Here is a 72089-nt window from a genome sequence, read left to right as displayed (position 1 = left end):
GAACAAAGTGTTAAATTGCATTATCATATCCATTATTCAAATCAAAGTGCCAAAGTGAAATTTATTTTGTATTAGTGAAGTTTCAGTGTTCTTGATTGAAATTAAAATATATAATTACACGTATTCTTTTATCATAATAAATCAAGATTATCATTATGATTTAAATTCGTATGTTAGAGTTTAAGATAATTTATTTTTCTTTCCAGCATAAATAATTAATGTCCATACAACGTAATAATTTTCGCATTATTAAATTGTATCGGCATTAAGAATACGATTAGAATCAGTCTTTATGTCAATTACCCATAATGTTCCGACCCGAACTCTGAACCGTACTCTCCAGTGGCTATATGATCGGCTTTCGTAAAATCTCCGAACCACTATTAAAGCCTAAAGGAGACGTGTAGGATATAGAGGATCGAAGCCCGAACTATTATTAATTCTAAGCCCTTATAGGGAACTGCAGGACTCGAACCACATACAGTTATATATATATATATGGTGGACCATTTTTAATCTTTCCGCGGAAATATATCAAGAACAGTTGAAGATAAAAGAACCAATAGCAAATACCATAAGGCAAATCCAATGGTGATGGCACGGTGCCACCCAGAGCCGCTTTTCATGGAGACCCAGTACCAACTTTAAAATTTTAAATGAAAACAAGTGACTGTAATACCTCATTTGATAGACGTGTAAAAACTAGAAAGTGTTGTAGCAAAAAATTTCTCATATCGGTCACCGTATTCAAGATGGCCGCCAAGACATGCCTGTAAGAGATAAAAGGTCCAATACCACTAATATGAAAACAGTTAAAAATAAATGAACAGTCAAAAAGTGAAACAGAAAGATAGCATGGGGCACATCGAATAATGTTCTCGTTGTGCCCCCAGGGCCGCCTTTCATGGGGGCTCAGCGCCCAACCTACAAATTTAAAACGGAAATATGGGTCAAGTGATAACTCGTTCGATAGATTTTCAAACACTTAACAGCGTTGTGGCAAAAGATTTCTCATATGGGTTACCGTTTTCAAAATAACCGCTAAGACGTGATGCCTGTATCAGATGAAACGTCCAGTATCACTAATATGAAAACAGTTGCAGATAAATGAACAGAATAAAACTCGTATAGGAAATCACAGAGAGTATTTATTATTCTACGGCTCGAGAATATTGCAACGGAGAAAAATATTATTAAAGTATAATAGACATAATGCAAAAGAGGATATGAAATTCTTAGAAAATTATCTTGCCCATCTCCCTCCGTAAGTGCGTGAAGCGGAAATGAATGGTAAAACCTCAAATGAGAACCCCACTTTTACTTGCAATAGGTATGGTTTGTCTGAAAGACCTGTGTACAAGTGACTGGTACTGTAATGAATAAAAATGTAACATTCAAGTTTAATATCCATTTGCATTCCGAAGTGTGATTGGATGGGAAAAAAGAAGCAACTGAAATGAAAAGCTATGGTTTTAATACGTAATACATTTTTGGAACTTGCAAACATTAACCCGCCCCTGATAATTTAACGCAATTCGTGCAAGATGTTTGGAAGGCATCTGCGTCAGTATGTACCGTTTCGTTACTGAGGATCACAACTGAGATTACCGTTCAGTTATTCGGAATGTAACTCTGGACAGCATTTCAGTGAAGCTCATATTCTATCACATGGAAGAAGAAAGAAGCAAAAGAATCGAACCAATATTGTGCAGAGGACTGTTGAATAAAGCCAATTTTTACACATTGTTCGACAAATTTGTTTCGCATTTCAGTTGATTCATTTTTGCATCAAATCGCCTGCAATCAAATGGAAGGTAGCATTTAACAAGAATTTGACATACTTTATCCCATTAGACATATCTATCTTTATAGAAATACACTTTGTTTCGTAGATACAATTTGCAAAACCTAACGTTCTCATTTGCAATTTCACCCTTCCTTTCCGCTTTAGCACTTACGGAGGGAGGTTGGAGCGATAATTTTTTAGGAATTAGATTTCCTCCTTTGGATTATGGTACTTTTACTCTAATCATCTTTTCCTCTAATCATATGAAAAATCTTTTGCATCAGCGCTCTTTAGTTTTTAAAAATATCTCGAACGAGGTATCATTCACCTTATTTTTCCATTTACAATTTTGGAGTTGGGCCCTAGGCCCTGAGAATCACCACAACACCAATCGATGTGCCCCATGACGATTTCTATTTGAGTTTTTGTTAGGTTCATTTATGTTCAACCGTTTTCATACCAGTGGTGCTGGACGTTTCGTCTGATACAGGCAACATATCTTGGCGGTTATTTTGAAAACGAAGATAGATATGGAAAATCTTTTGCCACAGCGCTTTTTAGTTTTTAAAGATTTATCGAAGGAGGTATCACACGTCCCTTGTTTCCTTTTAAAATTTTAAATTTGGAAGGCGGCCCTGGATGGCAAGACGACATCACCTTTCGATTTGCCTCATGGTATTTCCTATCTGAGTTTTTGTTTGTTTCATTTATCTTCAACTGTTTTCGAAATATTTGCGTGGAAAAATTAAAATGGGCCACCCTATATATATACTAGCATCAATTACCCGCTTTGCTTGGTTAAATTAAGAAAAAAATAGTGATATGTTTCGTTAGTCAGTCACTTGTTACTATTACTAAGGCGTTCCCTGACATTGATCATTTTCAATGATTTTTATATATCCCCTCTCCTCCCCATGATGGGGGCCTCGGCATCGGAAGTGTTCATCTCAGCGACCCCGAAAAGTATGAATTCAACACTGATATTGGATATTGGTCATTTTGATATATATATATATATATATATATATATATGTGTGTGTGTGTGTGTGTGTGTGTGTGTGTGAGTGTGAGTGTGTGTGTATGTATAGCGTCGGGACCGCAATACGGCAAATTGCGGATGCATTAAAATAATAATGTTTTTGATAAAGTGGGTACTTTGAAATATTTAGGATCAATATTAACAGACAAAAATCATATTCACGAAGAAATTAAATGTCGACTAAAAGCAGAGAAATCGTGTTACTGTTCGGCTCAAAATCTCTTGTCGCGAATTCTGTCGAGAAATTTGAAGGTTACAATATATAAAACGATAATCATGCCTATTCTGTATGGTTGAAAAACGCTTACTCTGAGGGAAGAACATAGACTGAAAATATTTGAGAACAAGATCCTGAGACGAATATTCGGCTCCAAGAGGAACCGGAATGGGGAATGGCGGAAACTTCATAACGAGGAGGGCAGGTCATGTAGCTAGAATGGAAGAAAGAAGAAACGCTTTCAAAGTCTTGACTGGAAGACCAATCGGAAAACAACCATTAGGAAAACCTAGGCCCAGATGGGAGGACAATATTCGCAGAGATAGGAATACAATGTAGAAACTGGATCCAATTGGCTGAGGAAAGAAGTCAGTGGAGAGGTTTTGTGAACGCGAACGCGATGTGAACCTCCGGGTTCCATAGACCATAGAATTAGTTAGTTACTTTATATATATATATATATATATATATATATATATAATATCCCAGCCCTCCCGTAAGTTTTGTGGGGCTGAATTTGGATTTAAATGGCATCAGAAGTGTCACTGTTCATCTTTGCGACCTCAAAAACTATAGATTCGACTCTAGTATCGGTCATTCTCGATCATTTGTACCTAGGTAAATTTCCCCTCCTTTAAGTTCCATCGTCAAACTGATATGACAAAAATCATCTCATGATTGAACTTAATCTAGGTTGAAAATTTGATCGAGATCGGTCCAATGGTTCAAGGCTTATTAAGTTTTATTTATTTTTATATATTTCCCCCTCCTATCTCCTACATAAATTCTATCGCCAAAATGAATGGATAAATACCATCCCAAGCCCGAACCTCATCTATTTTGAAAATTTCATCGAGATCGGTCAGGTGGTTCAAGAGTGAAGTCACATAGACAGTCACTTTCATTTTTTTTTTTACATATATCTTCTCCCTCCCCTTCGTTGCATTGTAAAAGTCAAATGAAGAAAAATCCCAGGCCCGAACCTTATCTATGTTGAAAGTTTGATTGAAATCAGTCGGTGGTTCCATAATTTATAAGTTTTATTCATTTTCATATATTTCTCCTCCTCCCCTCCCCCAAGATCTACTGTCAAAATGAAATGATTAAAGGAAAATTCCCAGGTTTGAACTTCATATATGTTAAAAAATTTGATTAAGATCAATCAGATGGTTCAAAAGTAATTAATTCACGAACACAGTCACTCTTATTTTTATATTTATTGATTTTTCTATATTTCCTCCTTCACCCTCTCCCCTACGTTGCTCCGTCAAAGTGAAATGATAAAAGTCCCAGTCTCGAACCTCATCTACGTTGAAAATTTGATCAAAATCGGTTGGGTGGTTCAAGAGTTATTACGTTTTATTTATTTTTTAATAATTCCCCCTTCCTTCCCCTTCCCTAAGTTGTGCCGTCAAAGTAAAGAGCTAAAAGCTCTCCCACGCCCGAACCATATCTGCGTTGAAAATTTGATTAAGATCGGTCGGCGGGTTCCAAAGATTGAGTCACAAACATAGTCACTTTCAGTTTTATTTTATATATATATATATATAAGGTGACTGGTAATTCGGTGCATTCCTTGCAACGTGATATTCTTCAAGTACTTTGAAACATTTTCACCTATATGAAGCGGTGATAACAAATCAATAGCGTAATTTGCACATGTATGATTTTTTAAAAGGAAATTACCTGCTAACGACAGGTGCGCGAGAAGGCTTTACCCTGACCCACTTGCACATATTGGACAGCGTTGAAATTTTATATGTGTAATTCTACGTTTCTTTGTACGTCGTGTGGTAATATATAGCTCGTAAATCTGCACTGTTGCTGTGTTATAGGCTCGGATATGAAGTAAGGTATGGTCCAAAAATCCATTACAGCACCTCAGAAAGCAGCGTGGAAACACCGCAGAAGTACTTGCCCCTAGGAAATGACTGCACGGTTGAGGAGAGGGAAAACGAAGATGATGTGCAGTCAAGAGAAAACGCGAATTATAACGAATTTCATACTCAGGGTCGTACATCTGTCTTTCTAACATTCCTACAGTGAACGGGTGCGTTGCTCTCCAGGAGGCGAATACCTTTTGCCAGCATGTCAAACTCTATGATTTCAACTGTGAGTCAAACTGTGTGACTTTTCGAATTTCAAGTGGTTGTTGCAATTGTTTTCGATATGACTATAACGCATATTGTTTCATATACCTTAAAATAATTTATTAAATAACTGAGTATTTAATGAAAGACAAAGAAGGTAAGGAAAGAAAGTAGTTACAACTCAAGAAAAATGTTTTCGAGATACAAATTTTGCAGTCTGTGATATTTAATGTGAAATCGCTATATTTTCCAGGTTTGTTGACACCTATAATCTAATATAAACATTCTCAAGACACATCTGTTGTCATGGATAATAAGGAAGTAGATGGGACAATGCCTGGTGTGGAAATAGTCACTATATCTTGTGTTCCAAAAATTGAATCATTTTGTCTGGATGATTTAGATTATGATTCCGATTCGTCTCAATCTGGTTACAATGTTTCTTCGTTTTATGTTGAGGATAATCGCGTTGCCTCAGATAATGATGATAAAACCCCTAAGCAACATTGTATTACAGAGATAGATGCACCGAAAACAGTTGATTTAGCAGTCCCATCCTGTGCAAGAGAGCTTGTCAAGCAAGAAGAATCAAGCAGTGTAATAAGTGAGCTGGACATTAAAGAGGAACCAATTTCCGTATGTGAAGAGACAAATAACACGGATTTAATGGTAGTGCTCTCAGCCCCAGAGGAAAATAAAATCAAACTGGAAAATGACAGTGTACAATTAGAGCAAACTGATTTATTCAGCGAACTTCAACCAATGACTGAGACTTCCAACCCAGTAGATGTGCAAATCAAGATTGAATGTAGTGGAAGTAGTACAACTTTTGATCCAAACATATCCAATTTGAACAATGGATACTTGAGGACAGTATCAGCCGATGTATCTGTAAGGTATGTTTGAATAGATTTTTTTAAAATACATATTTTGGTCATGGTAGTTTTAAACCTGGTAATAAGATGAAGACATGCTTACCAAGTATTTTATATGAAGATTGGTAGAGTTTGCAATACTGTATAAACTTTCCTTCTGCTACGTCCGTTACGGTGAAGGCTCCAGAACTCATTGTCATCATTGTGATCTCCGTGGAGCGGCTATTCGCTGGAGATCTGGCTTTTGTGGCGTTGAATATAGGTGTTGAACGGTGTGGTTTGGAACCATCATGTTCTGCCATATGTCAAAGTCAGAAAAAGATATGTGCACTGATTTTTCCTTGCTTTCTGGCATTTTTTCAATATCAAACATTGAAATTGTGTAATTATTACAATTTGTTGTAATTACAGCTACCAAATATTATTGCTATTGTGTTACATAATCAAATGGAAGGAACAATCATATAAACATTTCCCAAAGGTATGCAATTTTAAGAAATATGACAATCTTCTCCCATGCTGTTTTTATTCATCTACGAAACTGTTTCAAATATCAAATTCCTCAAAACAGCCTTAATATTTGTACGTCTAATGAAAACAGTCTAATTTGTGATTTAATGCGATAATTATCTAACAAGCTGTTCGAAATTAAGTTTTTTCAACAATGTCGAATTATCAGTCTTTTGCAACTTTTTATATTTATTCGAAGTATATCATATCATACTGATAATAGTCGATACTAGATTATTTTCGTATCGTTTATATAGATCCGACTATTTACCTTCAGATGCTTTTCTTGCTTTTGAAGTAATATCTGCAAACGCTGAAATTCCGTATAGTGGAAACGCCAACAGTCGATAATCGTCAACGTACTCTCAAGTGGCGCCACAATAATAAGTTGCCAACTGTACATTTTTTTTCTTTTCAATCTGCACTTTATCACATTGTTACATATTTCAAATTTACAATACCTCTCTTATTATTAAGTGTTGTAACCGGTGACACTACAGTATCACAAACATTAATAACCATCATAATTTTGGAGCATACTACATCAGTGACGATGTAAGGGAGACTTATGTGTAATGAACAATATTGTTCAAGGAAACTTGCCCACTCCGTTCTATTTAGTATAATTTGTATTCTTACCCACAGGCGGAATTAAATAAGTATCTGCTTTCTTTCTCAAAGTAAGATCGTTGTTTATAGTTGAAGTACCTGAAATTCCTACCTACGGTTTTCAGAATATGAGATTGTAAAGCAATGTCTGTGGCTAGTGTTATTTTAACAAAATTGTGTACTTAAAATACTTCAGACTTCTATACTATCACCATGAAATGATGCATTTCTAATAAGTGAAATTAACGTTACGTGGGATTGAACATTTAAAGTTTTTGAGTAGATTTTGTCTCTACTCTTTGACAGTTATCACTTCAGATCATATAAATTGTTTCGAATAAACGTAAACATGTTATTTTGAGCAATCCGATATCCCAAACCCATCCTCAATTTCATTAACGTTAAAAAATTATGAGAAACTGCTTAAAATTATGCACTTGGCAGAGCTGGTTGTTGTTATGCTTACCAAAAACTTTCGCTGTATTGTTACATGTAATGAGGAGAGCAAAATCTTCCAACAATTTCCTAGATGTACGTCATTTAAGTACTTTAATAATCTCTATGCACGTTTCTTAAACCTCTTAAACTGTTTCAAATAGCAAATTGTTGTAATTGAGACTATGTAAACATGATTGTGGTCATTAAAATCATCTAATAATCGGATGTCATACTTAAATTCTCAGTTTCCTTGAAATATTTCTAATTCGTTGTATCTTTATTCCTTGTTGTTCAAACTATTCGTATGGCTATAGTATTCGAAACTAAGATCATTTCGATCTACAATGCCACCACGTCTTTTCTAATCATGTAATTACTCTTCTAAAAGTATCCAAACTTTGCCTATGTTTGGATTTTTGTTGTTTTGCAGCGTCTTCATTTAGTGACATTGAAGAATAAACTGGTATTGTGAATTTTCTTTTTCAGTATGTGAATGTCTAACTTTTGGTTCTTCAACGGCACAAAATTTTACCGTTGAGTTGAGTTGATTTTAAGTTTAACGTCCCATTGAGCACCGAGGCTATATGAGACGTGGACCTACTGATTAACGTGGAATCCGAACCACGTGAGCTCCCGCTGGGAACCGAACCCGGGCTTCCCACGCTAAAGGCGCATATGCTAACCGCTTAGCCACGGAGGAGCTGAAAATTTTAGCGTTTTACACATATTTAGTAGTTATATTTGATGTCCACTTATACTAGAAATACTAGAAATCTACTGGAAATTTACATCGATATTAAAAATACTGGAAGTTGTTTAATGCTTGAGAGATTAAAACTGTACTTTTGAGACCTTTAAGATGGCTGCCCTATGATCTGGGTATAGGTGGTGGTGGCGCTAACTTTGTAACCTCTGAGAAACTAGCTAGTCCGAGAAATCAAATGGAGAGTATTTACAACATAAAATGAATAGTATCTTACTGTAAGTATTTGTGATTGTATAATGTTATCTTTTAATTTATATGCAGTTTGTATTTATATAATATTTTGTGAAATCTCAAACGGTTGCTCATACTAATTTCCAAAGATAAACTTTAACATGCTACTCTTTGATATTTGTAATTAATTAGTCTTATACATAATAGAGTTTCTGTACCAAATGCAATTCGAATATAGAAGAAATCTTAAGTATCTGTAATACGTTAAACTAGGTAACGAAAGCATTGACTGTGATTGGTGAGTGGAGGGGAACACTCACACGAAGATCAGTGTACATTATTACAAGCATTCTGTTAAAAAGTAATGTACAGGAAACACTTATTCTTCTCGTTATATTTTTCTTTCTTCGAATTGACCACACTAGTTTCTGTATACTTTCTTCTATATGCAATACTGGAGAAGACTTTCTCAACATATTTTACAGACTGTTAAATAGCACACAGTCGTATTTTGCACTTGCGTTTTTTTCCCATAGTAGTATACTTTTTCTTAACAAAATACTTTAAATATTCATGTCAGTTTCAGTAGTCACCATGCTACAAGGGTGATTTAAGATACATTGTGCAACCTTTCATCTACATTCGCATTGTAATATTTAACGTATCAGATCTTTTACTCTATAGAAGAGAATGGTTTGTAAAATTATGTATTTTGAAGAATTGAAAATGCTGGCACAAACGAGAGAACTCCGTGAAAGTCATGGAGACGATTGTGCACCAAAAACTTACATCGTAGGGTTCAATCATGGATTCCTCATTGAGCAGAGCTCCTCCGTGGCTAAGCGGTTAGCGTACGCGCCTTTGGCGTGGGAGGTCCGGGTTCGATTCCCGGCGGGAGCTCATGTCGTTCGGATTCCACGTTAATCAGTAGGTCCACGTCTCATATAGCCTCGCTGCTGCACGGGACGTTCAACTCAAAATCAACTCAACTTCTCATTGAGCAACCAATGCTTTTTGCCTTTTGCCTATATACATATAAATAAATAGATAGATATAAATATACTGTACAGTGCCTTCTATAAGCAATTTTTCATTTATTCAAGAGCTCTGTCATCAAAAGATCAAATGTGGCTATAATTTTAAGCGGCAAAAGTGTGCTTTAATCGCCAACGGAACTTTCTAGTGAAGTAACCATCAGTTTCCTAGTGGAAACTTTAAAATTACGAAGAGTAGGAAAGCGTATCAAATATTACATCATAAAGCAAAGATAGTGAAACAGCGTCCGTCCACTTTGACCTTCATGTTGCATTACTACCAGGAAGCACACAAGTTCCTCGAATAAATCGTCACCAGGAATGAAATATAAGTGTTGTACGTGACCTACTACCAAAGCCCAACCTAAGCTCAAGTTTCACTTGTTCGACCTGAAGCAGTATCTTGCCGGACGTTTTTAGAACGTACAATTATGACACCTTAGTTCCAATCTTTGGTTATAAAGTTCTTTGACATACACAAAAGCTAATGCCGCGTTACGAGAGTGTTTCAGCAAGAATGGTGCATATGTTGAAGTAGATTTTATATCAATTACTCCACAATAATAAACACATTTTTTTCTTACATTCGTCAGTCATTTTACATTCTAGTGGAACTTACTTTCTGGATGCGTCTCGTGCAAACCTGGATGATTCAAGAATACAAATAGTCATTGGTGTTCTAATATTTTTTCGATTTACGTGGAAGAAAGAAAAACTTCACTGAATCTTGTTTGTTCTTTTTTTTGTGTTGAACCCTTAGGGGTGATGGATGATGGATGAAGCACTTTAAATCTTCATATGTATTAAACATAATATATGCGTGTGGGACTGATATATATATATATAGTTTGAGCCATTGCACAACTCGAGATAAAACACACTCAATTAATAAGAACGAGCAGCAAACCCTATCTCGTATCCAGGAGTTATCACCTCTTAAGATCAATCTATAAAAAAACGCGTGTCATGAAGTCTAGACGCTGGTGCCCAATCGCTGTGTCGAGAGGCGTGTAATACTATTCGAAAGCTACGAAACACAAATAGGATTTTTTGTTTGTTTGTTTGTTATATTAAAATTAGTACTAAATAACAGAAGTGCCTATAAAATGTGTCGTACTTCACAGGTAGACATAAATAAATGAAATGTTTTAGTAACCAAAATGTTAAAAACTAGTATACTAATATCAGTACTCTATGTTTCTTTTTTTTCAGTAATTTCGATGTGAATAGCAACAAATGGACGAATACTTGCTTTAGAAGGACGGATGACCAGCCAAGTCAGAACAAACGTTACGAAGTAGTACGGAAATATGAATCATTTACCGATGAAAGTGACGACAATCAATTCAAGTGTGACCATTGTGCAAAAATTTTTAAACGAAAGTCTGTTCTTTCTACACATATGAAAATTCATTACACAACAATATGGCCTAAGCGTATTAATAAGCCACATACAAAACGTGAATACAAAAGAGTCAATGTATCAACCGTAATTTATACATGCGATCACTGTAATGCAGAATTTAAAAACAAAGGTAGTTTTATTTCACATATTAAAGCACATACAGTCAAAAAGAATGTGGGACCTTACAAGTGCTCACATTGTTCTAAAACATACACTTTCAGAGAGAATCTGTCAAGGCACCTAAGGCAGATCCGGGGGGAATTAAGATTCCATTGTACTCTTTGTGGTAAGGGTTTTTATCACAGCTCTGATCTCAAGAAACATATAAAGGCTCATACAAATGAAGTCCACATAGATAAACGTTGCGAAGTATGTGGTGTAAGATTTACGCGAAAATTCAATTACGAAGCTCATCTTGCTACTCATTCGGGTAACCATCGATTCAAATGTGACGAATGTGGAAAAGGCTTTGCATTTAAACCATCTTTATCAAGGCATGTAAGAGCTCACGCAGTGGACAGAACTTTCAAATGCGCTGACTGCGGAACAGCATATCTCTCCAGACGGGAATTCTGGAGACACATGATGAAGCATAATCGTGAAGCTGAAAATGTGTGCCAATTATGTGGTAAGGTGTTCCGTGATAGGTATTTGCTTTCAATGCACGTAAGAGTTCATACTATCCCCCGTTCTTTCAAATGTACTGTATGCACTTCAGCTTTTAGGGGAAAATATGAATTGGAAAGGCACATGTTAATACATAATGGTGAAAAGCCCTTCACGTGTTCGATATGTGGTTTTAAATTTAGGCTGCTTTCGGACTGTAAAAAACATGAAGAAACTGTGCACGGTGATAACAGGAAGTATCACTGCGCAGATTGTGGTAAGTCATTTAAATATCTGAGGTCAGTTTTGTACCACACTAAGTCACATGTAGACGGAAAGACTCGCAAATGTCATATCTGTTCATACACAACTAGACGTATTGATCATTTTCAACATCACATGAACAAACATAAAATATAAAATTTGGATGTGATATTGTTCTACAATTGCAGACTCCTGGTATGATCACTTGTATTTTTACAAAATTTCCACTGAGTTGGATATAAGCACTGCTTAACATTCAATCGTAAATAAAATATTTAGACGCATTTTCCTTTTCTTTCAAATTAGATATAACTTTTGACTTTCGTTTATACTCACATTTGTAAAGAAGTATATTCTAAAATACATTTCACCGTTTAGTTTCGTCATTTATATAAAAATTATTTTACGTTGAAAGAAATTTTATATAAACATATATTTTGAAAATTTAAAGCATTTTGTTTGTAAAGGAGATCGTATCTTTTTAGCTATTTGATAAATACTAAGAATTACATGAGTAGATAAGAACATGTTAGGGTCAAAAATACCCTCAGTTACAATTCTTGTAACTAATGCTGAATTATTTTCAAAAAAACCTATTACGCAAACCTTGTAAAATCTCATGTGCAATGGAGAGAACTTTTAGAGGTACTTACTTTGGTGTTATATATATATATCGTCCTTATATAATCGCGCTGCTCAAAAGATGTTAAATCCGATTCAAAGTATATCTTGCCAGAGGGAGACTCAGGAAACATATGTTAAAGCATTTGTACCTTTTCTCGAACGGTGTTAAGAACATTAGGTGTTGGAGGCAAAAGTGAGCAGGACATACCTAAAAGGAGGTAGAAAGAGAATTGAAGAAAGTAGGAATTTTCCAAAATTTTAGCTGGGAACCAACTCGAGAGAGGACCAGTACGAAGACCTAGACGTAAGTGAAGAGTTTAAAAATGTATCTTCCACAAATAGCAATACAGAAAAGAAACTAAATACTGTTGACAGAGTACAAAAGTCAAATAAGAACATTTGTGAAATATAACGTGATTTTCAATCAACGTTTACAATACATAGTAAAAACCGGTTCCAATTCGCAGAAGTCAATCGACAGTGTTTCGCAGTGGCATATTTAGAGGGGTATCAGGCCCAAGCCCCCTTAATGAATTTGATAGTTCTTCGAATTCCACGTACAAGAAGAATTCTTCTTACTATTTTTAAGGATTTTATTGACTCGCTATTTTCTTATCATCTTTGTTTAAAGACGATGCTTTATTTATCAAATTTCATTCCATGTAATAACTGCGTTCTTTTTTTCTTTCTTCCGTCCATTGTACTCTTCGCTTTTCTAGTTATTACCTTCTTTCGTTTCCCCTATTACACTTTCGACCGTTGTTAGCTGTTATTCAAGTCGGCGTCGTTAGTACCACCAAAATTAAGAGGAGCTGATAATCGAAACAGGTGTTCCAGACCAACTTGCACGGATGTCAACATAAAGGGACTTTAGTTATTATAGCAAAATAATATCATCGTTTAATTACAAAGAAAGGTAAATGTTTGAATCAAAGAAAGTCAGGAGGGGCTAGTAAGTAGCCCGGGAAATTAGGTAGGCCAAGAAGATGCTCCCTTTTTCTTCTATAAATAAAATAGAGAGAAAGGCAGAAAATTAGGAAAATACATTAGAGTATTTTCATGATTTAATGATTTAATTCACGATATTAGAAGCTGCAGTTACCGTAGTGAATGAAAATCTCTTGGTTTGGTCCTTTTAGTTCAATTCGCGACGAACACTACTATTGAGGTCATTCTAGTACTATAATTTAAGTATTTTCGTTATAAACACACACTGAATGAAATCTTCTGATCTAAACATCTCATATTCTAAAGAAATTGAATCATGTTCTCATGTTTTCATAAGCAACTAGAAGCTGTGCTTGTGGTTACAGTGGGATCACTGTATAGCTACCGTTTAAATAAGTAAACATGAGAAACATGTTTGTACTCAATGAATATTGTTTTAAAAATAAATCAGAAGATAAGCAGACAACTACTACTTCCCCATTCCAACTCTATTTTCGTCTTCCTCTAATTCTGAAATGAGAGAGACAACCTAAAACCTGCTTGTTCCTTAAACAGTTTGGGTTCTTGGTTGATAAAATTAGGCCATAACTGTAATGTACGTGGAAAAGAATAAAGTACAGATCCTGACCTAGACAAGCTATGTGCAGGTTTCATCTATAGAGCCTGAGAACAGAAGCCAAAAGTATCCAAGGAATAAAATTATCCGAGGGCGAACAGACCATAGGAACTACGTTGAGATATCAGTTCAACATTAGGAGGAAAATCAGCATCCATATTCTTCACATAACCTGCCTTTCCTCTCGATCCCTATTCTTGTTCATTTTTCTTACACTGTTATTGATTTCTACGTTTTGAAATTTCATTTGCTCGCTAGACTAGAATCCAATGAATTTGTTTAGGTTCACGTCCAAGCCCTAAAAAAGTGTTACGTAAAATTCGCATAAACACGTTTGATTTAATACACATCGAGCCTACATTTCATGGTCGATATCCTGGAGAACGTTCATTTTAATATATGTCCAATGTATACGCAATAAAAGGAAAGGTATGTCCCCAGTCTTTAATCTGTTTTCATGCTCATTTCCTTTAGAAGTAGTTTCCATCCTCTATTAGTATGGAAGTATTAAGCGAATAATTTTAGGGTTTTAGGCCCAATGGATGTTAATTTGACTTTAAATAGTTATATATATTGTTAGGAATGATTTCACAGCCTCTATGGCTACATCTCCAGTAATTAGTGACTTTTCCAAGCCAGAATTTTATTTTGTTGTAATGTGCGGTAACAACTTCTTATAACTATAATGCGAAAAATGACCCTACGACATAGGAGATTTTGTTCTAGAATGTAATGGTTGCGTGTTTACTCAGGATTCTCCTCTTTCCTCCTTATAAATATTTTTTCAGTGTTGTTCTTATAATGGTTTAATAAAATCATGACTTAACCAAAGAGAAGAAGAGATGATTCGTAGCTAAGCGGTTAGCGTACGCGCGTTTGGCGTGGGAGATCCGGGTTCGATTCCCAACGGGAGCTCAGATCGTTCATATCCCACGTTATATAGAGTCTCGCTGCTGAAAGAGACAAAATCAACTCGAAGAGAAGCAGTCATCCATCAAGGACATCTTCAAAAGTTGTAATGTTTTACTTCTTGGTGAGGCTAAATTTTTCACATACATTTAATCATTTATCAATAGACAAATAAATATAAATCATTTTTCTAGTACACCCACGTTTTATTTTAATGCTCTTTATATTAAAATTGTTCGTATAGTCAAAGCATATTATTTTATGTTTCCTGTAATGAAGTTGGACTTTATAAAGTGTATCTCAAAATGCGTACCTTAACTCTCTTCCTGGGCTTCTGTTTCTTTTTCCCTTATATAGATTTTAAAATGTACAGTACAGAACATAACGTTCAGTTAAAAAGTAGTCGCAAGAAATAGGAAAATAGGGATAACAATAAGTATTGGTATAAATAGTGTGTTTCTTATAGTTTGGTTGGGCAGGAAATGAGGATTATAGAACTCCGGCATATCCTGGCTGGCCTGTTCACATTAGGCCGGACAGTCAGGGTCTACTTTATTTTCTTTCGTATATGTCAAATTTGATAGGAATGGTGCACAAATATGTACAAACATAGACACAATCAATACATCATACATGGATTATTGCAAGGTCCATGAGAACGGTGTTCGGGCAACGTTTATAAGTTTATCCAGGATTTAGGATTTAGATTTCTGGACTTTTGGCATCTATGGCCATTTAGCCCGTCACGTGAGTGCTGACGTCCCTCGGTGAGTACACTATCTGCAAGGAGACCAGACGTCCCGTTTTAGCCGGGACAGTCACTTTTTTCCAACCCTTGTCCCTTTTTTTTCTGATTCTCGAACGGGATGCCTAAATGTCCCGTTTTTAAGTAAAAATGACCTAGGTGTCCCGTAATTATTCAAAATATAAATCGTCAATGCAAATTTTCTCTTTCGTACCAACACTCGTTGTCAAGGTTCAGCCGTAAACTTCTGAATTTTCAAATGGGAATTGAGTGTTCGTGGTTCAAGTGAGAATTCAGTGGGAATTTTGAGTGTTCAACTATTTAAAAGAATTGTTGGGTAGAACTTGCAATCGGGAACCATTATTTGTTGTGTGGTACACGCGAAGTTAGAAACGGCGTGTTATCAGACTTACTTGTGTATTTTGTAAATTGGGAACACTGCTGAGTCCCAAAATGCAATCTGGAAGTGAAATACCGCCTCCCCCCTCTCCCGTAGCCGATTCCTATGCGTCCCGTTTTCGCAAGTGAAAATTCTGGTCACCTTGACTATCTGGAGAAAGGGATGGAAGGAAGCGGCTTGGTACTTATAAGGTAGGTTTCACCCCCTGCATTTGGCTGATGTGAATGAGGAAGATATTCAAGATGGCTGGCCTGAAAAGCTTCTGCACTTTTTCGACCGAGTACACCCACTGGGAATCGAATCCGGGACCGCTCGCACCGAAGGCGAGAGCGTTACCGACTACGCTACGCAGGGCCACTATGTTAATCCAAGAAAGATCACAACTTCGTTTCAAAGAAGGTTGATACAAACAACAGAATGAAATAGAGGAGTTTCACACAGACAAGGAAGCAGAAAGTTTATATGATCAAGTAAGTGAAAGTTCAGCTCCAAGTATTATTATTTCTTTGCCTCTCTAGTGAGGAATTCTGTTCTATTCTAAGAGTCTTATGTGGATATGGTAAGTGAGTTTGACATATACATCTTTCCTTCGAGAATGATTTTTATTGTAAATTTTGTTTTTTCTTTCAAGTTCCTACTCGTTCATTTAAATTATTAATTTTCAAATTTAAAATTCCGTTATTTGAAGAAGTTTTAAGCAAAGTGTGTTTGAACAGATAACCTCTTGAAACTTATTGTGTTTTTAATAAAGCAAAATTTTCTCTTATATTTAGTCAAGTTAGTTTTCTGAAAAAGTTTTCACTTATTGAAACAACAGTGTATTTATCTTTATTAAAGAAGTTTTGCCAATAAGACATTTATATAATTACTTCACTAAATTAAATGTGTTTACAAGTTTATAGATGGAGAGCTTGAGTTTCATATGAAGACACCGATAAGTGTAAATATTTAAGAAGTTGAAAAACAATGCTGTTGGGGATCAGGGGAGCAGTATTGTCTTTAGTGGCGTATTTAGGGGGCTATGGGGCTCGAGCTCCCCCGAAATAAGTTTGTTAGTTTTTCGCATTCCACGTACAACAATAATGCTTCTTATCATTTCTAAGAATTTCATTCACTTTCCACTTCCTTATGCTCTTTCTTCAGAAATGATGCTGTATTTCTCAGATGTCATTCCATGTAAGAACTGCGTCCTTTTATATTTATTTCGTCCTTTCTACTTTTCTGTTTCTCTTTCTTGATGTTACTATTTTTCGTTTCGCTTATCATACTTTCGACCGTTGCCAGTTGTGATTCAAGTCGGCCGTCATCAGTAACACCAAAACTATGAGGATTTGATAAGCGAAACTGGTGTTCCACACCAACTTGCTCGGATATCAACATGAAAGGACTTTAGTTATTATAACAAAAGAAAAATTATATCTTTTAGTTATTTTTAAAAGAAGGAAATGTTTGAATTAAAGAAAATCAAAGCAGGGGAATAATTAGCCCGAGAAATTAGGAAGGCCAAGAGGATGCTTCCTTTTTCTTGTATGAATAGAATAATGTGTTAGATTCACTCCTAAACTTTTGTATCATATCATATAGGATTTATCGGTCTGCAATTCTTGCCATTAAAACTTCAATTTATGCATAAGTTAAAATATATTTAATTCTCAAACTCAGGTGGGCAATTGCCCACTTCCTCCCCTGTGTTGGGTATAGCTTCTCGAAACAAAATCCTAAATACGCCACTGGTTGTTTTCAACATTGGGAGGTAGGCAGATTTGAGGCTTATTCTAGGAAAGGGAGATGAAACTCATATTACGGTAGATGAATCTGATTTCTGAAGTGAACCTATTGTAGAAAAATGAAATCTTTAGTTTTACGTCCCACGATTATGCCGGTTAGGATAAGGAGACGGTGATTATGAGAAATAAATGAAACGGTGGAATGAAGAAAGTGGGAGGAAACGGGAGAACCCCGAGGAAACCCACGAGCACGGTGTTTGTCTACCACAGTCCACACCGCGTGAGCTGGGATCGAACCAGGGACCCCAAGCACCGGAGTGAACGCTCTACCATTGAGGCACCGTGTCCCCCAAACCTATTATAGAGTAATATATATATATATATATATATATATATATATATATATATATATATATATTAGGCCTTGTAGTACATATCAGTATTACAAATCACGGCCGTGAACACATTCTGAAATCTCAATACATCCATATTTATAATTGGTATCTTTCTAATTAGACAGCCAGAATGATCCACTTTAAAATTGTTTCATAATAATATAAATAATGACTTCCCCAAAACCAGAGCGCAAAATTTCCGGTCCCTACTGGCGAGTAGAAATTTAGAGCTGGCGACCAGTGTTCAGTAGAAAGAGTTTCTGCCTAAACTCACGGAATTGCGCAGTTTCTATTTCGCACGAAAATAATTGTCGCTGAGGAAAAATTCTTGAATTTGGTGTGAAAGAAATAAAACTTTTTTTTAAATACGTGCAACCAGATCTATACAGTGAAAAAGTGGACCTTTTCTTAGCAGAATATAAACTTTTGTTTTCTTCATTGATATTAAGTCAGACAATGGAAAAGATTTACAGTCAAAAGTTAATTACGGGATTCCAAAATTTCCTTCCAATTGTCATGTTTAAATATCTGCAACCAGGTCTATACAGTGAAAAAGTGAACCTTTTCTTAGCAGAATATAAACTTTTGTTTTCTTCATTGATATTAAGTCAGACAATGGAAAAGATTTACGGTCAAAAGTTAATTACGGGATTCCAAAATTTCCTTCCAATTGTCATGTTTAAATATCTGCAACCAGGTCTATACAGTGAAAAAGTGAACCTTTTCTTAGCAGAATATAAACTTTTGTTTTCTTCATTGATATTAAGTCAGACAATGGAAAAGATTTACAGTCAAAAGTTAATTACGGGATTCCAAAATTTCCTTCCAATTGTCATGTTTAAATATCTGCAACCAGGTCTATATAGTGAAAAAGTGAACCTTTTCTTAGCAGAATATAAACTTTTGTTTTCTTCATTGATATTAAGTCAGACAATGGAAAAGATTTACGGTCAAAAGTTAATTACGGGATTCCAAAATTTCCTTCCAATTGTCATGTTTAAATATCTGCAACCAGGTCTATACAGTGAAAAAGTGAATCTTTTCTTAGCAGAATATAAACTTTTGTTTTCTTCATTGATATTAAATCAGACAATGGAAAAGATTTACAGCCAAAAGTTAACTACGGGATTCCAAAATTTCCTTCCAATTGTCATGTTTAAATATCTGCAACCAGGTCTATACAGTGAAAAAGTGAACCTTTTCTTAGCAGAATATAAACTTTTGTTTTCTTCATTGATATTAAGTCAGACAATGGAAAAGATTTACGGTCAAAAGTTAATTACGGGATTCCAAAATTTCCTTCCAATTGTCATGTTTAAATATCTGCAACCAGGTCTATACAGTGAAAAAGTGAACCTTTTCTTAGCAGAATATAAACTTTTGTTTTCTTCATTGATATTAAGTCAGACAATGGAAAAGATTTACAGTCAAAAGTTAATTACGGGATTCCAAAATTTCCTTCCAATTGTCATGTTTAAATACCTGCAACCAGATCTATAGAGTAAAAAAGTGGACGTTTTCATAGGAGAATATAAACTTTTTTTTCCTTCATTGACATTAGGTCAGACGATGAAAAAGATTTACAGTCAAAAGTTAATTATTGGATTCCAAAATTTTCGTCCAATTGTCATATTTTGTGCAGTTTTACCTGTGAGTACTGCTTCATGTGAGAGGGCTTCAGCAGTCCTAACAGAGTTAAGACTGCCTACAGGAATTCAGTGAAGACTGACACACTGAATGATTTCCTGACAATTTCCATCAATGGTCCTTCCCTTAAGGACTTTGGTCAGAAAACTGCAATCTACAACTGTCTGTATATCAGTGCAGAGCAAGAGCGTTACACAAACGTAAAGTTTTAAGGTAAGGTATTTTTTAACATGTATAGGAATTGTCCAATTCAAAATTGATTATCCTGAATCTATTGATTGTCTGGTTTTTAAATTTTATATCCTGATGTCTCTTTCTTTATCAAACCAAAGGCTGTTTCTGTGGGGGTCACAATTTGTACGTGAGGGATACCTGGCGACCATCATTTTTGGACTGGCTAGAGCGTCTGATTTTCGAATTTTGAGCCCTGCGAAAACTATGAAGAAGGAAAATCAATTATGTATGACGCAACAATACTCTTATTTGAGAAAAATGATAATTTCAATAGCATTACAGGAATCGTTACAGAAATCTAACGCAAGTCATGTACTCTTTAGTTAACAGATGTAACCTTAAGATTATGGAGAAAATTATTCCAGCAATTGTATTATTTTCTTTGCTTACGAAGCATGAGTAGATGCCTAGGCTGATTTAGTGATGCGCATTTAGTGAAAAAATGGATTCTACTGACATAGGGTAGTCCATATACTCTTCGTGTGCTAGGGCCTAGGGGAGAGGAGGAAACAAGATTTCACATCAGAATACGTCACGCACAGTCGCACACCTTCGTTCTCATTAAAAAAGGAAAAGCCAAAAGAAATCAATTTTATCTCACTTTCCTTTGTGCCAGTCGGACACAAATCATCACACTTATCTGCAAGAAGCACTTTTCAACTCGGATTATTGGGGGAGCCTCAGTTCCAATATTGGGGACACATGTCCCCTCATTTCCCTGGGATTTGTACCCAAACCTGCAACTGAGACAATTTTCCAGCATGAGTAGAAAAGCGTATTCTCCTCTGGCATTTATTGCAATTTGTGCCCAAGAAGCGGAAGTGGAATTAATGCATATTGATGAGACTACTAAACGCACTACAGAACGATTTCAGTTTGAAATACTACAGAATACGATTCTTTTATAAAAATGGAAAAACCAAGAGAAATCAATTTTATCTTACATTCCTTTGGGGCAGTCAGACAGAAATCATCACACTTATCCAAAAAAGATACTTTTCACGACTGATTATTGCGGAAACATGTCCTCCTCATCCCCCCGGGATTTGCGCCAGTGAACTTATGTACACAATAATTATAACTGAGCCAAGTAAGAATATTTAATAAGAAATAACAGTGAAGTTAATTAAGGTGAAATTTTGAAAAAAAAATGTTTGGTAAGAAAATTGTTTTCAGAAGGTCGATTTAATACTTTATGCCTTTAACGAAAAGCTCATAAATGGTTATTGGTTAATTTTGTTTAAGGTTCCTGTGCCCTCCCCCTTGTCCGAGCACTTCGCCTTTTCGCCACCAGATGCTCACTTTTTCATTTAGCAATCACTGCTGGCACCTCTACTGGGAAGAACTGAAAGATCGTACCGCTCAGTTTGAATGTGTCCAGGATATCCACACTTGAAGTGCGCGGGGAGAGGAATCCAACAGTTTTTTTCTTTTTCGTGCACCTGCAGTCAGTCAGAGTCTATTTTCACAAGCCGTGTTGTTCAGCCGCAGGGCAAAACCTCAACCATTGATGGGTAACATAAATCTTTTCTTTTTGCAGGTAGGAATAGAGTTTTTGTACGAAAAACGGGAATTAGGTTGCAGAGAACGTCATTCGTATCGCTTTGACAAATTTTCTTTCATCCGTTTATCACATGAAACTCTTTTCTTTTTTTCGATTATTACCAGAATATGAGATAAAGAAAAAAAACTAAATGGTTCTTTGTATACAGAAAACAAACAAACAATACTAATATTTTCATACATATCAGTATTATATGATTTTTTTTTCTGAAGTGCATGATGCATGAAAAATGGACAGAATGAATTTTGACTTTTCTATTTGTCCCTATCCTTCTGAGTAGAGAGAATGCTGTGACGCAACTAAAGGGCCTGCAGGGTCCACTACATTGAGAGGCCCAGAACAGAAAGAGGCCCATTTCAGTTTCGAAGTTAAACTTTATAATGTTAAGATGTTAAAAATTATATGATATTCCAACTATATCTCATTTTTACCTATGAAGACGGTAACACCTGAGCGATTATTTAGTAAATTAAATGCCAACAAAACTTTTACTGACCAGCAAAAACATTATGACCACTCGCTACATTTTGAACGAAATCATCGGGCTGAGATAAGAGCTACAAGGCATAACACAACCGCGCGCCAAACACGACAAGAATCTCACTCGATTAGTCAGTGTGGTGCTTGTGCCTTGAATGGGGAAGGACGACGATATATCAGGGTGACTAAGTGCTGGGAGCTTCATTTCGGAAACAGCGCGACTTGTCGAGTTTTCGCAATCTGCCGTGCTTATGTATTTCAAAGGTGGGAAAAGGACAGTGAAACCAGCACCGAACCAAACAACAAAAAGTGGGACGACCACACCTCATTAAAAATGTCGGATGTCGTAGACTCTCGAAGTTGGTACAGCAGAATAGACGAAAACTATAGCACAACATAATAATAATAATAATAATAATAATAATAATAATAATAATAATAATAATAATAATAATGTGCATTTTTTTTGCATATGAGCAAGTTGTGACTCACTAGATAGAACATAGAAAGTCAAAACTGTTCTCTGTAAATTTTACGTGACTCATGAATGTGGAAAGAGAGGGTCCGTTTAACATTTTTGCGGGTAGGCCCATTCGTCCTTACTTACGCTACTGAGAGAATGTAAGGTAAAATAATAACACCAATATATATATATATATATATATATATATATATATATATAAACTCCGGGCGCAACAGTCCCTTGTGATCTGAGTCTGCAGCGGGCTTATGTTAGTGGTAAGCACTGCTAACGTCGCCGGCTGTCTAGATTGAAGTCCGCTATCTTTTAGTTTCCCAACTTTTCTCTCGATATTTGGTCAACACAGAAATGTTTGAGTGCCACACCGGGAATTAAACCCTGGACGATGCACACCGTATCACTTTCGCTAATCATTTGGTAAAATTCAGGTTAGGGTGGTACTGAATTAATTTTGGAATATGCCATTTCTCATAAGGTAAAGTTCAAAAGTATTGTGACATAATTAAAAAGCTCATTATCAACCACGTATTCTTGCCTCTAATATCTCTAAAAGTTTTCGAGTTATGTGTCAAAAATGGTTGAAACACTTGAAGTTAGTTTAGTAACTTGAAGAAGATAGTGGACTGATACATACATGATTAGAATTGCTCCAATTTTTATTTTTATTCTTCTTTCTCGTAAAGAAATACAAAATCATAATTTCAACCATTTTGGTACATTTGTCATAATTTGAAGCGCGAACAGCCGGTTTCTTTCCTTACGTTTTGAACTTGGGATTTATGTTCTCCTTGTCACTTATCGTGAAAGTCATATAATGACATGGGTCCCAAAGCTAGAATATATTATGCGACAGAGGTAATGACAATTTTTGTCATTTCATCTCTCAAGATCTGTTAAATTTGACATTTATTGAATGATATCGGTTTTATAATACGAATAAATTTTTCGTAATAAGGTGCGTATAGTGGTCGTAAGAAATGGCAAAAGCTACCACTGACCTTTATAGTTTGACTCATGCTTTTTCGATCATGGTATTCCCCTTAAATTTTGTAAAGGACAGTATCATTTTAATTATCTTAACCTAATTTCCTAAAACATCTCATTCGTACGCTAAAAAAGATTTCTATTTTTTATGTATAAGAATTCAGGGAATGCAAATTTATTCAAAATTCCTTTACAATTAATGTCGCCTAAACAGATATTCCTTTGAGATTTCTGTATTTTGAAAACAAAATTCACGATTTCAGTTCTTTGTATTTATTTGTTTCCATGTTTTTTTATATCAATGCTGTATGATCAGTTCCCAGAATTATTTTAGTTCCCCGGTAAATCCATTTATAACAAGCTCCAAATACTGCTACAATTTTAATGTGGTTTCAGGAGAATCTGCATATCACATCCTTTTGTTACTCTCTATATATTCATCTACTACGTAAACAAACATCAGTGAAAGAAAGAGGCTGAGAGCTAACATGTGCTCCGTGAAGAACGTTGTCATTCCTTTCACTGATATATCTAGAGAGTCTAGTGTTGCCACGAGACAAGACGAGACTTCTGGCTATGTAGCCTCGTCTAGAAAAGATGTGCCCGTCTCGTCTCGTATCGAATGGTTCTGTCTCGTCTCGTTGCAACACTAGAAAGGCTGAGGCCCACAAAAAGAGCTGTTATACCAAGTGGTTAAAATTACAACTTTTAACCAAGTTTTGTTTGGTAGCACAACACACAACACGACTGCAATCTTCCAGCAACGACTGCTTAGATTCGACTGAACCAGTAATTACTTCGATAGGAACATTTGTCAATATCGTCAGTACAGTCGAAAGGCAAGATTTCCCCATTTATTCTGATATCCTTTTTTCAGAACTCCTGGCGCCACTTCAACAAATAAGGAGGCCTATGTAACTTTCCCATTCAAAAAATGGTTTATCTTCGAATAGCATCATAAAAGGATAAAAAGGATAATTTTTATTGTCAAATTAGAATCTTTTCAAAACTCAGTATCGAGAAAGTCTGACACGTTTCTGTCTTGGTTCGGAACGAGAAAGACCATGAAACAATAGTTAGTTACTGATAAAATTGCCACTTCTACGCGTACTTGTACTTCTATTAAAGGATTTTTATACGTAGATATCTCCACCAGCCCCTGGAATAAAATCTTCTGAAACACTGATCTCACTAAACGCTTTACATTGCATTCGAATCTGGAGCACTATCACAAAATAATTAAACTTGAATCGATTGAAAAATGGAAGTGAAAGCTGTTTGTAAGAATCATTTTTAAAAAATGCTTTAGGTATTCCCTGTTCTTTGTAGGATTTGAAACATTGAATCACTTGGATCATTTGAAATAATGAAAGATGGTATACATTTCGAAGGCAAATAATTTATTCCGAGTTAATAAATTTTTAAGCAAATTCAGAAACTGTGTTTGTATTTTTCGAGACACTTCACGAAACGTTTTGTATTGTATCGTGTCTCGCTTCAAAGAATCCTGTCTCGTCTCGTTGCAACACTAAGAGAGTCTTATGCATTCTCTTTCCAAGAAAATGAGCTAGAAACTTGAAAAGCGCATTCAGTCAATTGTTATCATAGAATATACTATGGGCATAGCCACTGATGTGTAGAAGGTGACACAGGCGGAATTTGTTTTTGGTGAGTTGGAGCCGTGGGGCTCTATTATTTGGATTGAAAACATTGGTTCAAAAATATTTTACATTTAGCATACATACATACATACATACACACACACACACACACACACACACACACACATATATATATATATATATATATATATATATATATATATATATATATATATATATATATATATATATATATATATATATATATATATATATATATGGGAGGTGGGTTGGAAGCGCACCCCTGAAACATAGAATTATCCTAATTGTAACCTTCTGAGATAGACTACCCCCGAGGAATAGGTAAGCAAATAAAAATAGTTTCTTATTGTTTATCTTCCGTATACGAGTAATTGAAAAATTTTAGTGTCTCGACAATGAGAGCCGTATACAGGTGATCCTGCGTTCCTGGCGGAACTTCCCTAGTTGCGGACAAAATTTCACACTATAGGGTAAATGTGCCAGTAGTCGCCCATTTAAGGAGATTTTCAACTTTGTTAAAGTATAAAAAATTCATTTTTTACTAATAACTTTTACTGCATATGTCATTACAAAGAGCAGAGTCATTACAAACCCTAAAATAACCAGTAGTCGGCCTATGAAAACCAAAGGTCAACCATTACTTTAACCAGTACTCAGCCACACTATAGAATTGACTTTTTAATGGAATTTAAGAGACCAATTCTCCAAATTAAGGGACAATTATATTGCACTCAGAGTTCCTACAGAGAAAACCTACGTCGAAAATCTACTGCGATATAGGAAAAAAGACTTCTTGTACTTACCATAAACTAAGAAAAATGTGTCTCAGCCTAGACTGGCCTATTTGAAACTAATATATAGGCCTATTTATATTTACATTGATATTTATACTTAGCTATGACATTAATCCTTTAATATGAAGTTCATTAAGGCACATTCAGGAGAGACAAACACTTATTTACTAGCTTCTCCGTACGATAATTCACTGAGGCACGTGCATTTCAAGTGGCACCAGTGATCACAAAAATCACACCCAATATACTTAAGTGTGTCGCCCTCAACGTCACTTATGAATTCTTCTTAGACCTCACACTTTACACGGCTTTCAACAACTTCTTGCATCTCGTCTTCCGAACTACTAGCGCTACTTGGCTTGGCAGTCTTTTTATTTCTGTTTGACTTTTGCAGATTTTCCTTTCTTTTTTATTCTCTTCCTTTTTCGTTTCAAGCGTTCCTCTTCTAGTTTTCTTTTCTTTTCATTCTTTAACATCTGATAATTTCTCCACTTTTGGGAGGATATCGCACTTGGAACTTTTTATCTCGGCATATTTGTGATAGTTTTGTTTTTGATTGGAACTGGCCAGAAAAGATACTGATCAAAGGCAGGTGATATGGAAATGTCTGACGAAGGTTCTCTTTGAATTTCTTCTGAGATCATATGAAGTTATTTATGGCACTACCGATTGTAGAAACTGAAGCAGACAATTCACATTGCGTCGTTTCAGCATAAGATGCCACAACGGATGTGTTGGTTTCCTGGTTTGAATCAGACGTCTATTTCTGATATCGCACATGCATTTGTAGGCTCTAGAAGTCCAATTGCGGAAATCTGTGTATGTTCTAGAACTAAGATTATCGAATATCTCACTAGTAAGTACAGATGTAGCAGATCGATCCTCTTCGGACAGAAGAATAGTCCTATCTGTGTTCATTGGTGTAGAACAAGAAGACTCTTTGGATACGCACCTGGTTGCAAAATCATCTGACACTGAGTCTATTCCAGTTGAAGATGTCTTTGGACTGGTCGAAAGAAACGCTGAATCACGCGTTCTTAAACTGTTAGACATATTTTCCTTACTGTCAGCAGTCCTCTTAATTTTTTGAAGAAGACTTTCAACATTATTTGGTTTTTCATGAAGTTTTGATTTCAAGTATTCAATAACTTTCACACACACCTCTTTGATTAGAATGCTTGAAATGACTCTCTATGACTCTTTGGTATCCGTTGTCTCTTCAAGATAGGCTAACACGCATCTGTGCGTGAATTTACTTATAAAAAGATAAACCGCGTTTTTAATTAGGTTTTGATAGAAAGGAAGTGGGTTACTATGAGAAAGTGTAGCTAGGCTATGACGTACTGAATGAGAAGCATGAGTTAGAATGTAAATATTTATGATTATTCTGTATTGTTTTGGCAATCTGGAAACTCTAGGAACGGAACAGATAATAATAATAATAATAATAATAATAATAATAATAATAATAATAATAATAATAAAAGCAGTTGAAACCTTGGAATTAAAAACATGCAGAAATGCGACATTGTGCGGAGTAATTTAAATTATCAAATCAATTAGATATTGATATCCCTTATTTCCTCATAGTTACCTTAGATTAAAAGACTAACCTAGGCCTATGATCAAGGTAAAAAATTCTCATTACCTGTCCTTTAAATTTTAGAGAGAGAATTCAGACCAGCCATAAATTCTTAACCTTTTTTCCTCTCAGTTCAAGGAAAATATAGAAATTGAAATGGCTGGTATTACAACTGTATTATGCTTGCATGATGCAATTAGTGACTTCATAACAGTTACTTTTTCATTAAATCGTTAGGAAAATGTTCTACGTGTTAGTCAAGTGTCTCAGTTGTAGAAATGTACATTTATGAGTTGAGTTGAATTCCAGTTTAGCGTCCCTTTCAGCAGCGAGGCTATGTGAGACGTGGACCTACTGATTAACGTGGAATCCGAACCACATGAGCCCCCGCCGGGAATCGAACCCGGGTCTCCCGCGCCAAAGGCACGTACGCTAACCGCTTAGCCACGGAGGAGCTCTAAATGTACATTTATATTGAATAAATGATAGGTGGCAAACTACTGGAATATATGCATCCAGTAGTCGTCCGTTGAAAGTAATGGGGGCTGACCACTGGAAAATGAAGTCAAGAGTCATTTCTAGTAGTCAGCCCCTAATGGCTGACTACCAGGAAACGTTATCAAAAATGCAGTCTGTAGTCAGCCCCCCTTGTTTTGTTGTTTTGTATCAAGAACCACGAATTTTTTTAACAAACTACATACATTCATGCTTCGAAGAAAGCAATAACTCGTCCTTTTTTTTTTTACAAGAATATAGTTTTAACTTACCTTTGAAGTAAAGCTTCTCCCTTATTTTTTTTTTTATTAACAAAATGCTCACTTTGCTCACTTGTATCAGCAGACCTCAAATGATTATTTTTCTTTTCTGCTACGAGAAGTCACACCAGACCAGAACAAATGAGGTTCACTACTGGAGCTCTGATTTAGGTTTTAGTTGACTATTTGTTTGGTAACAGGTTACCGCATGCTTATTTAATTGCTTGTTACTGAAAAATGGCTGACTACTGGAGACGGCTGACTTTAGGCACACTTACCCTACCCTCTTTCGGCTCTCTCCCCACGGTAGTTTTAAGAATTTTTATCTATTATCTACTCCCTTGGAATAACTGTTGCTCTGTATTTTCAGGGGCTTGCAACCGTCAGAATGAATATCTTGGCTGCTTTCCCAGCTACCCATTCAGCATGCAATAGATACATGCAATAATAATCAAATCCCACACAAACTACTCTACCCATCAAATATTTTAACATGGAAAATTCTTTTACGCAATGCATTTCGTTTGTTTAAAATGAAATAGACCTAAATACAACTTTTTTTAAATGTTCTTCTGGAAATTCGAAAGCGTGATCGCTCACATCAAAAAATGAAAGAATTAGTGCTCTGACAATCTGGTAGAAATACAACATGCCATATATACATTACTGTGATTACATTGCCATTTATTCAATGATTATTTTGCTTAGAGCTTTCTTACTTTCCAGGGTACTCTTCAAGGGTATACAATTACTCTTCACTTATGTCGCGAAAAAATATTCAGCTTGCAAATTTATTTCGAGAACTTCTCATTCCCTAATACATGTTTATTCTCTCAATTTGTACGTACAACCGACAAACTTACACAGAATCTCAACAGAGTTCAAATGTGAGGTGTCTGCTGTGAAACACAGGTCAGTTTTATATGGGAGGGGCTTTTAGAGTGTAATTCTAGGAACGCTGTAGGGGGCCATCCCGCTCCACCTGAGACAAAAAAGAAAAGAAATATGGCGATACACAAGTAATTCACACTGATTACAAAGCAGGCACAACAAAGTTCTGAATGAAATATGTTTATTTTTTTGCACTATTCCATTTTCCGAACAATAACATTTACCGATGACTTGTTAGTCCCTTCTCCACAGCCACCATGAAAACAAATTCAATCGGAATTTGGACAGGTCGTTTGATCACGAATAATTATCGTTTGATCCCAACGCATAATGACGTATTACACACAATTTGGCTAGGGTTTGTTAGCCCTTGATAATCGACATGTACCATTCCATAGATATTTCAATGGTAAATAGGTAAGCAAATTTTCGTTAGTTTCTGGTAGAAAGTGTGACAGATAAAGTTGATTGTTTATTTAACAATGGTGGCCTCTAACAATGAAACTAACAAGAACAACTGAAATCGACAAGTACCATTTCACAGATATCTCAGTGGTAATCCGAGGGTGTGCCAAGTTTGGTCAGTTTCTGGTATAAAATATAGCAAAGTTGATTCTTTGTTTAACGATGGTGGCCTTCATCAATGAAACTAACAACAATATGTGAAATCAACACGTACTATTACCTAGATATTTCAATCTTAAATGGGTGTGCAAAGTGAATATGAACCGAGACCCTCCTTGGTAAGCTGCGAATTGATATGAATGTACTAATCATATTTCAGAGTGAAATTCTAATAAAATGGTACCGTTAACTTAAATTACCGTATTCATTATTTTCTTCTATCATGATGATGCACCACCTCATGTTTTATTAATTAGGCTTTTGATGGTAACTCTGTTAAATGTTGATATTTATGGATTTCCAAGTTTAAAGTGATTCTGTTGACTTATCATAGATTACTAGTATCACACCAAAACTATCTTATTACATATTCCTAAATTATACTAAACACTAAAGTCAAAAGTCAGGTACTACTTACTACTAATACATGTTGCATCAAATAATTCAATTCCACAAAACATTTTAATAAACGAAATATTCATTTTAACATACAGAAAAAGATTGGAAGAAAATAAAAAAAATTGTATAACAGAATATAATAAAATTCGAAAGCAAGATTTCAAAATTTTATCATTCGTAAAACAGATTTAACTAATGAGTTTTAAGAAAACGGTGTTACATTTGAGATTATTAAAGTATCCAACACATCGGTAACCAGATTATTAAAACATAAATGAAATTAATATACATAGATATATTACACATTTTAGAAAGTTTCGTAGCTTTTGCGTATATGAAATTTAATAAGCACGTCTAGAAAACAAAATCTGTTTCTTAGCTCCACTATCAGTGTGGCATTACGATTGATACTGTACGAAGAATGGTTGATAATAAAACGTCCAATAGTGAACCACTTCCTTTAAGATACTTGAAAGGGTTTCAAGTTAGCAAAGTAACGAAAAATAATAATAATAAAACAAAAGCCTTGAAGAGATTAGGATTAATTAGAACGTTGAGTCTCTTCGCTCACATCCACTTAAATCTTAAATCGTTTGATTAAAAAAAAATCTATATCGGGTCCTATGTCGATTAGATTGTAGTTCAAAATTTCACTAAGAGTACACAGTACACTTTCATAATTGTATATATATATATATTTCCCTGCTTCTGATCAGCGCTCCAACTGATCTGCTTGAAGGAACTGTATCGGTTTACTTATTTATCCGTATCATACCTGAAGAAAATTTGATTTCCACACAAAAATCATGTCTCATCCGGGAATAGCATATTTAGTCATTATGAGGAATTTAAATGGTGGATTGTAGTATCAATTATAACTTCATGAACTAATATGTTTCTGCTTCCACTTAACATAACGACCACAAAAAAATTCTTAGATCAGGATATATATATAGAGAGAGATATATCTGGGACAGCTTCTTAACTTTGATTTCACTAAGTTGGAAAGATATAATTTGGTATTCCTGAGTGCTTGGTTTAGTATGTTACTATATTGCTTGCCACCACTGATCTTTTTAAATCACTATTTCACTGAGAAGTTGATGCATAACTATGTATCTTCACCCAATTTACAAAATTTTAACAGTATTGAATGATACGTATGCACAAATATCGTACTTGAATTGTATTAAAATCAGCAAATATATATTTAAAAAAAAAGTCGAACAAAATATGGCTAGCACCCCAGATGGCAATTCGAACAATGTACTGGTAGGTCGGGACTCGACAAAAATCATGTAGAATCGGTAAATACAGGGCTAAATTTACATTTCTTTACTTATTTCAAACATTTCGTAATGATTAATTATATATGTTTCATCGTAACGTTACAAATCCCTGTAATCATATAATATATGCATCACAATTCAATTTTATTTTCAACCCCCTTTCCACTGCGTACAACATATTTATATAGAATGCTCTGTGGCGCTAGGAAGCTTTACTTCATTATATATGTTACAAAATGACTTTGGGTGAACAAAATTATTAAAACAAGGCTACTTCAAAATTAGGTATATGAGTAAAAGAAAAAAACATAGTATTTGTAAGATCAATAATTTTCTCTAAATACATTCAAATGTATCGACAATTGTAACAAGTAGAAGGGGAGAGAACAAAATCAGGTGGTATATTGTGATTCTTCCTACACAGAATGGGTATTTGCACTCAGCTCGACGAGGAAATACGATGTCAGTTAAGTTATATCGCAAGAAACCGGAAAGAAAAAGAAACACGTATATTGAAATGTTAATCTGCCTCTGAATAACTCAGCTCGCCATAATCCAGACACGACACACGACCGAAGAAGGTAGCAGATAAGCCCGAAACATAATCATTGAGTATAATATATATATATATATATATATATATATATATATATATATATATATATATATATATATATATATTGTGTACAATACAAACCAATGTACAAACAGCTAAAAAAAATGTTAACAACCACTACGAATTGACGCTCAAACTTTTATATAGATATATTAACATGTTTAGGGAAAATAGGAAGATATTAAAATAAAGAGATAGGTTAGAACAAGAAAAAGTCAGGAGTCAAAAGAAATTCAGGCAAAGTTACTTAGTTGAGAGTAAACGAACCTGCGAGTCGTTTTTTTTTTTTTTTCAAAAACTTAGCAACTATTTTAAATGCCAAATATATTTTCCCCTACTCCAAAAATATCGCTAGCATTAATTTAGACAATTTCCCAACTCGTAGTCCTCGTTAATCCTCAACACATGCATAAGTTTCAGGGTATGAAGAAGAAGTAAGAAGTGGACATTGTTAGTTTCCCACGCTAAAAACAACATTTAAACATTCGCTGAATATCCAAACTATTTCATAAACTCCGAACGAATACCGCCCCCAAATATCGGGCGGATTGAAATGTCCCGACATTACCGCTGGAATTGCTGTGTCCTAGCATGGAAAATCAAGAGAAAACACCCTAGGCGTTACCCTTAGGTTCCCCGCTCTCTAGTCGCTGTAATCTGCCAGAAACGTCCATGTCGGTTACGGCCGACTACATCGGAAGGTTGGGTTTGCCTGTTTAATTTTGGAATATTCTAAAAAAAAAAAAATCGTGGTAGTTTTAAATGTCCGTAGAAGACAGGAAAATAGTAAAGCACTGACTCCAATCTAAGAAAATAATAAGAAATAATAATAATAATAATAATAATAATAATAATAATAATAATAATAATAATAATAATAATAATAATAATAATAATAAAGGAAAAAATAATAATTCAAAATTCCGACATTTTGGGAAAGAAAACTGCAAAAAATCCCAAAATGAGCTCACAAAGACATGCTCGCCACAGACATGCGCCGCGTTTCTAGAACGTAAGAGGAAAAGGGAGCGGCGTGTTATCTTATGGTAGTGGTAAGTCAATAATAAAGTTTGAACATCGTCTCTATCGATTTTTCCCTTGCATTTAACAGATTCCGAAAGTACGAAAACGAAATCGCAGAAAACAACAAAATTTGCATCCTCGCAAATCAACACACACACACACACACACACACATACAACACGTTGTCTACTGCACGCCAGAAACACACCACGGAAATCAGCCGCTTGGAATAATGTTTGGACTTCGGGATAAAATATTTCTTTGCCGTTCGACAGAGAATAAAACTTAAGTGTAGACCATAACTTTCATAAAACAGTTTTAGTTGACCATCCACATTAGTGAAATGATATCATGCACTTGTGCATGAAGAAAGTGGTAGGGTAAAAAAAATCCATATACATGAAGTGTATATACTGATGAAACCTACTTGACACTATATCTGAACAATTGTCAGTTGTTCCATTAAGAAAGTTCACTATTATGCTGTTGGTTTCTACCTAAAGTCTAAATTTTCTTCACTGCAACTTCTTACCTAATTCAACCAAATAACCTTCCTTTCCCAACGCGTACCGAATTATTCAATTTTGTCAGCAACAAATACAGTTAGCGCAAGACGCCGAAATATCACACGCACTCATCATTACACATGTACTTCCATTAATCGTGGCCTATACTCAAAATACCATGGGGTCTTTATCAATATTATAAATTATCATTGGTGTTGGGCCCAAGAGTCTCTCACTTGTCGATAAAACATTTATATTTATATTTATTTATTTATAGTAGTATTACATTACGTTAGGGCCACAACACGGTCAAACACATTTTGACTTTATTTACTTTTACACCTATAGACTGCCACGAAACTATACTTTTTTTTTAATGTGAGTAAATGTTAGCCAGGTAAGTGACATGGCTAGCATTTACAACACGAAAACACACTCTCACTTTTCTGCAGTCTTGAAATAACTGGATTTGCTTTAACTGGATTTGCTTGCAATAATTGGATAATACTCTTTCTTACCCTTTCTTAAATTAACAACGAATTTAAATTTCTACATGAAATTACCAACAGCATATCAAGATTAAAACTTCATATTTAAAGTAACCCAAGACCACTTCTTTTTTTTTTGTTGTTGTTGAAGCGTATAACTGCATATTAGCAGCTACTTATCAAACTCGCCGCAGGAGTTTGGTGAAAATTGTTCTATTGAAACAAAACACTAACATTGAGCGAAGGGTAACAGATGGCACCCTAGTCGACACAGTAGACAACGGTAATGCATCCCTTGCACCTGACAATAAAATTTGCACTTTCATACTTATATTTTCACTAAATGGATGTCATGGACTGAATCAAATTTACGAAAATTATCGAAAAACACTCGCGGCATAATTATTTTAGTCTTGAAATTATTTAAAAGAAATGAGGTTAAACAAAACAAATAAATAATAATTAAATACTCTAATCAATACTACATATCATGGACCTGACCTTGACCTTTACTACGACTAAATCACACAATACATTAACTAAAATCAACAATTATATATTTCCGGTGTGATACTTAACTACGGTGGAACTCTTGCCTATTGTGGATTGTTAAATTTTATGTTTTGATGTAGGTCGATTTGCAAAGCAATGGTCAATTTCTACACCGAGTGGAGGGGAATATTGATAATAATGGTTATAAAATTACATGTTACAAGTTTAGGACATCTACAGAGACCAGTCAAGGATCTCTGGCAGATGCCTCGCCGAAAGAACTACATTTTTGTACCCTGGTGGGCCACCCTTACTTAACTTGACATTATGTCAATGTTTACGACACAGAATTTCCAGGGAGCTGCCATGATAAAAGAACAACAATACTACGTTTTATACAAGAAACGACAAAATATTACTTTTATTGGGTGAAGATACCTACAATAACTTTTCACTATTTCTTTTCACTGCTGAAAATTCTGGATTTATAATTTAAGAATGGATGGTTCCAGTCACTGCAAACATGGCTGCCCACATGACTATTGTTGTCGTTACTTTCGATTATTAGTTTGTTACTAAATCTTTAAAGTTTTGATGTCGGAATTTCACTTAATTATTATTGTTTCCTACCTCTGTTAATCTTCTGTAATAGTCGTTGAGATGGAGCAATAAGAATATATATTTTTATTCAATTTATTTCCTCACATTGGTTGGCCCTCCTGTGCTCACAAAGGTTCTTCAAGATTAGACGCTAACAGCACAGATTTAGCGGTCTTTGTACACTATCATCCAATGGTTTAAAGGCAAAATGCCAATAGGACCTATAACAATCAAGTTAGAGATGGGAGCGAACTACAGGAAACCGTTCTAGCGCATCTCATTGGATGAGATGGTCCCTATTTTTATAAAGTATTTTCCTTCCTTCCCATGATTTATATTATTTGTTTATAGTCATTTATTTTACTTAAATAGAAATTTTAATGTCGAAACTAAAGAGATGAGAGTAAAATAACGTGGTCATTAAAGAAGCAGTGGCGAAGAAAGAATTTAAAAAGGGGAATAAATATATTTTAATTTTAATTAAAATTTAACAGGGATATAGAAAAATACATGTATAATTGTAATAATATTTTAGATTATTACAAAAGTTTGGTTAGTTTGTGGTAGAAAGTATGTAAGATAAAGTTGATTGTTTATTTAACAAAGGAGAAATCTTATGATTGTTTATTTTAAAATGGTGATATTCAACAATGAAACTAAAACAATATGTGAAATCGACACGTACCATTCCATAGATATTTCAATCTTAAATGGGTGTGCGAAGTTTGGCCAGTTTCTGCTAAAAAATATGGCTGATAAAGATGCTTGTTTATTTAATAATAGTTTCCTCTAACAATAAAACTAACAACAATATGTGAAATTGACACGTACTATTCCATAGACATCTTAATCGTAAATGAATGTGCCAAGTTTGGTTAGTTTGTGGTAGAAAGTATAGCAGGTAAAGCTGTTTGTTTATTTAACAATTTAGAAATCCATCGATTGTGTATTTAACAATGGTGGTCTTCAGCAACGAAACTAACAACAATACATAAAATCGACACGTAGCATTCCCTAGATATTTAAAACATAAATTTGTGTGCAAAATTTGGTCAGTTTCTGGTAGAACGTATGGCAGACAAAGTTGATTGTTTATTTAGCAAAGGTAGCCTATAACAATGAAACACAACAATATGTGAAATCGGCAGGTACCATTCCCTAGATATCTCAGTTGTAATCCGATGGGTGTGCAAAGTTTGGTCAGTTGGTGGTAGAAAGTGTGGCAGATAAAGTTTATTGTATATTTAACGATGGTGGCCTTCAACAATGAAACTAACAACAATATGTGGAATCCACACGTACCATTCCCTAGATATCTCAATCTTAAATGGGTGTGCAAAGTTTCTTCACTTTCCGGTAGAAAGTACGGCAGATAAAGTTGATTGTTTACTTAACAACGGTTGCCTCTAACAATGAAACTAACAACAATATGTGAAATCGGCACGAACCATTCCATTGATATCTCAATCGTAAATGAGTGTGTCAAGTTTGGTTAGTTTGTGGCAGAAAATATGACAGATGCAGTAAAGTTGACTATATATTTAATAATGGAGAAATCCAACGATTGTGTATTTAACAATGGTGGTCTTCAATAATGAAACTAACAACAATATGTGAAATCGACACATAGCATTCCCTAAATATTTCAACTTTAAATGGGTGCGCAAAGTTTGGCCAGTTTGTGGTAGAACGTATGGCCGTTAAAGTTGATTGTTTATTTAACAATGGTGGCCTCTAACAATGAAACTAAAAATAATATGTGAAATCGACCCATACCGTTCCATACATATCTTAATCTTAAATGAGTCTGCAAATTTTGGTTAGGTTATTGTAGAAATTGTGGCAGTAAAACTTGATTGTTTATTTAAAAATGGTGGCCTTCAACAATGAAACTAACAACAATATGTGAAATCGACACGTACCATTCCCTAGATATTTCAATCGTTCATGAGTGTGCAAAGTTTGGTTAGTTTGTAGTAGAAAGTATGGCAGATAAAGTTGATCGTTTATTTGACAATGTAGAAATCCAACGATTGTGTATTTAACAATGGTGGTCTTCAACAATGAAACTAACAACAATATGACAAATCGATACATATGTTTCCCTAGATATTTCAATCTTAAATGGGTGTGCAAGATTTGGTCAGTTTCTAGTAGAACGTATGGCAGATAGTGTCGATTGTTTATTTAACAATGGTGGCCTCTACAATGAAACTATCAACAATAAGTGAAATCGACACGTACTGTTCCATAAATATCTCAATCGTAAATGAGTGCCCCAAATTTGATTAGTTTGTGGTAGAAAGAGTGTAGGATAAAATTGATTGTTTATGTAACAATTTAGAAATCCAACGATTGTTTATTTAACAATGGTGGTCTTCAACAATGAAAGAACAACAATATGTGAATTCGACACATACCATTCCATAGATATCCCAATCATTCATGAGTGTGCAAAGTTTGCTTACTTTGTGGTAGAAAGTATGGCAGATAAAGTTGATCGTTTATTTAACAATGGAGAGGTCCAACGAATGTTTAATTAACAATGGTGATCTTCAACAATGAAACTAACAACAATATTAGAAAACGACACACATCTTTCCCTAGATATTTCAATCTTAAATGTGTTTACAAGGTTTGGCCAGTTTCCGGTAGGAAGTATGGCAGATAAAGTTGATTGTTCATTTAACAATTGCGGCCTCTAACAATGAAACTAATAACAATATGTGAAATCGACACGTACCATTCCCTAGATTTTGTAACGTCCATTAACCAGATTATATCCGTTTTTTCATATTTTTTGAATTGTTTATTTTATTTTTGATTGTTTTAATTTTATTAGTTGTATATGTTAACATTGGTAACGGTGGCGCCATCTATCGTTTTAGAAACAAACTATTTGAACGTTATGAATAACCTTAAGCTAATTACTATGTTGTGAAATTCAAGATCACTTACTAAAAAGTAAAGCTTACATACATATCTTAGTTTGGATAACAGCACTTCCTATTTTCCTCTGCTCTAGTGGCAAATTGTAAATGTATCAATAAAAGTCAATAAGGGATAGGCTCAAGTAACTAAATTCAATTTAATTGCACTGGACACTATACTAAATTTCTTCCATTTTAGTTTTGCATTTTTAATTTGGTTTGCTTAGAGTTTAACGTTCCTTTCCAATATGAAGGTTATATAAACCGCAGAGGTAAAGTTGAACGTGGAACAGAAACACATGAATTTGCAATCGCAGTCGAAACGAGACTTTCTATACTGAGAGTATTAAGGAAAACGATTTAACAACGCCGCACCCTTTTCCGATAATTTCGAAGTAAGCTCAGCCATGAGCAAAGGATATTAAGATGCACACACACACACACACACGCATATTTATATATATATATATATATATATATATATATATATATATATATATATATATAATATGTGTGTGTATGTGTAAAAATTCAACTCCAACGTATCATATTTCAAACATTTAAAGAGTGCGAATATATCTGAGTGCAATGAGTCACATAAATTGTTATTTATATAAGATGGACTTCCTCCTCTTACAACTTGTCTGTAATACAATGGTTTGATGAACGCTTCACAGGATTCTGGATAGGTCGCCGGGCTCCTACAGAATGGCCAGAGCGAAGTCCAGACCTCACACCCTGTGATTTGTTTTTAAGGGGATGAAGAAGTGCATCGCAGTAAACCAAGAACTCTTCACGAACTTAAGAATAAGATCCGTGAGGTCTTAAGTGTTATTCCTGCTGAATTCTTGAGAAAGATCGTAACAAACATATCTGTGAGTTGGAGAGTGTCTACAAACTACTATTGATTTTTTACGTTTGAAGATTTTACTTTAATTTCTTGTTTGAAAACTTTAGTTTAGAAACTTTTGTCTGAATGTTTTTTAGTTTAAAACTTTTTGTTTGAATTGTTTGTTTTAAAAATCTCGATTTGAGAATTTTTCGTTCCAGAAATTTTAGTTTGGAATATTTTTCTAAATTTTCATTGTATAAAATTTTTATTTTTGAAAATTTATTCATTCATTGAAAACGAAACTTTGTTTGAATGTCATAAACCTTGTAGTACAACGTTCAACATTTCCACCTAATTCAACAAATTTTCCTATAGAACGTTGAGTAACTATTGTTTTTGACAATTTCCAATTTTTTACAGGGGTGGTCTTAGGTACTCCTTCCAAAAATGTTTATCAATTTACTCATGAATTGGATTCCAATCCTCACACTTATAAGGTCAGTAACCCGTCACGTAGAACAACGTTTTAATAATTGTCATTCAAAAAAGGCAATAAGCAGGACCAATCAAAATTTAAAATGGATCTCAGACAACATTGACCAATTATTGTTTAATGGCCGTTACAATATTTAAAGGGTGGGATGGATCTAGATATCCCTTCCATATTTTCAAAGGGTGCATCTATTTACTCAGGTCGTATTAAAATGAATGGTGTTCTGTACACATCCTTTAATCATGTAAGGTAATATAGACTCATCAAAGAAAATAAATTAGGTCAATTACTGACCATGTGATCATATTAATACTTGGCAATTACCAGTGGCGTATTTACGATTTTGTTTCGGGAGGGGCTTTGCTAACTTTCGGGGGGGGCTGTGCCTGGAAATGTAAAAATTATGCAAGATATTTCATTTACTTTACTATACTAAGTAAGATTTCGGGGGGGCTTAAGCCCGGAAGCCACCCCCCTAAATACGCCACTGGCAATTACATACCCATGGAAGGGAACAAGATGGACAACCCAAATTTACAACGGTATACAAGGGCGGGGAGAAAAGTTCTCGGCCTGGCATATCAATTTAAGAATGATTTTATTTCTCGACATAATCTCCCTTAACTTCAATCCACTTGATTTAGCGCATCAGTATTCCATCCCGGAAGTGAGAGTCTGGACAAGTTGTGAAAATAGTCATCCACGACCCTCTCAATTTCTTCATTCGATGTGAAGGGCTTCCCAAAAAGAAATTTCTTCAAGTTTGGGAACAGATAGAAGTCCGATGGTGCCAAGTAAGGAGAATATGGGAGATGGCTGAGCAAATCGTACCCCAAATCCCGCAGTATTCCCATTGCCAACACACCCTTGTGAAAGATGATTTTCTTCCTCTTCAAGCCAGGCCTCTTCTCGCGAATTTTGACATCCAGCTGGTCAAGAAGGTTGCAGTAATATTCGCCTGTAATTGTTCTCCCTTTTGCAAGGTAATCAGTTAACAGAATCTCTTTTGCATCCCAAAACACACTGGCCATGACCTTTCCGGACGATACAATGGCCTTCACTTTCTTCGACGCTGCACCACCGGCTTTCACCCATTGCTTGGACTGATGTTTCATTTCTGGCGTGTAGTGGTGAACCCATGTCTCATCCATTGCCACTCTCGTATGTGGAGTTCCTAGTTCGATTCCAACTCGACCAAGTCTTGTGTAGGACGCACACAAAACACCATATACGGGTTTTTCTCATGACTCTCCTGCTTCCTCCCACTTTCTTTTTTTGATCATTTACTTAATTTTTATCAATGTCTTCCTTGGTCTCGGACCATAATCGTGAAACCTTAAACTAAAAAATTAAAAAAAACTGATGCAGCTAAATAGATATAAAATAACCTATTTATTATAATGATTTTTTCTGAGTAGAGTAATATATTATTTTCAGCCTTATGTCAGGAGGGTCACGGTGGATCACTGGTAGAGCGTTTATCTCTGAATCATGGGGTCCCTTTTCCGATTCCCGGCCAAGTAAGCTTGTGGTGGACAACATCGTGTCCGTGGGTTTCGTCGGAATATTTCCATTTCCTCCCAGATTCTCATTCCACCCAATTCTTCTATCGTTATTCACTTGCCTAAACCACCGTTTCCTTTGGCCTAACGGGCACAAACGTGGGACGTTAAACTGAAAGATTTTATTCTCATTTTCAGCCTTATTCCAATGTTATAATTGCACCATTTAGAATATATTAGCATTCTTGATTCTTAATCTGATGATCCCAGGTTCAAGTCCGTTTAGCGTGTCTGAGGTTTTTCAAGATGTTTTCTTCAAGCTTCATTAGACGAATGAAACGTTTCAGTGTAAGTAGTGACCAACTTTCTTCCACGTCGTTTTATGCTGTTGAGTGTTGGTTTCTCCAGTATAAATGACCGTCTCGGAATGTATCAGGAACTTGATTAAGTATATAAATAAACATTAGTGTTCGATATAAGCTCAATGTTTGCAAAAAGATATAAGGTGTTACAGGGATGTCATTTAGAAGGGCAGGAGGGGGCAATTGCTCCCTAAGAGTTTGAGGAATACATATACTTTAATAGATTGTTTACTAATATTCTAGTACAAAACGTGAAAGTCATTAGGTCGGTGGTGTTCTTGCCCCCATCAAGCGAAGTCTGAAATGACGCCCCTGAGGTGATATGGTCAACTCAACAAAAATTTACTTTGGTGAAAGCGCATTTTAAAATTTTTTCATAAGAGCATATTCAATAAAATGTTCATCTATCAATTAGTTATTATTATTGGTGGTGATTTAAGTTTAGCGTATTTTTCAGCACCGAAATGAAACGTGAACCTACAATTTAGCATAGGATCCATATTACATGAGCTTCCACGGGAATCGAACCCTGAGCTACCGCGCCAAATAGTTAATAGTATTGTTTAATTTCTATTTTTATTAACTCTTTGAGTAAATAAGAAGGGCGCGGTGACTCAGTTGTAGAGCGCCTACCTATAGTGTGTGAAGTCCCTGGTTCGATGCTTGGGCAAGTAAGCTTGTGGTGAACACCATCGCGCTCTTGGGTTTTCTCGGGGTACTCCCGTTTCCTCCTACTTTCTCATTCAACCAATTCTCCCATTATTCATTTCCTTTAATCATAGTCTCCCTTAGCTTAACAGGCATAATCGCGGGACGTTAAACTCAAAGATTTTATTTCATTTCATTTTGAGTAAATAAAAAAGCAGACCCTTACTACCCGAAACACATTATAAGTACAAAAGTTGTTTGAAATTAAAATAGGCCTAGATTAAAAATAATGGTCCTTTTGCGATTTCATAAAGATTATCCGCCTTCAGAGTCGTTTTCACGTTATATTAGCGTCATACTAAAGGACTAACTACTGCAGGAAACATATGTTAGTCTAACTCTTTAGCATGGCAGTAATAACGCGTCAGAACGACTCTGCATAAGGCCCTATATGTGTAAATAAGAAGTTTTGTTAAAATACCGGTCAATGCTTAAATGTACTATGAAATTCATCGTAAACTTGCATCATAATCATGCAGCAGCTATGCCAGCATCACTCTATATCAGAGTAGTGAAATATTCTCAGTTATTGCAACGCTCTTCTTCAAGACGACAAGAAAGATTCAACCAATAGGGGTTGCAAACACATTACACACCCCCAGAGCGACTGTCAACAGAGCTGAGTTACCATGCTTACACACCTAGTGATGGATAAATTCTCGGGAAGATACCCAAAATGGGAATTTATTCGTTAATTTATATACAATCAGAAAGAAAATTGCATTCTATTACTATATTATGATTTCGAAGTTGAATTAATTTTTATATCACAGCATATTATTACTGTTGTCCCCAGAGGAGTCTTTAAAATGTATATTCTGAACGATGTTATTTTATTAATATTCTATTATATTTAGAGTGTGCGCATAAATGGATATTTATTTACAATAGGGTCCTATGAAAGTAAATATATTTCAAAAATGGTATAGTAAGTCCACATACTTTTAAACCGCTAAACAGTTTAAATTTACATGTAAGTGGATTTTCTAAACTTGACTCTACTACTGATATTATAAACATATTAAATTTTTAAATATTATTAACAAATTAGGTTGGGTAACTGCCAGAAGACATATGTCTCACAATTTTGTCAACATTTGCGCATAAATATGAATGTTCACAATATTTTCATCATACATTCCTATCTTTATAATTTTGCATGTTACATTGCAACACACGACCTTTCCTCCTGCCCGTTTCTCGAAATTTCTTGCGTTAATTCACATGTAAGAGAAGTCCGAGTACCTCTTCAGAAATTCGAGTCAGAGAGAGGAGACAGACCGACGTCTATTACTAACGGTGGTACAGGGTTTATTAATAGTATTTCATCTCTATTTCTACATAAGTTTGCTTAATTCTAAATTACTTTACAAAATGGTTCCTTTTAATCATTTGTAAATTAGTACTTTGCTAATTTTGGCTATTGTTCAGCATTGGGGGCCACCTTTTGCACCCACTTTTCTGCGATATTCTATTGCGATGCGCTTGTTTTATGGTTTCATACGTTAAAATACGTTACCAACATTAAATTCAGACAGCAATGCAGAGCGAGTGTTAGCGAGTGAATGAGGGTTAGAGCCCCGCATGGCACGTTGTTTTATATCTTCATTACCAATAATTAACTTTCTTTTCTCACGTAAATCACTTCCACTTATCTTTACGGTTTGTACAAATCCCCTACTGCCCTAAAAAAATTGTGTTCGATACTTTCATGACTACTTGAACATCACTATCAACTCATTTCTTCCGTAAATCATCCTACTTTTTGCTAGTTTTGGCCCCAAATATAAACAATTGGCTTACTTTCTAGTGCAAATTCAAACCTCCAAATTCTTTAAAACCTAGAAGTAAGTAACCCTAACAGCACAAAATCTTCCCTAGGATGTCCCATGGCCCTCCCGCCCGGGAAAACGGGACTATCCCGGGACGCTCCCATATGACTCCTGCGACATCCATGGGACTGACACGCGAATTCCAGATGTCCGCGTTTGTCCCGGGAAACGGGACGACCCGTGGGACTCCAGCGGGAGTCATGCAGGAAGAATCCCGTAGGAAACCAGAGGATATCCTCAGGCAGAACCACGTACGCGAATGGGATAATCCCGGGACGATCCCGTGGGACTCCTGAGACATCCGTGAAATCCTGATGAGAATCCTACGGGACTTCAAACGGAAGCTCATGTGTAACCGTGTAGCATTGCACCAGAAAAGACGATGTGAATCTATTGACTGTTTTCAGGCTCTGGTTTCAGATTTGCAAACACAATGTACAGTGCAAATCAAACGGAATATGTGTTATTTCACGTGTAGCTACTTGAGAGGCGCCTTTGAAAAGCCAGAGCCTAAAAATAACCAATAGCTTCACTCTGTAATTACCGATAGAGCTATCGTGCAATACCACATGGTGGCCTGTACATGAACTTCCGCTTCAAAGTCCCAGTGAGTCCCGTCAGGTACATATTTATAGGCTATAGGCAGTGCGTATTTACGATTTTGTTTCGGGAGGGGCTTTGCTATCTTTCGGGGGGGGGGAGCTTTCCCTCGAAATGTGAAAATTCTGCAAGATATTTCATTTACTTTACTATACTAAGTAAGATTTCGGGGGGGCTTAAGCCCGGAAGCCACCCCCCTAAATACGCCACTGGCTATAGGTAAACATTTCAAAAGCAAATGTTTGACTCGTTGACTTGCACTCTCTATTACCGCAGTAATGTTTCCAATGATATTAGCTATGGTTAGGTAAATTTAAATTTCGTGAGAAAATATATCAATTGGTGCCTTTGGACAATCTCCTTGTTGGCGGGATAAACTGCAAAATGTAGCCAGTGGATGCTTGACGCCACATTGTATCATCATCAAATCCTTCAGACGTCTTCCTTGTGACAAAGTGATCTGTACGATTCAACATAGTCATATATGGGACTATGCGAAATAACAGCGAAGATGTAGCTATTTACAATATATAAGTTATCTGCATATAGTATTTTTCCACATTACTTGTAATAATAACTAACTTAGTGTTGTTCAGCTGTAAATTTCTCCTCAAGGGATAGAAAGAAAATAAGAATGGAACATGATTCAACTAGGGAAAAAAAAACTGCCTTTTCTGAAACATGAACCTAATTAATCATTAATAACCGAAGGTCACGTTTGGATCGTAGTTATCTAGCATCTGTGTAGCAAAGAAAGATATGCTTAATAAAACAAATGGGTTACACACGTACAATCTTTTATTCAAAAGCTATCATACATGAAGGGATTTTTTCACCCTTTCAAAATATACATCTAGGGTTTTATAATGTGAGCATTTGCATGTTCATCCCGGCTTCAGTCACATCGCACTTTATGTGTGTTCATTTGCCTGTCAACATCGCGCTTTGTTCATCCCCTTTCCCTACAAAATGGAAAAGGAAAAAAATTATGTTAAAAGACGAAGTGAGTGCAAATATTCATAAAAAATTAGCCACAGAAAAATCTAATAATTACGTTAAATACGTATGGCTGTATGGAAAGTAGTAGGGAGATGACACTTGTTGGAATTACTCGCTTTATTATTATGATCCAGTCATAAGACAATGAGACCTGTTTTGCTTGAATTGAAAAATCTTTTCGCTAGAAATATGTAAGTACATGTGATGCTGCGAATCAGTCGCGCTTCTGACAAGAAGTGAATATAACACTAAGTATTAATTATAAACCAACAACGAACTTTAAAAAGCAGAGAAAGCACACCAAGTTTGGATTTAGTTCGCATAGCGATGAATATATAAAGTTAGCCTTTAAATCAGTAATCAAGCCAAAAGGCAAAGACAAGCAACATAGCTAACTGTCCAGGCCAATCGAGGCACACACACATTCCAGTTCGAGCTTTGGATAATGACGTTTGTCTCTTTTATTCATTGTTGAACATTACTATCCCTTGACGTAAGTAAAAAATTGTTTCAATGAAAGAAAAAAAACTCTATCCATTGAATTCATTTACTTTCTTTTGTATCAGATGTCATGTAAAAAGTGGAAAACGGAACATATGAAGCCAAATTACTAGCATTACTTTGTTACAAACCTTGAGATAGAAGTTAGAAAGGAGCAAATAAGTAATAAACAAAATACAATATTGATACAAGTATTTGCAATGGGATGACCAAAAATTACCCGAACCGTACAAAAAAGAACAAGATTTCCGCTGGACACACACACACATACACACACACACACAATGAAGATAATGTGAATCAACTGTGGTGTAGAACAGGGTGTCTACTGGTACTTGAAATACTGGTAATCTACTGGTATTTGATTTTCTTACTGGAAATATTGGAATGTACTGGAAATTATTGTCTAATGCTGGAGAAATGTAAAGATTTCCTTTGAGACCCTTCAAGATGGCAGTCCCATTACCTGGGTGTAGGTGATGATAAAATTAATTGGTCAAACATTGAAAGAACTTGGTAATTCGAGAAAGAAAATCAATAGTGTTTCCTTTTTTTTTAACCCACTAGTTTCTATGCATTCTTTCCATCAGAATATTGAAGAACTAGCTTTATCAACACATTTTAGAGCTTCTTGAATATCATAGTATGACTTTTTTTTTTTAAATCCAGGTTGGTGTTTTGAAAATTTGTAAGTCTAGACGTCAACTCCAGTAAACACCCTGTAGAATCCCGAAGGACGATCGCCCCCAAGCAGTCTTTTGGCATGTTTATAGTTTATGTGAAAGTATATCGTGTAGGATTTCTTGGGACATGGCAAAACAACATTAAAAACGAAGACTGCCTGACCTGTATGGAGATAAAAATACAGAACTATAATAATTACAATAGCCATCTACACTGGCGCGCGTTAAAAGTCATAAAACGTATTTAGTAGACACATCCCACTTCGTAAATGGGTGTCCATGCCTATCGCGGGTGCGTTACACATGCAAAGAGAGTGTATTATTAATTTTACAACGACTTTTCTGAACTATTAAGTAGGGTCGCACAATGGTGTCTTTGGTGCGACATCAACAATACATTATAATACAGAATAATTTTCTGTATTATAATTCATTGCTTGAAGCTTCCGTTCACCACGTCGACTAAGCAAGAGCAAGCAATTTACAAACCTAAAAGTGTCAATATGTTACTTACGTTTCTCTCTTTTCATCCTTTCCGTTGCGTGACGAAGCCAGCTTTGAACTGGTCTTTTGATCTCAGCATCTGTAGCAAATTTGCAGGACGCGTGTTGCCTCACTGTCTCTGGAAATATAATATTTCTGAATGAGAAAAACTGGCAAATTTCTGCAATAGATATGTGTGATAACAAGAAGGAATATGAAATATTCGACATGCATTTCAATAGGTGAAATGAGGTTCCAAAAGTTATGGGATACAAAGATAATAGGTCTATCGTGCTATGCCTTCTCGAGAATGGCGAGTTCAGCAACTTGGAATGGCATGGACTCGACAAGTCGGTAGAAATCCTTCATAAAGTCTTGGTTGTTGGCTATTATGACGCGATTGTTGCAAGTAAAACGTGTGCACAAATGGTTCGTACGATGATATCGTACATGTTTCTATTAACTTTATGTCTAGCAGTATAGTTGGCCGATTCATTGTTTAGAATGCTCTGCAAATCAATCGCGAATAATTTTGGCTTGCTGATATTTTCTAGGTCAATCGGACTCGAGGATCCAAGAATGCCATATAAACACGCACCACATAATTACAGGCCACAAGCTTGTAACTGCCTTGTTGACAACTTGAGTCTACGGCGTCTAGAGTCTCCGCCACATACGCACTCTACCATCAGTTCGTATCAACTGGGATCATGATCAGTATGGCTATCCGGCATATTGGCAGTTATCAAGAGCAACACACACATTGATAGTTTTCGTCGTAGAAGCAACATCACGGTCAATGACCTTTTACAGAAGTTCAAGTAACAGAAGTCGAGTGCTATGTGCATTTATATTTGTTTTCCGCAACACATGAAGTGGTTCTATACCGCTATCCCATAACTTGTAGGACTTTAGTGTATTTCAAAAACAACATCCTAATTTTATTTAAAATCACGAAGCATTTCAGACACGTAGTAGCTTCTAATTCTACCTTATAACTAAGTTTAGAGGTTTTCCAAAACATGAGAAATATTTGTGTACTATACCATGATTTAAAAAAAAATCTCCTGGATAACGCAATCTGCTCAACATTATAAAAAAATCTACCATCCATTCTTCTTTCTCAAAAATAATTTTTAAAATAGAATGAAACAACAGTTCACGATCATTAAATTTTAAGAAAAGTCAATTATGATATTAAACAAGTAGTGAGTATCAAGAAACTAAGAGAATAATTTTATGTAAGCTGGTATAAAATACTAAATTCACAATCTTCAATTTAAATTCTCGAAACATATCGACATTTATTTCCTCATACAAATTCTTTGGAAAAACTGAGCTCTGTGAACAAATTACTTCGGAGAATTGTCTTACAATACTAACCTCTGGATAATTTTTGTGGTGGATGGTCGAATCGAGTGGAAACACATACAAATTCTAGTTAATCGTATTAAATAATAATAAAAGAAAATATATAATAAATCATAATATATTACCTGTAAGAACATCACAAAGTGCAAGGGCTGAGAATGATGTCTTCGTCTTTCCGCCTGTCCAACTTATTTCCGCTGCTAACATGTTGGTTAGAATTCGCTTCATTATATTCGTAACAATACTGTCAATATTAGTATCCCCTATCTTACGGAGCTCTGCAATCTGAAATATAACATTTAACATTAAATTACGCACCAAATTTATCAGAGTACAAATATAAAATTCTATTGATTGCAAACTTGGTAATTTCAGGGATTATCAGGTCTTAGCACTTTAAACGTTATGAACTTCATAAATTTTTTTTAGAGGTATTCTTTGTAATTATTTTTGAAAAAAGTATTTAAATTACAATAGCGATACTAACACATTAAAGTATACTTCATTCTTATCGAAGTTGGTTGTTTTCAATGTTCCAGTTAAAAATATTTCTCGGACATTAAGAAACACCAAAAAATACTCAATATATTGTACACATAGCGAGAACATATACCATTATATTCACGATACATACTAAGCTTTATCGCACAACAAAAAATTTTCGAAGACTGGGCTTCGGCTAAATGTTTGTCTCCGACGGTGTGGACAAGAAAAAAAAAAGAAATTAAATCAAGATAAAAAAGAAAGAAATAAAGCAAATTTTTTAGGCACTCAAGGTGTATCTGACACATTCAAGCCGGTTGTCTGGTTGTGTAGATTTATTAGTTTCATTTGGTGTCTCTTGTGGTTTGTTTTTTGAAAAATGTTGATTGATTTGTCTGTTGTAGGTATGGTAAATGCCTCTTTTATTGATGATTTTTTTCCGTATGTAGGTTTTTTTAAAGAACATATTGGCTGAGCACATATGTAACCATGATCAACGTTTTTAAAAAATGTTCTAGAAGGGTCTTAGCTCTTCGTAGTCTCCTGTGGCAACGGGCCTGCTACATCTTAAACATACACATATCGTTAATAAAACTGAATTAGAAACATATTTGAGGCTGGCTACTCTTTTGGGATTTCAAAACTTCCTTACTCCAAGTTTTCTCACAAAATTTTACACTAAGTTACTCAAATGGGTACTTTCGAATTTTGAAAATAAATAACACACTTCAGCTATACTATAGTGGATAAGAAGAGCTAAGTAAGGAATTGTAGAAGCATAAGAATATTTTAAATATTACAGAAGGTATAAACATGTATCTCTATTTGGCAACTTTCAGTCTGAAGCTTAGCACAATTTACATTACCATTAGTGCACCACAAAAATACAGTAGTCTACCTCTGTATGCACGTTTACATTACAAGAAACCTAAACTAAAAGGAAAACGTAAATTTCAAGATGATGATCAACAACAAGAACTGAAAAACTGATTGTTACTACTCTAATTTAAATTTAAAATTTCACAGCATGGGACCTAAAACTGCAAGCAAGTTACGCCACAAACGTTCCTTATACATTTAAAAGTGATCACCAGCATAACAAAAATGAGTAGTAAAAAATTGCACAATTGTAAGTTAAAATACTTCGATTTGACAAATGTACATGACTCGCACATGTCCTGTTACCTATAATTTATATGTATAACATAGGAGAACCGAACTACCGCTCTTCTTTTAATCACGTAATAGTTTACTTCTTTTAGTGCTCAGCCAACAGAAATGGGGATACTATCTGTACTTCTTTTAGTGCTCAGCCAACAGAAATGGGGATACTATCTGTCTCATCCATAAGAACAGTATGGGTTCCTTTACAATAAGACATACAGAAACAAACTGGTTTGGCAGTGATTCTTATGTTTTCAGTTAAGCTCAAATTTCCCGTTTTTTAAAAAAAGAAATCCCTGACTTTTCCAGAATCTTCAAATTCACTGGCTTTTCGCGGTAGGTGGCAACCTTATATTTGTCGTTTGTAAGAAAGCATACATTTTCTTCTCTTAACTAAATATATTCAACAAATACGGAGCTAAACATACCAAACGTCTCCTAAATGCTGGATCATTTGCAATCCTCCTCTCACACTCATAGAGGTCGTCCAGCGTTTGAAGAGGGAAATTCTCCAGCGGTGATCTTCCGTTATATTCCTCTACTGGTTGGTTATCATTCGTCTTGAACGTTCCAATAGTGTCTAACTTTTCTTCTGAAGACAATCCACTTCCCGATATGCTTTCATCATATGTTAGCCTCTGTGAAGAATATAGGGGTTCCTCCACAACTAAAGTATTACCTCGAACATTTGCTGACACGTAACCAGTGATCGGGGACTTTCCATTGTTTGATTCAATATTAACTTCCTTATCTGATGATACAGTCTTCTCACAGATTGTTAACATCAATTCACCTGTCTCTTCTTTTATCCGTCTTCGTAAATGCCTCGAAGATATGCAATCTGCGGATTTTCTCTTTCTTTCCATTTCCTAGAATTAATGAAAAAAATCAATGCTTGAAATTTCAGCAGGGCTCGCAAAAGCCATGTTTGAAAACAGAAACAGCTTTGAGTTTAAAACCAGACCTTTTTTTGATAGTGTTTAAACCAGGTTTTTTGGTTTAAATTGATTTGCTTTAATTATTTAGATTACATGTGAATAGAACTAATTTCGTTTGACCTTAGCAAGCTCCCTCATGGCTGTATGGTTAACGTACGCGCCTTTGATGCGGGAGACTCGAATTCGCGATGGGTGCTCATGTGACTCAGATTCCACGTTAAGCTGTAGTTCCACGTCTCATATAGCCATGCTACTGAGAGACCCTACACTCCAAGCCCAGATTGTCCTTAACATCTTTATGTAACAGCGGAGACCTTATGAAGGATGGAACCTAAAGCTTAAAGTGGGATCAAATCACTTACCCAGTTTGCACCCAAGAAAAACTGTCCTCCGCCTGGCCCCGAACCCAAGACCTAGCTCGACCCTCTGTAGACTCATGTACAGAAGAGACCTGATAGAAATGTGTTATATTGATCTTGCGTACTTGTGAATATTTTAAATTATTTTAGAAAGACAACTGCACAAGTGAAATCACTGTACAGATTATTGAGGTGAGCGAGCTTTTTTTTTTTTTTTTTTTTAACAGAACTAGTCCCAGGTATTTGGTGACCGAACTTGGCAGGATCATAGTCGACTAAGTTTCAGAACTAGAAGTTGCGAAACCTTATTGGCTACATCCACATCTTATCAATTGGACTCTTCAGTTTTAATTTTAAAGTTCCAGCCTTTTTTAAGAAATAAACGTCGCTTTTAGCGAACTGGCTATTATACAGTGACAATAAAATAAATTTTAACACCATGTGTGTTGATTTCCTCGGGGTTTTCCCATTTCCTTACATTTCTTTCATTTCACCATTTCACTTATTATTATCATCAGTCTCCTTTAGCCTAGGGCATAACCCTAGGAAAATTAATATGCAAAATATCTGCTTATGAAAAATCACACCGGCACGATTAAAGCGGGAGCTTTTCGATGTAAAATATATATATACCGCCCAGCTCTGTACTGAAACTGGACAATCCAGATTCACAGAATGCTATCCGTATTGGAATAAAGTGAAGTGGGCGAAGCCCAAATTCTGTTGTTCCCTAGTAAAAAATCAGATTGTAATTATGCTAATGTACTGATTGCACCAAACCGAACAAGGTGCTTTTTACGAAAACTTGTATTTTAAGCGCATGACTTAACTTTATTACGTCATTTTTATTGATGTCTACTTTCGGAGCAGCCTTTTATGTTGTGAAAGGGCTCATCAACCTCCTGTTGCATAAGGATGTTAAGGCTACACAAACTTAGTTATATGTAACCTAAATAAATAAAGAAATCAATTTGAACAAAAAGTAACAATGTGAAAACAATATGGTTTAATCAAATTCTTTTCTTTCGACAAAACATGGTTTCTGCCAAACCTGGCAATAACAAGGATTTATGAGCAGTAAGCACAATACGTTGTAGCTTTCCATTACTTTTACATCCAACACCGCCTTCCATCACTCACTGGCGGGTGTAGGACAAAAGCTCACTAGACCTTTTGTCTAAGCTGACTAAATATATAAATAAAAGAAACACATGACTGGGATAGTCATCCATATTTTTCGATTATATTTGCGAATTACCACTTTTACGTAAATCACACCGTGCAGATTAAGAATAAGGTAACCTGTTCCATCCAATATTACCCTTCACAGATATTGTTTTTCTCTTTTCCTCCTCTTTTCAGAATACAACCCTCGCTCAGCTTTTACAATTTGAGTTACTGCAATACCTTTATCTTTTCTTATATTACGAATCGTTGTCATAAAAAAATCTAAACTAGTATATTTTAATATATTAGGATTAAATTAGGTTTGCGTATTTTGCGAATAAAATACAATAAAGTGCGTGAAGAGTGCAGTTGCCTAACTGGGATGGCATTTAGTATTTCCCCCAACTCGATCCATGGAACTGGTACTGCAGCTCAGTGAACCATTGTGCTAATGAAAGAAAGAAAAAAATGCGGGGTTTCTCACCCCTTTCGCTCGCTCAGCTATATTTCGTAACGCAACTAAGTCATTTTTTTTCAGGGTTGGCAAAAACCATGGTTTTTATTGAAATAAAAACAAAAAAACCGTTTTTTTGGGTTTAAACCAGGTTTATTTGGTTTAAATAATTTGCTCTATATATTCATATCATATATGGACAGAAATAAGTTTGTTTCGCCTTGATGTTATTATGCAACAGCCGGGTTATGCTGGAAGGGGTCACATAAGCTTAAAGCGGAATAAAAACTGCTTCTCGAGTTACATCCGATAGAAATTGTCCTCCATTTGAACTCGGAACCAGGACTAATTGGCCACAAATGCGATACGTCTGCCGACTCACTCACGAAGGAATCCTGATAAAAATACGTTGTACTGATCTTTACATGCTTCTTAAAATAGCTCTCAAGAGTCATTTCAGAAGGACAAAAAGATAAACAGTTGCACAAGTGAAACCATTATACTGAATTACATATGGACAATTTCAAAGTACTACGGAGTACAGAAGAACTAATTTAATTCAAGTTAGTTAACAACGACTTATATTGGTCCAAATTAAAGAAATACAACGACTTAATTTGCATATCACAAAGATACGAATTATTTGGGTCCACTTTGGCTCAGACTCATTTATACATAAATAGATATTGAAGATACTTCTCATTTCACTAAATGTCTCTCGTGGGGTCTGTATGACCCTTCCCCCCCCCCCCACACACACACAAAGTACGGAATTTCGATGTATTTTATTAATAGTAAACATTGAAACAAAACAATATTTAGAATGTTTCTTTGATTGCAATTACATAACAATAATAACTACCCAAAAAAAATCACAAAACAAACATTTATAAACTTACATAAAAAGAGTTGCTTTTGTAGTATAATCTTTTTGAGTAATGAATGAAAAAACAGCTGGTTTAAACCAGCCAACCCTGCTTTTTTTTTAAATCAATATCACTACCGTAAAAGACTGGAGAAGAAACAAAAAGCAACCCCCTAATTGAATTTCATTAAGACTTTAGTTCTTCGCATAAAATCTTTCGTTACTGGTGCCTGATAACCCGTATCACGCCCCACAGTCTCGATATTTGGAAATTCTAACCTTTCAACCTCCGTTACGTTTTGAAGGGGTTCGACTATTATTTGTAGTTGTAATTCGCAAATATGTTCGGGGGGCTTCTAACACCGTTCGCTCGCTCAGGTAGACCTACATTTCGTAAAGTAAATAAACCACTTTTAATAGAAACATTAATATAGTGGAGAGATGTAACTCAAGCTTAAAAAAAAAAAAAAAAAGCCTCCACCGTACCCTTTAAACGGTTTCATTGCATCGTCTTTGCAAGTTTCAACACTATGATGAAATTTGCATGAGATACGTCAGGTTAAAATTTGTAAAAAGGCAGATTCTGCTGCGCTGCTTTTAAGTGCAACACTGTTGTGTTTGCTTAAGTCACTTCACAACAGAAAAGAAACACAAAACATATGATGAAAGCAGTTTTAATTGAAAATAATCAATGTTCATCAATTTCGCTAACTAACACCTTGGCGGGTTAACTTTAGCAGACGGCTCTACCAAAAGAAAAATTTATAGGTCGAACAATATTAGTAGTAAAATAGTGAAACGGTAATATAATTGTTTAAACTCATAAACCATATGGGGCCGCGGTGGCTCAGAGGTAGAGCGTTTATCTCTGGTGCTTGGGGTCCCAGGTTCGATCCCAGCTCGCGCCAAGTGAACTCTGTGGTGGACAAACACCGTGTGCGTGGGTTTTCTCGGGTTCTCCCGTCTCCTCCCACTTTCTTCATTCCACCATTTCATTCATTTCTGATCATCACCGTTTCCCTTAGCCTCGGTGCACAATCGTGAGACGTTAAACTAGATATTTCATTTCATTCAATTTCATAAACCATATGTGGGTGTAAGTAACATAGGAAAGTATGTTATGGTGGAACTATTTGCTAAGGCAGAAGGCGGCTGAATACAAGTTAGGAACTAGATGGTAAGTGTTGTATCTGAAGAATTGGGAAATGGTTAGAAACAATGGTTGCAGTGCAAAGGCAAGGTTCTAGATTACTGGTCCCCCTTCCCATTGAGCAGTAATAAAGACAGAAAACAACGTGCCCTGCGGGGCTCTAACCCGCCTTCACTCGCTAACGCTCGCTCGGCAATACTGTATAAGTTAAATGTATAAACTTTAGTACAGAAAGAAATCTACCCATCTACTAATCCACATCGGGGACCAGTAATCTAGAACCCTCCCCATGCAAATCATGTGTCACTTCAAAGGTAGAAAACAACTTGCCCTTCGGGGCTTCTAAGCCCCTTCAGTCGATCAGTTATAAGTTTTGAGTAGCGTTTTGTAACACTAGTGCTCCAAATCTAGTAAAAAATAACTAGACAATATTTGCTCATCTTCGCTTTACCACACATATCTTAACAAAATCCCAGAGGCTGGTGCTGGACACTGAATGGCTGCTTATCAGTTTGGTACATCAGGTACAATGCAGGTTTTATGGTAAATCAGTTTGCGTGCTTATTCTTAAACTGTACGCCATAATTTCAGCATGAAATAACAGTGTGAAATAAGAGTAAGAAGGTTTTAGATAGTTATTTGAAACATAAAAAGTGAAAAATATTTTAAAAGATTCCGACCTATTGTAAATCTGCCCATATTAATCCATTGTTCATAGCATTCCTGCTCTGTTGAACTTTAAACATTGAGTACTACGGCTGTATGATCACCATTTCATCATTTTTTTTACAACTAGAATAACAACAACTCTTTTTTTTTAAACCACTAAAACTTTCATTTCACACACTTACCGAAATCAATTATGCTGCAGACTAAAATCTGTTGGAACACATATTTCACTAACATCTACCACTGCGTCACCGCTGAACCTCACGTATTCCCTCCAGTACCACAAACCACAATGCAATTATGACAAACAAATGACGGTTCCGAACGCGCACCACAGCACTGAGGACCAGGCGAAATTTTATGGTTTATATTTTCTTTTCTGCAGATTTTTAAACATATTCTTTTATTATGAGAGAAATACGTATAATTTTGTGAATTTCTATTTCCCGTTGCTAGTGGCCATCCTGCGGGACAACCGTGGGATTCCCATGCATATAGACCCATGCCTGTCCCAAGCGGGACTTCCCTGGGATTACCTATTTATATCCTGGATTTTTTAGGATCGTTGTGGGTCGTACGGGATCATAATGGGACGTCCCGTGGACTACTTGTGCTATTAAGGAATATATTAAAATAAAGTAATTAGTCATATAGTTCTTATAATTTGGAAGATAAAGTAAACAGTTGGAAATAAATTCCTTCCCGGGAATTTATAGGTCAGGGAAAAAACCCGGGGATATTCCCATTTTTAAATTCCTTCCCACCGGGAATATTCCCACTGCCCATCACTATACACACCTGCCGACAAGAAGGAACCCCACTCGTGTGCTTCACAGTGATGCCAACCTGTGGGGAAAATCCCATAACATGGGAGTTTTTGACCTTATTTTCTCGGAAAGAGATAATAAGCAGCGTATATGGGATTTTTGGGAAGATCGAAATTTACGGCTTATTCATTTAGATATTGTAAAAAGTGACTAACACAGAAAAAAATATTTTTTAATATTATAGCAAACGTTTAATTAGTATAACGTGGGAAATTCGCACCTAAAATGGGATTTTTTGCCTCTCTACATGGGATTTCATATTGTGTCAGGTTGGCATCACTGGTGCTTCATTTCTTCCAAAGTTTCGCGAGGGCTGAAGACGAAGTTTACCTCGAAGAGGCGATATTTACAGTACATTTCGCTCTTCTCAACAGATGGAAAGAGAAAAAATGGGGAGATAGGCGAAGAAAAGTACTCCGTAACCATAAATACGCTTTCGCAAAGAATATTAATTTAAACTTTTCATTTTCATCATTTGAACATAATGCCTTATAATGATATACAAAGGAGCATGCAATTTTAACAAACGACATTTTTTTGTTATTGAGAAATTAAAATTAAAAAACAGCGGTGACGAACTCGCTTGATGTACAGTACATATTAATCATCTTCGTGTTTTTCATCATCAAGAGCTAATATTGATATCATCACCATCATCATCATCATTGCTGCTGTCATTCCTAACAATATGACAGGTTTGTTGACAAGTTTTAAAAATTCCTGGCGTTGTCCAAGCCTTCTGTATTAAGTCCCATGTATGTCTCATTACATTTTTCCAAAATAAATTTTCAACTTCGTCTATTCCATCATAACGAAGTTTTTCGACACTCTTTAGTGCAAAATTAGTGTTCTTTCATCTTACATAACTCTTTCTTGTACCCTTATTATATCAATTGCATCGACATGGCAGTTTTAAGTAGGATTATAAGTAGTGTTGCGCACGAGATGAGTGCATTTTCAAATTAGAGAGGAGATGAGATACATACGAGTAATGATCCTTGTTCTATAGGGGGACATGACTCAATATGTTACTAACGAAGAAAAATCAAATGAAATCTTTGAGCTTTACGTTCCATGGTTATGTTGGTTAGACTAAAGGAAACGGTGATGATGAGTAATGAATGAAATGGTGGAATGAAGTAAGTGGGAGGAAACGGGAGAACCCCGAGAAATCGCACGCACACGGTGTTTGTCCACAACAAAGTTCACTTGGCAGGGGCTCGTTATCAAGACAAGACATCTTTCAAATCTAATGAGAAACTAGTTCACCCAAGGGTTAGATCGGAAAAATTGTTTTAGTGTTACAGGACTCATAGTATAAAATCTATAAATTGTTATAAAGTGACTGTGCGAATATAGTGAAGAACATTTATCATCGTTCAAATATATACAAATCATTACACAATATACCAAAATAAGAAATGTTATATCACACTCTTTGTTGACCTCTTGTAACGCAGAAGGGTTCTAATAACTTCTCGGTGAAATTAAGAAAATACAAAATCCTGATCGATCTTTCTTTATCATTTGTCTAAGAAACCTAAATGACCTATATACATGAGCTGAACAAAGCGATGCCGCGTATTTATTTACATAATCGGGGCATTTCTGCTTTGTAAAGTTTATGTCGCTATTTTTCCCTATTTGCCTACCCTATGTCCTCTCCTATGATTCTTTCCCCCTTCAAATTTTTGATGTTTTGGTAACCTCCACCACATCTCTTGGTCCAGAGAACACATGGGGCATTTTGATAACCCCTGCTGTTTCTGGACATTCCATTCGCTTAAAACAGAGGCGTGGCTCACGACCCCTGCAAAATATTTCCCGTGTTCGCTCTTTGGCCGGCTTTAATACAGTATTTTAACAACTTATATTGAAGCAGTTTATTTTGTTTGTGTAAGTGTTAAGTGCTGTTTCTTGTGTGTGTGTGCGCGCGCGTTTACTATATGCAATGGCAAGGAAGAAAAAGTCTGTAATTCATTGCGAAGGAAGACAAATAATTAATAACGTACTTAAATTTTGTGACGAAGAAAAAAAAGCGGGTCACTGGCTTTTTTCAATAGATCAGGCTACGAAACGTGCTGCAGCAGCGACTGGAAAAAGCGAAGCAACAATTCAAAGAATAAGAGCGGAAGGACGAAAAGTCGAAGTAAGCGGTGAAGAGTTATCAACTCCGGCAAAATCAAGCAGAGGTAAGCCTGAAAAAATCCAATTAGATGATATGGACAAAGGTATAATAAGGACAAAAGTGTACGAGTTTTATGTTTTCCGTAAAACTGTACCGACTTTACGATCATTGCTTCCTGTTGTTCGAGAAGCTATTGGGTTTACTGGAAGCAAAGAAACCCTACGAAGACTTTTCAAAGAGATAGGATTTCGCTTCGCTAAGTGCAAAAGGAACAAGCACTAGCTTATAGAAAGGGAGGACATAGTTGCCAAAAGAACATACTTTCTTAGGCAAATGAAAAATAATAGAGAAATCGGAAAGCCAGTTGTGTACTTGGATGAGACATACATTCATTCAAACTAGATAGTTAAGAAATGTGGCAGTCAGACGATGTAGATGGCATTTACACCACTGAACGTGTTGGCCGAAGGTGGGTCATAATACATACTGGAGGAAAAAGCGGATTTGTGCCGGTTGCTCTCTGCATATTCAAAGCAAGAACTAAATCCGGCGATTACCACGACGAAATGAATGGACAAAATTTTCTTAGATGGTTCGTGAGCAGTTGATTCCAGGCTTACCACCTCACAGTATAGTCTGCTTTGACAATGCATCATACCACTCAGTACAAACAAACAAACCTCCAACATCATCTACTCTTAAAGCTGATATTCAAAATTGGTTAAGGGCAAATAACATTACCTTTGGAAGTGATGTTCGAAAAAGTGAACTATTGAATTTAGTGAAATCTTATCGCCTGGAACCAGAATATGTGATTCGCAATGTCTTAAAAGAACACAGACATATTGTTCTTCGATTGCCACCGTACCACTGTGATTTGTCACCAATAGAATTAATTTGGAGTTTGGTGAAAAGACGAGTGGCGGAAAGAAACGTTGAACAATCGGATGCAAATATTAAAGATATAATCGGAAGATGTGTTTAAGTCCATTACACCGGATGAATGGAGAAAACAATGCAGCCATGTGAGGAGACTTGAAGACGAATACGGGGAACGAGGTGGACTGGTTGAAGAAGCCGTCGAAAAGATTGTAACTGAACTTGGTGCTGATTCCGAAGTGAGTGCGAGTTCCACAGAAGATGAAGAAGATGAATCAGGATGTGACATGTCAGATATCAGCCCTTTACCGAAGAAATAATATCAATTAAGGTAAGGCAAGATTTGATTTCATGTTCATATTTTCATATCTTTGTAGCAATAAAGTGAATTTTTATGGTTGGAGGAACAAAGGATCGCACCATTAATATTCCATCCTCGTAACAAAACTCTGATTTGAAACACAGATCGATCATACGAGTCATTTTCAATGTTCTTGCTCAGTCGCATACAATGGCTTAAAGTGATTCTCCAATTTTAACCCCCACCTCAACAAGATCATACGGAAAAATATATACCATATCAAGATATGTACTTAGGCATACAAAAACGCGCGTATTTTGAAAGTTGAAACTATTTAAGTTTGGACGTCGTTAATGAAATTCTGTGTACGTCACTGGTCCCACATGATAAGGACCGAATTATGTCTAAAACCAATGATAAAATCATTGAAACATTTTTCCTAGAGCAAGATAAGGTATTTCATGTATGTACGTATTATTTCTTCCGTATTATTAATTCTAGTGTTCAAAATTAGTCCAGGACTTTGCTTCTACAGAGAAAATTACTCAGGAGTTTCCCCTTGAATTTTGATCTAGACAGACCAGTGTGTAAATTGAGGTTAGAAAAGTTAGATAGAAGTGTTTTCGTAATATTTTGTTCTTTTCGTGGGGGAGTAACACCGTATGTAACTACTACTACTACTTTTTTGAAAACAAAACTTTTTCTTTTCAAAAACATTGGTCAACTACTTTTTCTTGTAACACGTTAATATTCATAAAAATCAAGGCATGTAATGATATTGTATTATGTGAAGCAAATCGACATCCGTATTGTGTTGCCCTAAAGTAACCATTTCTCCATTCTTTCCTCAGATCAATTCTTTATCACCACTACAGAAACTAAACAAATAGGGCTATGCCTTTTGAAAGTTATTTTGCAAACATAATTCATTTTTCTTTATTATAATAAATTAGCCCTTCCCTCTGGTCTAGTGGATAGCGCATATGGCTTTGGTGCACGTTGCTCCTGGTTCGATTTCCGGTGGGACAGCAAAAAATTGTCAAATATTTATTTTCATCAATCATCTGTTTCTTTTAGCCTAAAGGGCATAGCTGTGGGACGTTAAATTAAAAAATCATCCTTTTCTTTGCAATAAATTGTTCACTTTGTCTCTTGGGAGGTTTTTCAACTTGGAATCGCGAAGCGAAATGAAAACGATACTTATAATTAGGACCTAGTAGCAGAAAAATATTTTTAAAAATATTTTGAACTTCTTATTACATATTTTTATTTCTATACTTTATCAAATACAGCAAAGAATATTAAACAAATAAAGATTAGTTAAAAAACATTTGGAACAAAAGAAGGAGAAGCTAATGAGAAACTGCAAATCGAAACACCAGAAGCAAAAAAATACAACTTACAAATGTAAGTGATTGGCAGCAATAATGAAAAACTTATTGGAAACCGTTAATGAAATATGTGGATTACAGGCAAGAGGATGTGATAAAAGGGGTCGTGACATAAAATGAGATGAGAAAGCCCAGTTTATTGTACCGTTAGTAAGTCTTTCGTTCTATTCAGTGATCATTGTGTTAAGGAATCAAAGTGCACGAGAATTAAAATTCATTATTATTCCTTATGAGATCCGGGGAGTAGTAATGGCGATACTCTGCCTAACTCTCGATTATTCAATTTGGGTCCCCATGCACCATAGTGAATGAATTAGGGATGCTTTGGCCCGGGATTACGTCACCTATTGAAATTTTGCTTATGCTTATTCAGGGGCCATGCACGATGGTACGAATGAATCAGAGGTACCTTGGCCATGCTATGACGTCATTGAATTGGGAGTATTGGATCAGAGGTCATGATGATTCTTTAAAATTACTAAAAATATGGTCTTGATGATTCATTACGTTATGAAATAGTACAGGTTTATGAATGCTTTCGTTCCCTTTTATGGCATAAAATTTGGAGATTGTTATGCATGGACTAACACGGATGCAAATGAAATCTTTTAGTTTTACGTCCCACGCTTATGCCATTTAGGCTAAAGGAGATGGTGACGATAAGAAAGGAATGAAAGTGTGGGATAAAATTGGAGCATAATGTTGCCCACCACAAAACTATTTTCGAGGTGTTTAAATCAGGGACCACATACAGCAGAGGTGAACGCTCTACCACTGAGCCACCGCACCTCTACTGGTATGAATGAATTAGAGGTAGTTGGTTCGAGCTAATATGTTCGTTTGACGTCACTGAACTGGGATTTTTAGTTTGGAACTTATGATGGCTTGTTTCGTTCCCTTTTATGAGTATAAAATTTCCAAAACAAGGTTTGATCTCTTTCTTGATGACCTATTACATTATGAATTAGTAGACCTCAGTAATAGTATAAATTAGTATTAGTATTAATATGAAACTCGAAAACTTTGGAGTTCCTCCGTGGCTAACCGGTTAGCGTATGCGTCTTTAACGTGAGAGACCAGGGTTCGATTCCCGGAAGAAGCTTATGCGGTTCGCATTGTTATCCCTTTGGTGAGATGGACTAACACTGGTGCAAATGAAAAATCTTTACTTTTACGTCCCACGATTAGGTTAAAGGAGACGGTGACGATGAGAAAGGAATGAAAGTGTGGGAGGAAACTGGAGCATGGCAGGGATCACTCAGGACACATAAGATCACATTGATTTACATCAGGAGTTGGGGAAGGGGGGGGCGTATAGGACCTTGTACTCTTTGATGAGTATAAAAAATATTAAAATTTGGACTTTTTTTAACTTATCCTATTATCTTTCACGAGACATTTTTGTTGTATAATAGAGTACAATGGTTTACTTTTTGGGAGTTATCGTTTCCTTTGGAGCCTTATTACGTTATATGGAGGGATATTTAAAATTATTCCCTTAAATTTGATAAGTACTTTGTGAACCAATTTGTTCCGCTTTAGGGATGAACCTTGCAATCGTCCCGAGTTCAATTCTTGGTGCTAGTTTAGGAAATGTTGAATTTAATGTCCCCGCCGATGATGAGAAATGATGAAATGAGAAAACATCATAAACTTCCTTGACTGAGGATTGAAGCATGGACCTCACACATTAGTGACAAGCGCTAAGCGACCGTACACGTGTGTTGATTACTATGCAATGGTCCCGAGTTTGATTCTTGGTGCTAGTTTCAGGAAATGTTAACGCCCCCTTGAAACGATGATGAGAAATGAGAAAACATCATAAACTTGCTTGCTTGCGGATTGAAGCAGAGACCTCACACACCAGAAAAAAAACGCTGAGCCACCATGCCAACTTCAGTGCGAGCAGTTTTGCGTGTGAAAAAAGAACATGATCAGATTATGTTACATTACACATTTCTGCTCGTTGTTAAGCATAGAAGTTTGTTATTGTGAAATTGCAGCATGTGCTTTTACGAAGAGTACTACATCAGCATTTTTCTCAGCTGACGGACTTTTAAAGCTCAACTTTACATTTATGTCAAAGACAGTTTCATAACATATCGATGAGTGTTACATTTTTTCAATCAAGTTTAAGGAAAATGAATCACATTTTTAGATGTGGTAATTTGAATGTCGTATTAAACTAACGAGTCAACGGTATGATGTCATGATCAAAATTGCGATACTAGATGTCGTAACGATTGATGTTTAAGGAGAAAAACGTGAATAATGTCACAACCAATCAGATTGTTTCTTACATCACGTTTCGGCTCATGATACATGATGAAAGCTGTGTTTTCATTGGTTCTCCGTGATGTCATTGATTCATTTCCTCGTTTCTGATTGGCTGATAGTGTTGTCACTTTATAGTTGAACCCGTTTCAGATCTAAATAAAATTCTTAATTTCATTTTCAAATCCTACTTCCACGAAGATCTTGAATGAACGTAGGTGTACCTCTAGTGACAGCGTGACTTTACTCCGTTCCTTGAATTTGAGGTAAGTATCAACCGCGTTTTCTTAACATCAATGGAGTGCTTTTGCATGAGGATAACATTGTTATCACTGTTTTTATTTTAGCATGAAATATTTAGCAAATGGAAGAATAACCCTCACTTACTTGACCGGGGATCGAATTAGGAATCCCGCACATTAGAAGTAAGCACAAGAAATTTGTTGATTTTGGTTTAGCGTCCCTTCAGTAGTGAGGCTAGGAATACAGCTTAATGTTGAATTTGAGCGCATACTGGGTGTTGAACCCGGGGCCACATCCACACATTAGAAGTAAGCACGAGAAATTTGTTGATTTTGGTTTAGCGTCCCTTCAGTAGTGGGGGCTAGGAATACAGCTTAATGTTGAATCTGAGCGCATACTGGGTGTTGAACCCGGGCCAGAGGTGCGTAACGCTAACCACTTAGCTCAGTTTCTGAAAGTTACCATTAACGTAAACAAAGAAACTACGCACGATTTTGTTCCCTACAACGTGCCTTTTAACAGTGAGACGTTGACCTACAATTTAATGTGGGATCTGATCTCCCGCCGAGAAACGAATTCGAGTCTTTCTTGCCTTAGCTCGAGAAAAGCAAGCGCATGAGATTTTGTTTTCGTTTCATGTTCGTTATACGTTTTAAAGTTCAGTGTCAGAGGAAAAATGCTTACTACAATGATTCTCTCAGCACAGTTAGAAAAAACAATTTCATTCATTCTTTTTATCACTACAGAAAGTTAGGTCAGTTACATGTTGGTCCCGGGTTTGATTTCCAGTATGACGACAATAAAACGTTTCAGTAGTAGAACTGTTTGAGATATGATAATTCTTTTTAGGATTGATCGTGTAGTCATTTTGATACCATTAAACGTGTTATCGATCTCTGAATTCAATTTTAATTCGTGCTTTTTTTTCGTTTTAGATATTTGTTTTCTTTGCCTATTCCGTTTCTGCTTACCTTACCTTTTTCCTATTTGAATATGGCTACTTCTGGCTTTACTGTCTTGCGAGAAATCAATAGACATTATCGGCGTTTTAATCTCGAAGGACGAATGCTGGAAATTCAAATTAATGCTCCGACCAGTGGCACCGATATTGTTGAGTGGGTTCAGGCCTCCTTTCAACAGATGCTGGATTACTTATTGGAAAATGTCGACGAATTATCGATGGTTGGATTATCTATTTTATCTCATGATGAGAAGAACAAACCGTTTTATCTATCTTTTCGGCGTGCAAGTAATCTGACACTGGAGACTTTATGGACTTCCTTTGATCGCATTCTTCAAAGTAACGATAGTTTTCTCATGAACGAACCTTTCATTGTACATTTTCATCATGTGGCTGTGCCCCGTGGATTTGGGAGAATGCGTCGAGGTCTTTTATCAAACGACGAATTATTAAAACGCAAGACTGGCATTTTACGTGTAAAAAACATGGACAAGAAATGTTTAGCGTATGCAATTGTGATTGCTATTGGTTTAAAGAAATATAAGGATACGAACAAGAAACTGTACAGACAATATCACAACCAGAGCAAGTGTGTTGTTCTCCCAGCCGTACATGAACTTTTGTCCAGATCATCAGTGAATTTAGATCATGGGGGATCTGTGGAAGAATTGCGACAATTGCAACGCTACTTAACCGATTATAAACTTACCGTATACACCAGCTTTTCCGGAGAAGATATTCTGTATGAAGGGCCTGGTGGCGAAGACAAGATTCCAATCAATTTAATGTGCATCAATTCTCATTATGACATCATCACGTCATTAACGTCTGTTTTTTCTACTGGATATTATTGTGTAGCATGCCACAAAAAATATGATCATCTTAATAGACACGTTAAGAACTGTTCGGCCATGTGTGAGAAATGTTTGCAAAAACCGCCATGCAGTAAGACCAATACGGAGAAACAGTGCCCAGAATGCAATCGTGAATTTTATGGTGAAACATGCTATACAAATCATCTAACTGTACCATATCATAAAGGCCAACCAATATGCAAGATGGTAAAACAGTGTGCCAAATGTCTACGCATTTATTCGTTTGTCCATACAGGGGAAAGAAAACATGATTGTACAGATTATTTTTGTAATGTGTGCCATAAACACGTTACGTCTACCCACCAATGCTACATGAAGCCTGATACGACTCAATTAAAACCTGGAGTTCCATCAGTGTTACATGCCAAGAAGGCTATGATTGTCTTCTATGATATCGAAGCCACACAGGATACTTTCTTCGATGAAGACACGTTCATTCATAAGCCCAATTTACTGGTGGCCCAACAAGTATGTTACAACTGTGTTCAAGATGAGGATATACATCATAAGTGTGAAGCTTGTGGACAGCGGGAACATATTTTTCAAGATGATCCGATCAATGCCTTTCTTGCGTATTTACGTCAACCACGACCCAACATCAAACTTATTGTATCTTTGGCACATAACTGTAAGGGATATGATGGTCATTTTATTCTTAAATCTTTAGTGGAAGAACATGAATTGAAACCTACTTTGATCTTGAACGGAGCAAAAATTTTAAGCATGAAAGTGAATCACTTATCGTTTATTGACTCTTTAAATTTCATGCCAATGGCTTTAAGTAAATTATCCAAGGCATTTCATTTACCAGCGACCAAAGGATATTTTCCACACTTTTTTAATACTGCTGCAAATCAAGCGTATGTGGGAAAATTACCGGACATCCATTATTATGGTGCAGATGAAATGAAAGTGGATGAACGAGAGAAATTCATGACATGGTACAACGAACATCAGAACGATACGTTTATTTTCCAAGAAGAATTGGTGAACTATTGTGTTCAGGACGTCAACGTACTTCGAATGGCTTGTATATCTTTCATGGCCACTTTTGAACAAGAAACTCACGTTAATCCTTTCCTGGAGGCTATCACTTTGGCGAGTGCGTGCAATTTAGTATTTCGACGAAATTTCTTAAAGCCCAATACTATTAGCATTCTTCCTGCACGAGGATACCGTCACAGAAACAATCAGTCACGGATTGCTTTGCAGTGGCTTGCCTACATGGAAGAAAAAGAGGGCCATTCAATTCTACATGCGGCCAAAGGGAAAGAAGTTTATGTTGCTGGTTTTCATCTGGACGGTTACTACAAAGATCCCGACACTAAAGAGGAACACGTGTATGAATTTGAAGGCTGCAGAATTCACGGCTGTACTCTATGTGTCCCTACAGGCCGTGATCAACCCATTTATGAGAACTCCGAAGAAACGATGAACTATCGCTACGAGAGAACACAGCGTAAAATCAAATTATTACGATCCATGGGATATAAAGTACATGAAATGTGGGAATGTGAATTTCGTCAAGTGTTAAAATCCAATCCAGCATTGGCCTCTTCTTTAAGCACACATCCTTATATGAATAAGACACCATTAAATCCAAGAGACAGCTTCTATGGTGGCCGTGTTAATGCCATTAAATTGTATCACGTCGCAAATGAAAATGAAGGCGAAGAAATAAAATTCTTGGATATCGTTTCCCTGTATCCTTATGTGAATAAATGTGGACGGTATCCAATAGGGCATCCACGAATATATCTACAGGGAGATCCAGAAATGCCCGACATTCAAGATGTCAACGGATTAGTCAAGTTGAAGATTTTGCCTAGCAGAAATGTGTTTCATCCAGTGCTGCCATTTCGCTCAAATAAGAAGTTGTTGTTTCCACTTTGTGCTGCCTGTGCCACAGCATTAAATCAAGATTCTGAATGTACACATTCGGACAGTGAACGAAGTCTAACAGGAACGTGGGTGTCCTATGAAATTCAAAAAGCCATTGAACTTGGGTATCAAGTCATTGAAATTTACGAAATTTGGGATTACGACATCACCGTATATGATCCAGAAACCAAGACTGGCGGATTATTCAGCGAATACATTAACACATTTTTGAAATCTAAGCTGGAAGCTTCTGGTTGGCCTGCCAATTGCGTCACCGAAGAAGAAAAGCAGCAGTATATCCAAATGGTACAACAACGGGAAGGCATAACTTTGGATGCAACAAATATAATGACAAATTCAGCACGTCGTAGTCTTGCAAAGCTCTGTTTGAATGCCTTCTGGGGAAGACTCGCTATAAGAAACAATTTCAGCCAAACGAGCATCATTAACGACCCCAAAGAACTGTATCAGAAATTAACTGCTCCAGATATAAAAGTCAACCAAATTTTACCTGTTAATGATTCGATGTTATACCTTTATTGGCAGTATGAAGATGATGTTCCAGTACTAAATCACAATGCTAATGTTGTCCTTGGAGCATTTACAACGTGTCAAGCTCGTCTGGAACTCTACAAATATTTAGAACTGCTGCAAGAAAGAGTACTATATTTCGATACAGATTCCGTAATATTCACGCAGCGACCATCACAGCCCACAATAGAACCAGAAGTATTTCTTGGTTCAATGTCAAATGAACTGGAATCAATTGGACCAAAAGCATACATTAAAAAATTTGTGTCTGGTGGCCCAAAACAGTACGCCTTTGAAATCTACAATCCCGACACGAAATCAACCAGTTATGTATGCAAAATTCGTGGGTTTACACTCAATTATACTGCAAGTCAAAAGTTAAATTTTAATAGTCTGGAGCAAATGATCATAAATCAATCGAGTGAAAAAATCTCCATTAGCACGCTGCACAAAATTAACAGAACCCACGATCATCATCTTGTCACAAAACCTGAAGAAAAGAAGTACAGTTTCAACTATAAAAAACGCCGATTAATACCAGACACATACGAGACATTGCCCTATGGGTATAAAAAAGCCAGAACAGAATAACAGCCATATTTTTCCCTAATCCCACCAACATCACCTCCCAAAGACGGGGCAAAGAATCAAGACGGTGCACGGGACATGCTTCAACGATGCACGAGCGGAGACAAAACTCAGATGACATCACCTTGCAGAAACCCGTGGAGAAGAAAAAAAGGAATTCAGGTACGTCACATTTGCGTTTCTTTTCTCACCTCATTCTCTCTTGATCAGTTAGTTCGATGTTAATAATCTGTTTTTCTTCTTTCACAGGAAACAAAATAAATATTACCATGTATATTCATATGTTTTATTTTCTCTTTACAGAATTTGTACCCGTCACGGACACGTCTTCCTTTGAAGAAAAAGAAATTCTGTATTCTATTTCACTTGCTAAAAACACTGGCTTACAGTGGTTTTGGTGCCGGGTGTTTCTTAGCTGATTTGAAGTAGAATTGGAACGCTGAATCCAAATATGGCGTTAGTTTTCCCCTAACAGCTTTAGTTTTTGAGATATAGGAATTGCAAGACTGACCTGCTACAACGTTGAAAATTGCATAGGTGCTGTTTTACTGTAAGTGAAAAGAAAACTATGACATTTAAATCTGTTATTTGGAACACTTTGAAAATAATGAAAACCATATAAACACAAACATCAAGTACATAATAACTCTGTAACTACATTTTATAATAGTTTTTATGAATAAAAAATCAAATAATTTGTTCAAAACGATCTATTCAACACTTCGGAAGCTTCGTTTTCGTGACATCCTTGAATGTTTCTTTCCACAGTCTCTTTTTAGGTTCCAGCAGTAATCTGCCATCATATGGGCATCCCATCTTCCTTGGTAGCGGTCCTCCATTGTTTTAATATCTTGGTGAAATCTTTCACCTTGTTCTTCACTCAGACTGCCTACGTTGTCTGGGAAACGGTCCAAATGGCTGTGCAGGTAATGAATTTTGATACTCATATTACATCCAAGTTTTTGGAATGCATTAAGCATCTGGTTCACTAGCTCAACATAGTTATCAGCTTTATTATTGCCAAGGAAATTCTTGATAACCTCTACAAATGAGGTCCAAGCTCTACGTTCAGTCTCATTCATGGACTCCACGAAAGCCGGATCTTTCATGAGTTGTCTTATTTGGGGACCATCAAATATTCCAGCTTTTAATTTTTCTGTGCTGATCTGAGGTAGCTTGTTTCCCATGTAAGCAAAGCACGGCCCGTCCTTATTTAGCGCCTTTACAAACTGCTTCATCAAACCGAGCTTGAGATGTAGAGGTGGCAAAATGATTTTGTCACACTCAACAATAGGCATGTTAATAATATTTTTCTTACCAACAACCATGTCGTCTCTCTGCGGCCACTCTTTTTTTGACCAATGGTTTGCTTTGTCTCTGCTATCCCACAGACATAGAAAACAAGGATATTTTGTGTAGCCACTTTGCTGTCCAAGAAGAAAGTTCACCATCTTTAAATCCACACAAATCACCCACTGATGGTCCTGATATTTAATTTTTTCCATAACCAAAGCAATTGCTTCATATTCTTCTTTCAGTCGTGTTGAATGAGCGATTGGAATTGAGCCATATTTATTGCCATTGTGTAGAGGGACGCATTTTAAACTTCGCTTGGAGCTATCAATAAACAGGCGCCAATCATCTGGATTGTATTCTGGAAGACCCATGTGTTCTAGGAGACCTCTAACATCGTGACATAATACGAGATTTGTGTCTTCAGTGAAAAATGGTAAAAACTCCTTTTCCCTTGTTCGGTAGAATGTGATTTTAGTTCCTTGTTCTAGTACGTTTTTCTCCTTCAATCTGGAAGCAAGTAATTCAGACGATTCTTTTGAAAGATTAAGGTCCCTAACTAGATCATTTAGCTCATCTTGATTAAACTGTTGAGGAATTGTTGACATTCCCTCATAATCACTGTCACTTCCATCATCCATGTCACAAGAATGTTCACTACGTTCGTTTTCAGTCTCACAAAGCTCTGGCAAGTGGTGAAACGTTGGGATTGGTATTTCATCGGAATGAACAACTGGACGTCTTGCTGAAGGCAGATCAGGATATGTCCACTTGTTCCGGTTATTTCTATTCATACCCGTAACATTTACCAGGCAGAAATAACAGTCATCAACATGGTTTGTGGGTTCCCTCCAAACCATTGGAACACCAAACTTAAGACTTTTTCTTTTTCCAGTTGTCCACTGTCGCAAGTGTTCAGTACACATTTTACACACAATATGTGGAGCCCACGTTTTATCTTGGTCCCCTAGGCGTACACCAAAATATGCATGATATGCTTTTTTTACAAAGTCACTGATATGTTTTCTATTGTCTTTAAATGTGTACTCACCACATATGTAGCAAAACACATCAGGATGGTTAACACAACTTCTTCGACTTGAACTCATTTTATGTTCAGGCCACTAACACGGATGTTAAATATAAAGCCTTAGTATACGCGATACAAGTTATGATTTCAGAACAAAACTCACATGTTCCAACATGTCACTCCACCTGCAAGACAACAACTACGATCCACTAGCCAAGTAGAATACCAATGCAATCTAGTGGACGTTCCTGGAACTACTATATGTCTAGTTTCCGTTTAGTACCGACAGATAGCAGCACTAATGAGAAAAGAGCGCCGTTCTTCCAAATAGAAATCTCTATAGAGCACAGTAGGATTTATTTGAGTTGCAGAGTTTATAAGATCATATTCAAACTTGTTATTACGAGAATATTTGTATTTCTTTTGCTTATTTTGTATACTATTGCAAGAAGCATGCAGAAATAGTGGTTACATCATTTATAATTTACATATTTATTTTGGATTGTAATATTTCTTCCACATACATTGTAACGTAAATAACACTACTGGTACAGTAGCCTGTATCTACCAAAGTAGAGCTGATAGAAAAAAACTGCTTACATTATTGGATTCAGCGCCCCACACATAGTTAAAATCAGCTCTAAAATTTTAGGCACCAAGAAAAATTTTTTTCTGTAGGCCTGTGAAATAAATGTACAAAAACATGATTCTGTGTTTTATTTCACATCCTAAAATCAAATTCTTTTTCCTGTACTGCGATTTCAATTTTTTTTTCTGAATCAGTTTACCGGTAAAACAAATCAATGTTTTACGAAAGAAAAAAAATCAAACTAAATTTTTGTTTCAGAAAATTTTTTGTGTACGAAAAAAAAACTGATTCAGAAAATTTTTGTGTACGAAAAAAAAATGTTTTCAGAAAAATTTTTTGTGTACGAAAACAAAATTCTGTTTCAGAAATGTTTTTGTGTGTACAAAACAAAAACTGTTTCAGAAATTTTTTTATGTACAAACAAAATTCTGTTTCAGAAAAAAAATTTATGTACAAACAAAATTCTGTTTCAGAAAAATTTTTGTGT

General features: G+C 35.8%; 3 protein-coding genes across 14 annotated transcripts in view; 2 read left to right on the top strand and 1 right to left on the bottom strand.

Moving 5' to 3' along the window:
- LOC145691130 (uncharacterized) overlaps positions 1-12094 on the top strand; it is a 23809-nt gene extending 11715 nt beyond the window's left edge. For all 11 annotated transcript variants that reach the window (XM_081766873.1, XM_081766868.1, XM_081766867.1 and 8 more), the window contains 2 exons: positions 5386-6028; positions 10748-12094. In XM_081766873.1, the coding sequence (XP_081622999.1) occupies positions 5439-6028; positions 10748-11966 (1809 nt within the window). In that variant the 5' untranslated portion in view covers positions 5386-5438 and the 3' untranslated portion in view covers positions 11967-12094. The remainder of the gene's footprint in view (positions 1-5385; positions 6029-10747) is intronic.
- Positions 12095-45305: 33211 nt separating this feature from the next.
- Positions 45306-56086, bottom strand: LOC145689102 (uncharacterized). 2 transcript variants are annotated; one of them, XM_081763227.1, is made up of 5 exons: positions 55994-56086; positions 50638-51078; positions 48688-48847; positions 47223-47330; positions 45306-45487 (listed from the first exon to the last, which is right to left on the bottom strand). In XM_081763227.1, the coding sequence occupies exons 2-5, from the start codon at positions 51073-51075 to the stop codon at positions 45447-45449; spliced, it is 747 nt and encodes a 248-aa protein (XP_081619353.1). In that variant the 5' UTR covers positions 51076-51078; positions 55994-56086; the 3' UTR covers positions 45306-45446. The 2 variants fall into 2 exon arrangements, with proteins under 2 accessions (XP_081619353.1, XP_081619354.1); XM_081763228.1 differs by lacking the exon at positions 55994-56086 and having other exon boundaries at positions 50638-51160.
- Positions 56087-59355: 3269 nt separating this feature from the next.
- Positions 59356-59751, top strand: LOC145689819 (uncharacterized). The gene has a single exon (XM_081764026.1). The coding sequence runs from the start codon at positions 59356-59358 to the stop codon at positions 59749-59751; it is 396 nt and encodes a 131-aa protein (XP_081620152.1).
- Positions 59752-72089: the final 12338 nt, after the last annotated feature.

The sequence above is a fragment of the Thermobia domestica genome, chromosome 7 (assembly GCF_964235325.1).
Source record: "Thermobia domestica chromosome 7, izTheDome1.hap1.1, whole genome shotgun sequence".
Classification (NCBI taxonomy): Eukaryota; Metazoa; Arthropoda; class Insecta; order Zygentoma; family Lepismatidae; genus Thermobia; species Thermobia domestica.
The sequence above is the reverse complement of the archived record's forward strand: the minus strand, read 5'-3'. Positions and strand labels throughout refer to the sequence as shown.

Excerpts from the sequence above, each read along its gene's own strand:
- LOC145689102 (XM_081763227.1), bottom strand. The coding sequence starts at position 51,075 with ATGGAAAGAAAGAGAAAATCCGCAGATTGCATATCTTCGAGGCATTTA. Across the intron at positions 47,331-48,687 it reads ACTTTGTGATGTTCTTACAG|AGACAGTGAGGCAACACGCG; the intron begins GTAATATATTAT and ends TTATATTTCCAG. Across the intron at positions 45,488-47,222 it reads AAGGATGAAAAGAGAGAAAC|GGAAAGGGGATGAACAAAGC; the intron begins GTAAGTAACATA and ends TCCATTTTGTAG.
- LOC145689819 (XM_081764026.1), top strand. The coding sequence starts at position 59,356 with ATGGTTCGTGAGCAGTTGATTCCAGGCTTACCACCTCACAGTATAGTC.